We start from the raw sequence: 64772 nt of genomic DNA on the forward strand, positions 1-64772 counted from the left end.
CGCGTCGGGCTCTGTGTTGACAGCTAGCTCAGAGCCTGGAGGCTGCTTCGGATTCTGTATCTCCCTCTCTCTCTGACCCTCCCCTGCTCATGCTGTCTCTCTCTCTCTCACTCTCTCTCTCTCAGAAATAATAAACATTAAAAAAAATTTAATATATGTTTCTGTTCACTCTATGTTGGATATCAATCCAGTTCAGCTAATAAAATCCCATTTACACATTTTGAATTACACTTGAACATATAAACAAAAAAAGTAAAACAAAAAATAGCCGCCTACCCACAACGCATTCCATTTGTCGTATTCTGGTTAAGGGAGCTGTTGATCCATACTATGGTGTTGTTGACACACGCTTTTCCCGGGATCTTGAGTTCTTGTAATTCAGTGTCATAGTCAATAAAAACATCTGTCATTGTGCCAAAAATGAACAGCATGCCTGGATGAGATAGTCCATGGAGAAATGCAAATAAACTTCCCACAAGCATCAGCCAAATGTCAGTCGTTGAAGAAAATCGAAACTTGAAAAACAAAGGATTCAGAGATCATCTATGGGTGAAAAGCAGGAGAAGTAGGACTATTTAATCATAGTTACTAGATTCTGATAAATAGTATTCAGCACCAAATTTTATGGGAATCATCTTCACTGAACAATAGAGTTTTCACTTACTATATAAAAATAAGTGATATATTAATTATCTAAGACAATAGACTCTTACATTGTTAGTTTGTGTTATTTCTTTCCTAGTCTCTGAATTCATTCTCTTTACCTCAAGAACTGACTTCAGTTCGTAGGTACTGATTAACAATGTAAGTGGGAAGTGATCAATGGCATTGATGCTATTGCCATGTAGAAATACTGCGTGAGGAATTCAGCAATAGCATAAATTGGCTCCCAGAGCAGATATTGACAAAGAAAAGTGCCTATTTCTGCCTAGAAATGCCTTTACCTTGTGAACATTTGGGGAAAATACCTACACTATGGAATTTATATGGATATGTCATAAGAATGAGTATACATGATATGGTTACTGTGATGATTTTCTTTACTAAAATAATAATTATGGGCTTAATGATTATTTTCCAGGACACTTCTCTGATCTCTCAGATAGGATTTATGTGTTTAATTAGCAATATATTTCTTCTTGCCATTCGGCTTGTTATCCCATAGACAAAGTTTATGACTGAAAACGTGAACACTGTACTTTAAAACCTGCCAATGACTGAAGATTTAACACTCCTCCATGATCTAAACAATTTGTTGTTGCAAAATTTATGTCAAAAATCAGCACAATTTTATTACCAATTGAAAGAAGCTAACTTGACTGCTGTCACCTTTTTTCTCATCTTGCAACCTGAGGAGAGAAACATATGGATTTATAGACCATCCTTCCCAAACAAAGAGAAGTTCTCCGTAGGTGGTGATTTTATGAGTCATCCTTTAGTAAGAAATAAAGTCCCCGCTGGCTGAGAAATTCTTGCTAAACCTGGCATCCTAAAAACAAGCTTTTATTTTTCAGATTTACCTCTTCTAGAGATTTTGTTATAGCTGTATTTCATGTTGAAAAGAGATTCAGTGAGATTTTCTGAGAGATATTGAGAGAAAATAAAATTTTTATATTAGCAATAACTATTGGACCTCATCCTTGACCCTCAACCTGTTTCTATTATATTTCCTTGTGGGTAAGTTGAGGTGGTTGGATTAGCTGATTTAAAGCTTCCTTATAGCACTTCAAAAATTTACAACTACATTAAATAGTACTGATGTGATGGACAAGTTTTTAAAAACTCCTATACTTCCCATAAAATCATATTTCCTTAGTATATCTTACTCATTTCATTTCTCATAATGTTGTATCTAACCATATTTGACCTTCCCAACTCCAGGGATCTCTACTTCACCTGAGTCATCCTTCAAGGATACACCCTCTATCTTTCTTTCAACAGAAACTGCTCTACTCCATTGATACTCTGAGACTGGAGATGCATCTTGTTTTATCACTTCCTTTCTCCTTCTACACCATTTTGTCATCTCAGTTGGGATCTGCAGTTCCTTAAACCCTCATTAATTTACAATGGTTAAAACTCTATCAAGATTGTCTTCCTTCCCCATGCATCCCAGCTCCCACAGCCAGCCATTTGGACCACATTCTTACCATCATCCTTAATCCTTTTCCCCACCTCTATCTTTGGAAACTCCCTCATCTCTGCATCCATCCAACTATTTGCCCCTCTGTGCCTGAAGCCAGGCTGTGGGGCCTGCCGGAGACTATCTCTCCACCATGTAAACTGATGCCAACACATGCCATGCCTATCAGTCAGCTGCCCTAATGTTCTCCTCCAGCTCACAGTAGAATCCCAAGTCTTTGCTCACATGTCCAAGGCCCTCCATAGTCTGGCCAATTGGCTCTCTGACCCTGTCTCTTTCTACTTCACTCCAATTCTCTCCACCCGAGCAACCTGGCCTCTTTGCTAACCTTTGTTCATTCCAAATTTATTCTCACCTCTGACCATTTGGACTTGCTGTTTCCTCTTGCCAGAATGCTCTTTCTTCAGATGCCCCCTCACCTCCTTCAGACGTTCTCTCAAAAGTCACCTTCTCAATGGTACTTTCCCTGGTACCCTTGCCTCTAAAATTTTAACTTTCTCCCCACATTATTTCATATCTTCATTCCATGTTTGCTTTTTATTTTATTAGACAGTGATAGATTATTACTAGCTACCATGCCACGTATTATATTTACTTATGGTGCTTATCATGTCATCCTCACTAAAATGTAAACTCCCCAAGGACAGAGATTCTTGCCCATTTTGTTCTTTCCTGTATCCTCAGTACCTGTAATAGTGTCTGAAACCTGGTATACATTTAATTAATATGTATGAAATGAATAAATGAATGAGTATGGTCTCCATCCTTAAGTCAATCCATAACACTGCACTTCATCTGTCTACAGATTATTCCGTTTCCCTCCACAGCTTTCTCAAACATTCATTGTGATCTTCTCATTCTACATTGCCACATCCAACAGAAAGTATTCACCTCTAAAAACCAAAGAACTCACTCAACCTTCCTGTTGATTCTCTCTTTGCTGTTCATCTGCACCCACACCTATGTTCATCTTTTTTCCACCCAGTGAGAAAAGTGTGGTTCCTCTAGGCCCAGGCTAATCCCACCACTCCTAGTCTAAAACTGATGTTACCACATCCACCACCCCTCTCTGTTGTGAATTACTTAAAATTTCTTAAAGAACTTCAACCTCTGCCTTATTACCACCTCTTTTTCAGGAACTTGCCTAGCGCCTCCCTTCTATCTTCTAAGTTAGACTCCTTCTAATCCTACTCTCATGCCAATGTATGATTAACTGACATTTGCCTTATATGAGAATTTAAACTTTTTAAAGTATGGAGAAATATCTAGTAATTAAATTTTAGGGTTCTACTATTTTCCTATGGTAAGAATTTGGGGTTAAGGGATCTCCCTTGTGCTCATAAAATATTACTTGTCCAACTTCACCGCTGCTCATTTAGGTTAGAAATTCTATGCTGTTGCTGGGTACACAGGGGAGATTTGGACCTCACCCAGAAGGGATCTTTCAAAAGGTTTCTGAAATCAAATTACAGCAATGTTTTTTTTCTCTCCAAATTATAGCAATGTTTTAAAGAGAAAAGGAATGAATCACCTATACCATTTTATAGGAAGTACAACGTGCATAAAAATATTATCTCTCTTTGTACCTTTAAGAGGAATATTAGGGAGTAATTCTAGAAAAGATGATGCATTGTTGAAATATTCACTTACCTTGAATTCTTATTATTTTTATCTGTCAGGATAAAAACAATGCACAAAGCATTAATAAGGACACAATTAAACATAGTCATTAATAATTTTGCTCTGGGAAAACAGTTTCATAAATTAGTTATATTCGAGTATTACAAAATGACCATTTGCTTTCTTCTTTTTTTAATTCTCTCTCTCTCTCTGTATGTCTCTCATATTACACAAGAAGATACCCTTTAGGTTCAGGACTGCTGGCTTGACTACATTTTTAGATATTTCTACAGATATGAGGTATTTGTATTTTCTGAGTGTCAACTGGAGACTAATAGTTTTTAAGTTTATTTTGAGAGAAAGAGCACATGAGAGCGTGCACAAGTTTGGGAGGGGCAGAGAGAGAGGGAGAGAGAGAGAATCCCAAGCAGGCTCTACATTGTCAACGTAGAGCCTGACACAGGGCTTGATCTCACAAACTGCAAGATGATGACCTGAGCTGAAATCAAGAGTCAAATACTTAACCCACTAAGCCGTACTTGGCAGCCCAAGACCAACATTTTTAAATTAGCTGAAGAAAATCTAATTTTTTTGAACCACCAAGTAAAATGAATATTTATTGTTTGGTTCCTTAGAAACATCAGAATTTATCTATTTAAAATTGAGATTACAAATTAACTAGACAATAAGATGATGTTGACTCTCCTATGCCAGTAGAAACCACAAGATTGAACTGGATATAGTTTTCCCCAGCCTAGGCCAGAGCAGATGGAGAGTAGGAAGTGAAAGTGGGGGCGCAGGGTCATGGGTGTAGGGAAGCAAAGGGAAAGAACATCAGGGTGCTAATGTCAACCACCACCAAGGGACAGCACATCCTGACTCCTTGGCATTTTAATTAATTTTATTTAAGTAAGAGTAAAGAGACATTATAGTGTATATAGAGATTAACATCTGGGGTTTGGGAACCAGATAGAACTAGATTGCTATGATGGCTCCACCAATTATTAGTCATGTGATCTTTGACAAGTTTTAAAAATTTTATTCGAGTCCAATTTTCTTTCTGTAAGTTGTAAAATTATAGAATTTGTTGAAAAAATAACTGCTTGGAATCACCTGTGCTCACTATATGTTAGGAACTAATGCTATAGATGCTCTTTCCCATTGTCTCATTCTAGCCAGCACTGTCTTAGTATAGTTTCTCACTAAATAATTATCACTATAATCAATTATAATAGATCAACAAAAGTCATAATAATGACTAATGCTAAATCAACCCTACTCTACTAGGAAAGAGATAGTTGTAGATGAGATACTTTCATTTATGCATACTTTGTGCATTTTTACTTAGCACTTTCAGACATTCCATAACATGGATCCTGAAGAGAACTACCCATTTGTGGGTAAGAAATGCATCCAGTAATGGTTTTACATATTATTGATTTTTCTCTGCTCCTTGAAACTTAACCAACTTGTCCACTTTTGTTCTAACCTCTTTTTGTATAAGAAATAGTAAGAGAAAAAGGCCACTTACATAATCTGTCTGACTCAAAACCATAATTCTCCTCTCCAAATTTCTTCACACTGCGAAGAATTACTGAGTCAGACATGGTAATTGCAATCTGCAGCCAGTAGCCCTATAAAACAAAACAATCATTGCAATTATTTCTTTTTTTCTCCTTTAAACAAAGTAGCCAAATGAAAGAACAATTTGGTACAAGAAATAACCTTCACTAACAATATAAATCCTCACTAAAAAGCATATTTTTAATTGGTTAATAACTCCATGAAAGAGCCTAATTATTAGGAAAGATAAAGCCAAACCACTGATTATGGCTTTCCCTATCTGATGAATGGTTACTTTTTATTTATTTGTTCTTTCTGCTTGTCTTTTCTCCCTCTCTCCCTCCCTTCTTTCTTTCTTTTTATTTCTTCCTTCCTTCCTCCTTTCTTTCTTTCTTTCTTTCTTTTCTCTCTTTCTTTCTTTCTTTCTTTCTTTTCTTTCTTTCCTTCCTTCCTTCCTTCCTTCCTTCCCTCCCTCCCTCCCTCCCTCCCTCCCTCCCTCCCTCGCTCCCTCTCTTCTTTCTTTCTTTCTTTCTTTCTTTCTTTCTTTCTTTCTTTCTTTCTTTCTTTCTTTCTTCTCTCATGAGTAAAAGTAAAAACCACTGGCACTACACAACCAACTGGTGACATTCTTGGGTCACTGTAGCAAACCAACTACACCTAAATACTGGTGGGTAGCTGTCAGTGCTTTTTTGTAAATGCAACTCCTGGATCAAATATATGGTGAGTCTGGCATGGACCAGGGGAAGAGTTACTCACTCATTTTATAAAATAAGTATAAACTTGACGTCAAAACAAACAAGAATGATATAAGAAAAAATAGAATTATAATTACTTTTGAAAACAGATTTAAATTTGTTAAATATGTTAAGTATAATTCAGCAGCTCATGAAAAAAATATAATGAGCAATGTTGACCCCAGGAATGCAATGATTGTTTAATGTGAAAAAATTTGATCATTTTGATAGATGCAAAAAAAGTATTCAATAAAAATCGGTATCCATTATGGATTTCTAAAATACTATGACTAGAGAAATCATTATCTGCAACTCCAAGATTTTGAGTAATGATCGGCAATGAACACTAAAACCTTTAAATGGGATACTGTCAATGATTAACTATCTAACAGTGCAAAATATTGGAAGATGTAGAGGGAAGACACTACGTTGAATCATTATATCTCCTTAAGTTGCTTTCGGTTCTTGCAATTTCTCATACTTTCCTTATTTTTGATGACCTTGACAGTTTTGAGGAGTATTGAGCAGTTATTTTGTAGAATGTCTCCTAAGGTGGGACTTATCTGATATGTTTCTCAGGATTAGACAGGGGTTGTATATTTTGGGGAGGAAAACCACAGAGGTAAAGTACCCTTCTCTTGATATCATATCAAAGGTACTATCAACATAATGGTACCTATCAACATGATTTATAAAAAAAAATAAACTTTAAAGATAAATTCAATAATTGCTGACAAAAACTGAGGACTGATGGATGTGGGGGGGAGGGGGGGATGGGCATGGAGGAGGGCACTTTGGGGATGAGCACTGAGTGTTATGCAGAAACTAATTTGACAATAAACTATTTGTAAAAAAAAAAAAAGATAAATTCAATATTAATAAATAGAGTGAGAAACATTACTTAATTAAATAGTTTTTGAGGTCAGTAAAGATAAAATAACTACATGAAGCAGATTCAAAATTCTTCTATTCAACAACAAAATTTGTTCACTATAGTGTTCACTGTAGTGGTACTATATTCAGAGAATGCAGTATTCACTGGTTATATCATTTTTGAAATTTTAACAAAAAGTTTTTTTACATAAAGCAAAGAAATTCTTTGATAATGAGAAAATAAAACATTAGAAAAACTATAATACTGCATCTCCTAATTGTAAAATAAGACTTTAAAAAATCAGTCTTCAATTACTTTTTCCCGGCTTATCTCTTCATTTAAAAAGGTTTCTTTCCAGACATTTTTCTAAAGAAGACATACAAATGACCAAGAGGTACATGAAAAGATGCTCAACATCACTCATCAGGAAAATACAAATCAAAACCATAATGATATATCACCTCAAATCTGTTAGAATGGCTATCATCAAGAAGACAAAGAAAAGCAAGTGTAATATGTACCTTGCAGGACTAGTATGAAAATGACATGAAACTGAGTCTATACATCAGTTGGCCTAAAGGGAAAAGACAGTAAAAGTTGGAGAAAAAATAACCTATGTGTACTGTTGAGGGGAATGTAAACTGGTTTAGACACTATGGAAACACTATGGAGGTTCCTTAAGAAATTAAATTAAAACTACAACTATCATATGGTCCAGAAATCCCGTTTCTGAGTATATACACAAAGGAATTTAAAATAGGATATTGAAGAGATATCTTCACTCTTGTGTTTATTGCAGCATTATTTACAACAGCCAAGATATAGAAATAACCTAAGTGCCCATCAGTGGATGAATGGATAAGAAAGATGTGGTATATCCATAAATATGTATACACACATATACAGCATATATAAAACCTATGTATATATACATGTGTATACAATGGAATATTATTCAGCCATATAAAATAAGAAAATTGTATCATTTGTGACAAATGGATGGACTTTGAGGGCATTATGTTCAATGAAGATAAACCAAAGAGAGAAAGACAAATATTGTATGATATTGCCTATAGGTGGACTCTACAAAAGCTGAACACATAGAAATAAAGAGGAGAATGGTTGTTACTAGGCGTTGAGGGGTGGAGGAACTGGGGAGATGTAAAAGGGTACAAGCTTGCAGCTAGAAGATGAGAAAGTTCTGGAGATCTGATGCACAACATAGTGATTATAGTCAACAATACTGTATTGTATATTTTGGAATTTTTGAGAGGCTGTATCTTAAATGTTCTCACCACAAAAAAGAAATGATAATTATGTGACATGATGGAGGTGTTTGCTAAAGCTACAGTGGTAATCATATAAACATATGTAAATGTATCAAAGCAACAAGTTGTACACCTTAAACTTATGCAATGTTGTATGTCAAATACATGTAAAAAATTAATCAATATTTTTGAAAGCCAGGAAAGGAAGAATTTGCTCTTTTACTTTAACTGGGACATCTATCCTTTCCTGTCCTTGCATATAAGAGCTGCTGATTCTTGGGGGCTTTGGTTGGTTTGCTCAGTCAGAAATGAAAGCTAGTTGGGGCGCCTGGGTGGCTCAGTCGGTTAAGGATCTGACTTTGGCTCAGGTCACGATCTCACAGTTCATGGGTTCGAGACCGCATTGGGCTCTGTGCTGACAGCCAGCTCAGAGCCTGGAAACTGTTTCAGATTCTGTGTCTCCCTCTCTCTCTGACCATCCCCTGCTCATGCTGGCTCGTTCTCTCTCTCTCTCAAAAAAAAATAGAAAAAGAAATGAAAGCTAGTTGCCTTATCTCTACCCAGTTCAGAAGTGGCAGTGATGACTTTTGAAGGCTATTGTGTTGAAACAGTTTATTACTTGCATACACCCACAAAGACAATGTCAATTTTATAATGCTAAGTTTGGGGAAGTACAATGAGATACCAAAATTACTAGAATGAATAAACAAAAGATTTGCTTGTGATGTTTTCCAGGAAAGGTGCTGTTTCTACAGTTTGATGTTAGATGAATTGCCTAATATCATTATAAATGTAGAATGAAACTCTGGTATCATTAGACCATGTTTTCTCCTACTGGTTGGTTCCCTTTTTATTAGATAATATCCTGGGAAGCACAGCATATAATAGAGAATATCTCAGTCAGTTTCTGGAACACTGAAAGCATAGTGGGAATCTCCTTTTTAGTGATAAACAGGTTTGTTTCACAGGGTCACGAGAATGTTTCTCCTCCTCACCTGGTACATTCCATGACTTAAGAGGGCTATGGTGTTTTGTCACATTATTTTGCCCCACCAATATGAGCAGATATGATATCATCTAATTCTACTCCCTCAGTTGTTATCTCTAGTACCCAAACTACAAATTTGGTCTTTAGCTTCCTTAAGCGTGTGAAGGATTCTTGGATATCATATGTTGCAGGAAGTTTTAACTAAGGTCTCTTAACAATTTACAATCACAAAACTTTAACACAAAGGAACTCAGAATTGAAAATAAGGTTCCATGCATGCTATTGCATTTTCACTCTGCCTTTTCATAAATTATTTTAATCTCCAAAAAAGTCTCTTTGGAAACATCTTGAGAATTTTCAAGTCCTCCAGAAAGATGGCCTTCGAATAAACTTAGAAAATCTAGGAATTAAAAGTTGGAAATCAAGATTTCTAAGCACTGGCTGGCAGACTTTTTTACCTAATTGTGAAATTCCCAAGAATGTTTAATTGTCCGTGCCAACACCAGTGTCCCTCTCTGCTACATGACGTGTGGTCTATGTGGAGACGATCTGTGCTTCTGTTTAACTATCCAGGGTTGAAGTTTTCTTTTCTTTGATAAAATGTGTAATCTTATCAACACAGAGGACAGTCTCCTGACCTTTATTGGTAGACACATCACAGATATGTCTACATTAGAACACTAGCAACAATATTCTAGGAGACATTGCTGGGGAGGAAAGAGAGGAGATACAGACCAATACCTGAATGAATTCCCTGGGAGAACCTATGACATCGTCAGACCTCAGAAAGGGGGATAAGTAAGCTGTGCCATGGGGTGCTTGAGGTTGTCAAAACTGGAAGAGATAGAGTTCCAAAGAGTGCAAAGTGTCAGTGCCCACCATGGGCCATTACACGAAGGCTGCTAAATGTGACTTCAAGACACCAGTATGACTACTGATGCTGCAAGAGAACTGAAAAAGAAAAGGGAAAGAAAGAAAGAAAGAAAGAAAGAAAGAAAGAAAGAAAGAAAGAAAGAAAGAAAGGGAGGGAGGGAGGGANAAAGAAAGAAAGAAAGAAAGAAAGAAAGAAAGAAAGAAAGAAAGAAAGGGAGGGAGGGAGGGAGGGAGGGAGGGAGGAAGGAAGGAAGGAAGGAAGGAAGGAAGGAAGGAAGGAAGGAAGGAAGGAAGGAAGGAAGGAAGAGAAAAGAAACAGGTTAGGGATGAAAATAGTTCTCCCAGAAGCTGGAATCCTTCCTGCCTGAAGATACAATTACAATAGGGACTTTCAGCCCACTGCCTGTCTTTATAAATAAAGCTTTTATTGGAACACAATCATGCCCATTAGTTTCCATTTTATCTTTGATTGTTCTTGTGCTACAATGTCAGAGGTGAGTGGCTGTGACAGAGACTATACATACATCTTCCCCACCTCCCCAACCATCATCAATTCCTAAAACATTTACTTTCTAGCCTTCTAGAGAAAGGCCAGTATTATGAGGCCAGTTTAGAACAGCTTGATGCCTGGAGATAAATATTGAAGGACATCATTTACCTACCTAAAAATCATATGCAGCACCATAGGACTCACCCTGTTCTCATGAAACTTATAGTGGGACAGGGAAGACAGGTGCCACATAAGAAATTACAAGCATGGTGATTGTGAGAGAAGGGGAAGCACGGGCATTTCTTGGACCGTCAACCTTGTCTAGAGAGTTGAGGTGGGAGGAGGGGGTATGGAGCTAGTGCATTTTTAGTATGGGACATGGGAGATGAGGGTGAATTAGCCAAGGAAACAGGAGCCAGAAAAGCGTTCCAGGCAGGGAAGAGCACATGAAAAGGCCCAGACCCAAGAGACAGCACATAGGTTCAAGGATGGAAGAAAGTCCAATGAGGGTGAGGGAAAATGGATGGATGTCTCTGAAGGATATGGCTGGTGGACTACTCGGGGCCTCATCTTTAACATTGAGGATGTGGGACCTTATCCCAATGGCAACAGAACAAATATAGACTTTTAGGCAAGATAGAGACATGATCATATTTATTCTTTTTGAAAAAGCCAATACTCTGATAAGGCTTGGGAATTGAGCGCCTACACCCAGAAGGACTAGGAAATCTGTTTGGGGTGGGCAGAAATTCCAAGCAGTGAGCACCTTCATGTACCATGGCAAGAACCACACAGTTCATCTCACTCCTGGGCAGACAGGCCTAAGGTGACCAAAAAGAAATAGGCTTGTGGTGCCATACAGTCAAGCCATTGGTGCCCAGGCTCTTGTTACTTTGGAGATGACTTCTCCACTCTATCAGTGTTCCAGTTTCTAATTGTCTCTGGGGAGATTTGTTTTGCTTTCCATTTCATTTTCTCCCTAATACTATTATTGAAGCATGTTGATCCAGACTGAATTCAGAAGGAAAGGCTGAGGTTTTTCCATATCCAGGCCAAGACAGTGAGGAGGATCTAAAGGCCCTAACAGACTTTAAGGAACTGGAGGGATAGCGAGGGGTATGAGGCCAGGATCAGGAGCAGAGTGGCCTTCACCCCACTCCACATCACATTGTGAATATTCTCCTTGGCTTTTCTCTTGCGAGGGCTTCCCTTGAGTAAAAGCTTTAAAGGTCGCCAGAACCACACACTGCTCTTCCCTGAGCTGCTTGGAGAGAAAAGCAAAACTGCCCCTGCTCCTCTTGAATTTGTAAGTCCCTTCCTTGGACACCAATTCAGATTTTTTAAAGCACTTAAAATACCTTTCACTGCTGACATGTAACTATGTAAGTAGAGCACTTTTGTTATTATCAAATCCAGCAAACCTTGGGTTTTCTCCCAGGAATCGTTAAAAGGAGGAAAGAAATAGGGCCGCCTGGGTAGCTCAGGCAGTTAAGTGTCTGACTTTGGCTAAAGTCACGATTTCAAGGTTTGTGGGTTCGAGCCCCACATCAAGCTCTGTGCTGACAGCTCAGAGCCTGGAGCCTGCTTCAGATTCTGTGTCTCCCTCTGTCTGTGCCTTTCTTGTTCTCTTTCTCTCTCTCTCTCTCTCTGTCTCTCTCTCTCTCTCTGTCTGTCTGTCTCTCTCTCAAAAATAGGTAAGCATTTAAAATATGGAGGAAAGAAATATTAGTTTACACTAAGGAGCAAGACAAATAGAAAGCCACTGCCTTGCAGGTAAACAGGTTGTGGCATAATGGTGTGTGTCAACAATGTGCAACATATCTCCAGAGACAGGATAAAAATGAGGCCCCTTTAACCCTGAGGGCCACAGCTGATGCACATGGGAAAGAAATTAAGTGGAGGACTAAAGAATTACTGTAGAAGAGAAAGTTTAATGTCAAGGTTACTCCCAGCCCATCTTGGTCCCGACACACATAGTTCTCCCATCTGTGCAAAGAAACACACAACTGTAACACTTGACTCTTGCAATAGAACTCGGGCGTTTTTCTTTTTTAGTAATTTCAGTGTCCTTTAAAACTATGGAGCAGAGGGGGAGGCAAGATGGCAGAGAAGTAGGGATTTCCGAACTTCCTGCCTGCATCTCTCAAACAAAGAAGGGCTGAAGCCAAAGGACTCTGAACCACAAGAGTCTGGGAGGAAAAGAGACGAAGTCCACTAAAAAGACAGGTGTGAACTGGGTGTGTGATTGTGAACTGGGGAAGATAAAAACGGGCCAGGACAGGGAGGCACGGAGAGGAAGGAGTCCCTTCTGCAGAGGGACAAAGGGAAGAAAAAGAGTGGCTGGGGAATTGTAGAACTATCCCTGGAGAAGAGAAAACCCTCAGCCCAGGACGAAGAGGGATCCTATCATCCCTTATCTAACTGCAGGGCTTTTGGAGAGAGATCCCATCTCTAACTGTGGAGCTTTCTTTGGGCTGGGTGCCCCGGTCCCAGAAATTCCCTCCGGGATAGAAGGTACACAAGAGATACAATTGGCATCAGGAGGAACTGGTCCCCTGCTTGGTCCTCCGCTAGGAAGTGGCCTGGGTCTCAGAAGTTCACTCTGGGATGGACGGTATGCAAGGGATGCAGTTGGCATCAAGAGGAACAGGTCCCCTGCTCAGACCCCTGGTAGGAAGTGCCCCGGCTTATGGGATTACATTTCGGGCAGTATCATTAATGTGCACAGACTAAGAGCCTGAAATGCAGCTGGGTGTGGGACATAGAACACAGCCCACCTTGGCTGTGCCCATGGTACACTGCGATCAGACCCAAGGGAGTGATTTGGAACACCTGGTTCCAGAAGGGACTGGGGGGCTGCCATTTTTCTCCCCACAACCACCAAGGCAGGGCCTCAGGGAGCAGCCCACAGGACCCACAGTGGATGCGAGCCAGGCCTACACCAAACCACACCCATCTGCGCTGGGTAGCTGCTTTTTTTACCTGAGCTGATGAGATGCTTCAGAACCAGACAGCCCCTCCCCCAAGATCAGGGTTGCTGCATTGCCATGATTAACTCTAGATCAATTCTTGCTATTCAGATATATTCTCCCTTATCCCGTTCTTATCTCTCCCCTCATTTGGACTGGTTATTCTTGTTATAGATTTGCTTAAACAGCCATATTTAATCCACTCTCTTGACGCATGTTCTACGTCCCCTTTGTTACCTACCTTTCTTTCTGATATAATCAGACTATATAGTTTCTCTAGGTACATTATCTTTGTTTGTTTGGTTTTTTTTTTTTCCTCCTCACCTCCTGCCTTATTTTCCTTTTCTCTCTCTGAATTAAGCCTTTCAGTCTCTCTGCCTGGTCGATGTTCAATTTCTCTTTCTCCTCACTCCTGTCATTTCTCTCTCTGTATATGCTCTTTCATCAGCACTGCCTCCACCCTGCTCTGTATTTGTAGCTGGGATTTATGGTTTTAGGCTTTTAGACTGTCCTTTGTCTTTTGTTGTTAGTATTTTGTGGGGTTTTTTTTCGGTTTGCTTCTTTGTTTGATTTGTTTGTGCATTTGTGTGCTTTTGTTCCCTGTTTGCTTGTCTCTCTGTTTTCCTTTCCAGGGCTACCTCAAGAAACAAACCAAAGTACACATGGTGGAGAGTCCCAAATTTCACTATGAATAGGGAAATAAAATAACCAAAGCCTCAACATGAGAGACCAAGAGAAACCATTAAAAGAACACTTCCTGAATTGACAGGCCCTGGACAGTCTATGAGCCTCCTTTAATATAGCAGTATTTGCAGGTGCAGAGCAAAAAACAAGCTTTTAAAACTAACAAGAGACAGAAAGCTAACCAAAATGACGAAACAGAAGAACTCTCCTCAAAAGAAATTCCAGGAAGAAGTGACAGCTAAAGAAGTGGTCAAAACAGATATAAGCAACATAACTGACTAAGAATTTAGAACAATAGTCATAAAATTAATCGTTCGGCTTGAAAAAGGCATAGAAGACAGCAGAGACACTATTGCTACAAAGATTATGGATCTTAAAATTAGTTATGATGAATTTAAAAATGCTATAAATGAGGTGCATAATAAAATGGACATGGATTGAAGAGACAGAGAGGAGAATCAATGAATTAGAAGATACAATTATAGAAAAAGAGGAAGCTGAGAAAAAGAGAGATAAATTGATCCAGGAGCACGAAAGGATAATTTGAGAACTAAGTGATGAAATCAAACGGAACAATATCCAAATCATAGGAATTCTAGAAAAAGAAGAGAGAAAGGGACTGAAGGGGTACTTGAACAAATTATAGCCGAGAACTTCCCCAATCTGGGGAAAGAAACAGACATTGAAATCCAAGAGGCACAGAGAACTCCCCTCAGACGTAACTTGAATCAATCTTCTGCATGACATATCATACTGAAACTGGCAAAATATAAGGATAAAGAGAGAATTCTGAATGTAGCTAGGGATAAAAGGGCCCTAACATACAAAGGGAGATGCATCAGGGTAGTAGCAGACCTATCTACTGAAACTTGGCAGGCCAGAAAGGAATGGCAGAAAATCTTCAATGTGGTGAACAGGAAAAATATGCAGCCAAGAATCCTCTATCCAAGAAGCCCGTCATTCAGAATAGAAGGAGAGATAAAGGTTTTCCCAAACAAACAAATCCAGCCCCACAAGAAATCCTAAGGGGGGACTCTATGAGGGAAATGTTGCAAGGAACACAAAGTGCCAGAGACACCACTACAAGCATGAATCTTACAGAGAACACAATGACACTAAACCCATATTTTTTCAATAATAACACTGAATGTAAATGGACTAAATGCTCCAATCAAAAGACATAGGGTAGCAGAATGGATTAAAAAAAAAAAGAAAGAAAAAAAGATAAAGAAAAACAAGATCTATTTTCTGTCTACAAGAGACTCATTTTAGACCTGAGGATGCCTACAGATTGAAGGTAAGGGGATGGAGAAATATCTATCACGCTACTGAAGTCGAAAGAAAGCCAGAGTAGCCATACTTATATCAGACAAGCTGGACATTACAGGTAAGGCAGTAACAAGAGATGAAGAATGGCATTATATAATAATTACAGGGTCTATCCATCAGGAAGAGCTAACAATTATAAATGTCTATGCACTGAATTCGGCAGCACCCAAATACATAAAACAATTAATCACAAACATAAGCAATCTTATTGATAAGAATGTGCTAATTGCAGGGGACTTTAATACTCTACTTGCAGCAATAGATAGGTCAACTAGACAGAAAATCACTAAGGAAACAATGGATCTGAACGACACACTGGACCAGATGGACTTGACAGATATATTTAGAATTCTGCATCATGAAGCTATGGAATTCACTTTATTCTCGAGTGCACATGGTACATTCTCCAAGACAGATCACATACTGGGACAAAAAAAAGCCCTCAATAAATATAAAAAAAATGAGATCATACCATGCAAACTTTCAGATCACAATGCAATGAAACTTGAAATCAACCACAGGAAAAAGTCTGGAAAACCTCCAAAAACATGGAGGTTAAAGAACACCTAAAGAACGAGTGGGCCAACCAGGCAAGTAGAGAAAAAATTAAAAATATATGGAAACAAATGAAAATAAAAATACAACAATCCAAACTCTTTGTGATGCAGCAAAAGCAGTCCTAAGAAGAAATACATGGCAATCCAGGCTTATATCAAGACACTAGAAGAAGCACAAATATAAAATCTAACAGTGCACCTACAGGAACTAGAAGCAGAGCAGCAAGAACATTCCAAACCCAGCAGCAGAAGAGAAATAATAAAATCAGGACAAAAATAAACAATATAGAATAAAAAAAAAAAACAGTTGAACAGATCAATGAAAGCAAGAGTTGGTTTTTTGAAAAAATAAACAAAGTTGATAAACCTCTAGCCGGGTTTCTCAAAAAGAAAAGAGAGAGTATCCGAATAGACGATTTCACGAATGAAAATGGATTTTTTACAACCAACCCATCAGAAATACAAGCAATTATCAGGGAATACTATGAAAAATGATATGCCAACAAACTGGACAACTTAGAAGAAATGGACAAATTCCTAAACATACACACACTACCAAAATTCAAATGGGAAGGTATAGAAAATCTGAACAGACCAATAAGTAATGAAAAAATTGAATCAGTTATCAAAAATCTCTAAACAAATAAGAGCCCTGGGCCAGATGGCTTCCTTGGGAAATTCTACCAGACATTTAAATCAGAGTTAATACCCATTCCTGTCAAGCTGTTCCAAAAAATAGAAATTGAAGGAAAACTTCCAGATTCATTCTATGAAACCAGCATCACTTTGATTCCCAAACCAGACAGAGACTCAGCAAAAAAAGAGAACTACAGGCCAATATTCCTGATGAATATGGATGCAAACCTCCTCAACAAGATACTAGCAAATCGAATTCAACAGCATATAAAAAGAATTATCCACGTGATCAAGTGGGATTCATTCCTGGACTACAGGGCTGGTTCAATATTCACAAATCAATCAATGTGATACATCACATTAACAAAAGAAAAGATAAAAACCATATGATCCTGTTGATAGATGCAGAAAAAGCATTTGACAAAATACAGCATCCCTTCTTAATAAAGACTCTCGAGAAAATCGAGATAGAAGGAACTTACTTAAACATCATAAAAGCCATTTATGAAAAGCCCACAGCTAACATCATCCTCAATGGGGAAACACTGAGAGCTTTCTCCCTGAAATCAGGAACATGACAGGGATGTCCACTCTCACCACTGTTGTTTAACATAGTGCTGGAAGTCCTAGCATCACCAATCAGACAACAAAAGGAAATAAAAGACATCAGAATTGGCAAAGATGAAGTCAAACTTTCACTTTTCTCAGATGACATGATGCTCTACATGGAAACCTGACAGGCTCCATGAGAAGCCTACTAGAACTGATCCATGAATTCAGCAAAGTTTCAGGGTACAAAATCAAAGTACAGAAATCGGTTGCATTTGTATACACCAATAATGAAGCAACAGAAAGAGGAATCAAGAAACTGATCCCATTCACAATTGCACAAAAAACCATAACATACCTAGGAATAAACCTAACCAAAGATGTAAAAGATCTGTATAATGAAAACTATAGAAAACTTATGAAGAAAATTGAGGAAGACACAAAGAAATGGAAAAACATTCCATGCTCATGGATTGGAAGAATAAATATTGTTAAAATGTCAATACTACCCAAAGCAATCTACACTTTCAATGCAATCCCAACCAAACTTGCACCAGCATTCTTCTCAAAGCTAGAACAAAGTATCCTAAAATTTGTATGGAACCACGAAAGACCCCGAATAGCCAAAGTAATGTTGAAGAAGAAAACCCAAATGGGAGACATCACAATACCAGACTTTAGCCTCTACTACAAAGCTGTCATCATCAAGACAGTATGGTATTGGCACAAAAACAGATACATAGACCAATGGAATTGAATAGAGAACCCAGAACTGGACCCACAAATGTAGGTCCAACTAATTTTGACAAAGCAGGAAAGAGTATCCAATGGAAAAAAGACAGCCTTTTTAACAGATGGTGCTGGGAGAACTGGACAGCAACATGCAGAAGAATGAAACTAGACCACTTTCTTACACCATACACAAAAATAAACTCCAAATGGATGAAGGACCTGAATGTGAGACAGGAAACCATCAAAGAGGTTTCCCTAGAGGAGAAAGCAGGAAACAACCTCCTTGACCTCAACCACAGCAATTTCTTACTCAACACATCTCCAAAGGCAAGGGAATCAAGAGCAAAAATGAACTATTGGGATCTCATCAGAATAACAAAGCTTCTGCACAGCAATGGAAACAATCAATAAAACTGATAGGCAACTGACGGAATGGGAAAAGATAATTGCAAATGACATATCAGGTAAAGGGTTAGAATCCAAAATCTATAAGGAACTCACCAAACTCCACACTCGGAAAACAAATAATCCAGTGAAGAAATGGGCAGAAGACATGAACAGACACTTCTCCAAAGAGGCCATCCAGATGGCCAACAGACACATGAAACGATGCTAGCATCACTCATCATCAGGGAAATACAAACCAAAACCACACTGAGATACCACCTCACACTGGTCAGAATGGCTAAAATGAACAAATCAGGAGACTCTAGATGCTGGCAAGGATGTGGAGAAATGGGCACCCTCCTACACTGTTGGTGGGAATGTAAATTGGCGCGGTCCTTCTGGAAAACAGTGTGTAGGTTCCTCAAAAAATTAACAATAGAACTTCCCTTTGACCCAGGAATAGCACTGCTAGGAATTTACCCAAGGGATACAAGAGTGCGGATGCATAAGGGCACATGTACCCCAGTGTTCATAGCATCACTTTTAACAATAGCCAAAATCATGCAAACAGCCTAAATGTCCATCAAGTGATGAATAGATCAAGAAGATGTGGTTTATATATACAATGGAATGCTACATGGCAATGAGAAAGAATGAGATCTGGCCATTTGTAGCAACATGGATGGAACTCGAGGGTGTTATGCTAAATGAAATAAGTCAGGCAGAGAAGGAGAGATACCATATGTTTTCACTCATATGTGGAACAGGAGAAACTTAACAGAGGACCATGGGGGAGGGAAAGGGAAAAAACTAGTTAAGGAGAGGGAGGGAGGCAAACCAAAAGAGACTCTTAAATACTGAGAACAAACTGAGGGTTGATGGGGGTTGAGGAGAGGGGGAGGGGGGTGATGGGCATGGAGTAGGACACTTGTTGGGATGAGCACTGGGTGTTATATGGAAACCAACTTGACAATAAACTATTTAATAAATAAATAAATAAAGCAAACCATGGAGTGGGCAATTTTTTTCCTATAATGCTTCCTAATCTATTCAAGCATCCATCAGCAAATATTTGTCACCATTACTCTCAATAGGGAGACACACAAATTATTCAAGGGGCTTACAATCAAAAGGGGGAAAGGGCATGTGAACAGTAACTCCCAAGCAGAGAAATGCAGGCTCCAGGGATAATTGAAGAGTGTTACAGGGCACAGGAGGAGGGTAGCCAAGTCTGGAGCAGTGGGGTAGAGATGTGGGGATGAGGTGGGGGTTGTGGCTGCACACAGAAAGAACCTTTATTAAACAAGAGCCTACAAATAAGCTAATACTTCAAAAGTTTAATATAACCACTATTAGAGTTTTTTGGGCAGTCATTATAATTTGTCTCTAATATGTCTAGTAAACTATTTTTCCCTCAAAACATTTGAAAATACCGCACCTTATTCCCAGTCTTAAACATGAATGATATTTGACTGATGTGTTCAAATCATCCCCAACATGTGATTTCTACTGGCTAGGGAAACCTAAAAACGGAAATTAGTTTCTAGAAACCATTTCCCCTTCTAGCCATGCATCCAGAGTTCATATTTTTTAGTATCTAAATTAACTGAAAACTGGGAGAATGAGGATATGAGCATGGTATTAGAGAAAAGATAATGTCAGTATAGTTCTGTATTAAACCAGCACCAGCTTCCCAGATGGGATTTGTGGTTATAAGTGCAAACAGAATTGTACTTTCATAAAGCCAAGATTAAAAAAAAGCTTACTAACATTTTTACTTTGGGCAGATTATTCAATCCATTCACCATTTGCACCACACACCACATGCACCACACACACACACACACACACACATTCTCAAAAGAACTGATGCATAACATTGCTATAAATGAGAATAACCAAGAGTCGCTTGTATTGAATATCATATTATGAAATTATTAACGTACTCTGCAAGTCCCTATTCAAGCATTATGGTATTGTTTATTGCATGACAAGAAGACAGCCTTTATTGAATCAGAAACACAATACCCCACAAGGTAAAACTTGGAGCAAATGGACTTGCAGAACATAGTCCTCAAATGCTGTAGACAGTAGAAATCACTTACCTGTGAGTGTGAACTTGAGGAAGCCAGAGAAACAATGGACACTACTGTGGAGAGTCAAAGGCTTTACAACCTTTTCCAACTTCAGTTTTCATCATTACTAAACACTGAACAGAATTTGAGCTTTTTCTAAAACATTATCTATTTGCTGATGGGTCAATGCCCTGAAGGCCAGCCTGAGCACAGTTCAGTGACATCTGAGGAAAGGTTGAATACACTGAAAACCATGACTCCAAACACACAGTGGGCTTGGGAAGCTATCTGAGGGTTTCAACAGGCTTTGGAAGGTGTGGATTCCCTTGAAAGAAGGCATGAGACACTGGTGCTCCTTCCCTACCCAACCCCCTGCACCCTGCAAAAGCATTGTGATTCTGGCTACATCCAGCTCTTCTTTTCATAGGCCCTTGGTCTTAAGATATTACTTTAAAACATAACAAAAACAAAAACAAACAAAAACAAAAAACCCACAAAACCTTTAAACTTTTCCCCTCAATTTGAAAGATTCTTCTTGGAAAGTCCTTACATTGCAGGCCCCTGATATTCCTGACCCTGCCCCAGAATTGCATGGAGATAGATGACTGAAAGAACATGTGACAAAGCCTTTTTGCTCAAAACTCTGAGTGCTCACATGACCCCTGTACTCTGGCCTCAACAGTCAACAACCTCAGGCTCTCCCCACCAGGTAAATGATCTTTTTAAAGGCTTAAACTAACAGAAATCCAAATCAAATAAACACATGTGGCTTCTCCAGTGGTTTCCTGCTGTCCATATCTGTTCTTCTCCCTTCTTATTAATTCTAACATTTTTCTCAAATGCTCTTATTTTTTATCTCTCTCCCTGCCTGAGCTAACCATTTCCTAAGAGCACCTCACTGTGGCCTCCAGTGATGAATAATAATAGCCAATTCTGGTCAAGCCCTTGTTGGGTACCTGGCTCAGTTGAAGAGTCTATTTTGTACCTCCTTATCTGGACTTCTCAATAATCATAGGAGTTTGGTGCTATCATCATCATACTCATTTTATAGTTGAGGGAAATGAAGCACAGGGAGGTTAAATAACCCACCCAAAGTCTTATAACTAATAGGTCTAGAACCTATGCTCCTAATCACTCTATGCTGAACTTCCATCCCAGGCTCTGAAATGCAGGTGATGGGCCAGTGCTTCCCACTTTGCAGAAAATAAGATCAAATTAATGATAAGATCAAATTTTCCTAATTTAAAACTTTCCTGCCATAAACTTTTTAAAAATTCAGTATCCTCTATTTGTCTCTACTGAAATCTACATATACAATGGTTTATGATTTAGCCCCAATTGTGTAGTTTTATATGAATATGTTAAAATTTCAATACATCAAGAGCAACAAACACAAGAAAGTTTTCTAAGATATTCCCTCCATCTGAATTAGTTTGAGAAGTCCTGGGACAAGTTGACATCTGAGGCAATGCAAATGTAATAATATTGGGTTGGCACCAATTAGAACGCAGGCAAAAGAAATTTGCTCTACACCAAACCAAAGAGACAGCACAGCTGTCTGTAGCTTTAGATGGGAGAAGATTCTTGGTAGAATTTTGTGACCTTTGTTGTCATAAAATTGTTGCTAACACTCACAAAGTGAAAATGAGCTTCTCCCTGGCCCTAGTGTCCTAAGCCTTTTCTTTATGTGGAATGTAGATATAAAGGAAAATAATAAAAATAGAATGTTAGAATCAGAAGCAATATTGCAGATGTTCTGTTCAACCACCTCATCTTGTAGATGCATGAGCTGTCCTGAACCCCTTGGAGGTTTAGTAACTAATCTTCCTCTGCTCCTTCGACACTGACTCCTTGACCAGCTGGGGCAGGATGAATACCAAGTTTATCATTCCTATTTTATTTAAGCAGTAGGTGAGTTTTTCTTTATGGTTTCTGGTTTAAAAACAGGTAGGACTGTGGTCCCTGCTGTCCTCCAGTTAAAGCTTCGACTGAAGCACTTTTTGAGTGCTTACTATGTGCCAAATACTATTCTAACCTCTGAGATACAAGAATGAGCAAAACAGATGAGAATTCCTGCCCTCAGGTGTGGGAGGCAAGAGAGGTAGATAGTAAACGATAAGAGCAACAGACATGCAGATGGTGATAAATACTATGGAGAAAAACATTACAGAAAAAGACTATGATAGGGGGTATGCGTATGTATATTTGTGAGGTGAGAAGGAGTGTGGCCATTTTAAAGTAGGTGGTTAGATGAGGCGCCTGGGTGGCTCAATTGGTTAAGCGTCCAACTTCAGCTCAGGTCATGATCTTACAGTTCTTGAGTTCAAGCCTCACATCGGGCTCTGTGCTGACAGCTCAGAGCCTGGAGTCTGCTTTGGATTCTGTGTCTCTTTCTCTCCTGCTCATGCTCTGTCTCTTTCTCTCTCTCTCTAAAAAATAAACATTAAAATTAAAAAAAAAAGATATTAATAGCCCATATTTTCTCTTCCCAGTAAGTCAATGATATCCAAAAAAAATGACCATATGGTTGTGCAGTGATGATCCAATATTAGTGCAGCAGAACACTGTGAACAATAACCTACATTTTTCTGTTCCCCTTTCCTTATCCTGTGATTCTTCTCCAGATAGACAGTCAGGTGAGTTTTGTATATTTTGCATCTACCAAAGTCAGTATATTCTTCATTTTTTTTTTTGTAGACATGTAAAAAACACTAGAGGAAAAAACATGAAAAAGTAAACATGATTACTTGTACGTTATAAGAATCTGAATGTGCATCTTGTGGGGATGAGCACTGGGTGTTATATGGAAACCAACTTGACAATAAACTATTTAAAAATAAAATAAAAAATAAAAAAACAGAATCTGAATGTGCATGAGTTTTATCTTCTTGGTGCTTTTCTTCATCTTCTCAATTGTATACAATAAAAGCAAACTGCTTTTTCCTATATAATTTATTAAATGAAAAGAATAAAATATATGACAAAAAGTAATACCTATAAAGATGCTTAATAAAATTTATTAAAATTTTTATTAAAAGTTTATTAAAAATTAAAAATATTTCATTCTTTTTGATGGCTTATATAGTTAGATAAGTGTGTGTGTATGTGTATGCATACACTTGTATATATATATAGATGTATATATCATATCATCTTCTTTATCCATTCATCAGTTGATTGACATTTGGACTCTTTCCATAGTTTGGCTACTGTTGATAATTTATCTACAGGTTTTGAATGTTTTCCAAATACCAGTTGTGGTTCAGTTAGTGCTTTTCTCCCAGGAGGTTTTGGTTTCTGCAAAAACTATGGAACCATCATTTGGACATCACAGGCAAAATTTCTATGGATTTGAAGTCTGTCTGCATTGCAATCCCGGCCTATCCTAATGCAGACAAGTGCTGTGTGGTGGAGCCTGAAGCTACTACTCGGTGGTACAGCCCAGTAGTCCTAAACCTAGAGGCAGCTCCAGTCCCCTTCTCCCAAAAGCTGGCTCTAATCTGAACAGTCTTTGAGATCCCCATTGGCTCCTAGACAGTCTGCTCCAACCCTATATCACGTCTGGCTTTGGCTCCTGGGACTTCTCCAGACCCCACTTGGTTGGCCATTTAGAGTAAAACACTTGGCACATAAAACACTTCGTGATGGTCTTCATGCTTCTTTTAAGATAGTTGTGGAGACAAAAGTTAAAAATAGTGAGTTGAGTAACCTCAGTATATTGTTAGATATTTTATCCTCCCCCTATAGAATTAACAACACCAAATGAGACCTCTTCATCACACTCTTAGCAAGTTGTAGCTTACAATTACCTGATGAAATACATTGAACTCCACAACTATTTATCTCTTCAGCTGTCAGTACTTGGCCAGAATTTCTACTTCTGTTTCCCTCTCTAACGAGGAAAACTGACACAAAAATATAAATTTCATTCATGAGCAAATCTTTTCTCATACCTTTGAGTTCTCATCTTCCCCTGAAGGCTCATTGTTGCACACATATCTGTAGAAATAATGAGGGAACATTAGTAAATGGAAAAGGGAGAAGAATAGGTGAGAAAAACAAGAAAAAGGAAATCCGAGACAATGCTACAGAACAACATTCATTACCAAGTGATTGTGCCTATGGCATTGAGCAGTCATTTGAATTGTAAAATGAATTCATCTCTCACTGGAGAGGGGCAAGCCTGCTGAGACTTTAGGAAAACTGAGTTCTCATGACTGGGTTTTCATGTTGCAGCTTCACCCAGGATACCTCCCTTCTTAAAGTGATGTATCAGTCTTGGAAACCATAGTCAAGCAGAGGTCACAATGATCTCTGCCAAGTGGTTATAAACAGCGTATTAGTGTGAGGGAGTATCTGCTACTCCCTAGTTTAACACAAGGCAATTCATTCTTAATACAAATCTTGGCAACAAGGAACGAGTTTTACCAAATTAGTCAATCGTATCTTTGAACAACAATCCAATAGACTTAGAAAACCAAAATCCAATTCTCTTTTCAGTAAGCTTTTCAATCCAGGGGGCGGTTGACAAACTAGTTTAGCTTTGAGGACAAAACTCGAAGGCACATTATTTTTACTGCTCTCTTGCAGACGACAGTTCAGAGCTCCCCAGTTCCACTCTTACTAACTCTGGATGACTCCTTAATACACAGGAGACTTAACTTTAAAGTTTTCAAGCAGTGAGTTTTTGAGACCTGATTTACTAATCCATTGCTTCTCACTGACTTGTCTAGGCACACATTTGAAAATGTTACAATTTTTTTTCAGTGATAAAGTGCTTCACCTTATTTATTTATTAATTTTACCTGCAGGAAAATGGTGTAACAATTTAGAATTGAAACAGTGCAGAGAGAATGTCACATTTTTAAATAACATTGGTGAAGAGTGATTAATTCGAGGACCCTGGTCATGAGCATCAAACCTCAAACTAAGGTAGGATAAAACAAAGGACTTACAGCCGAATTCAATCTGCATCTGGCTCTGCTAGAAATGTCAAGGCTGCTGCGGTAACACCAGGAAGTTTCCTAGTCTGGCTCAGGGCTTTCAGCAGACCTCATGTCAGTGTCCATACTTCTCTCTCCCAGGATGCTGCCAGCCCCCCTTAACTTTAGACCACAGCCCATCCCACAGTAGCAGACTTGACACATCCTCACTTCCTTATTGAGGATGGAAGGGTGGCTGCCTGAATTGTCAAAAATTCATTTCGAGGCTTCGCATGTCTTTTATGGGCATGTACAAATGACACCCACGAGTTCCTTTTTTTTCTTCTGGACTGTTGTGTATGTCTTTATTTTTAATATCAATATACATATAATATAATATATTTTATATATATTTATATAAATTATAAATTTTATTTATATTTATATAAATTATAAAATAATATAATTTATTTTAATATAAATATATATAAATGGATGTGTATGGAGTGTGTGTACGTCTTTGTGTGTGCAAGTGCCAAAGAAGCCCAACTCATAATACATTATATTCTGTGTTCTAGTAATTTCCTCTAAGCCAGGCTTCAAGGAATTATATCTGGTGACTATGAGGTGACATACCAAAAGCTGAAGAGCTACATGCTGAGAATAGCAGGGCAAAAAGATAGACACAGCCTGGGCCTTGATAATAGGATTGGGCCACTGAAACAACCCTAAAACCAAATACCTCCAGATTTCACGTAATGTGAAATAATTGCTCTTATTGCGAAAGTCACCATTTCTAGGATATGCGATGAGATATATGTTAACTGATACTCCTTGCATTTCTAGATGGTTCTAGAACCTACACTGCATCATTACCCTTCAAGGAGGTATAGGCAAATGCACACATGTGTATATACACACATACACAAAATTTTATACATTCTGCAGATCTTATCATAAAGAATTCAGAAAATGAGACAAGAAATTAAGAGAAGGAAATAAGGAAAAAAGCAGTCCAGCTACGTGACTCCTCGATGATTCATCTCAAATCTTCATTCCAATCACTTATCACAGCTTTTCTGAGTGATCCCCCGCCTAAGTGATTATTGACTTCCCCCTCCTCCCTTGCTCTGATTCCTGATGTGTCACTGCCAATTCAAGTTTACTGGTACAGCATTAAGCTTTTCTCTCCTCCACGCCCCTGCTTCCTTTTCCTTTTATTAGTCTTGCAAAATATCTAGTCTTGTAAAATATCTATACCTAATTAGGCCAGCCACACAAAGTGACAAACTTCCCATCCTAGAACCATGGTCCAGTTTGTAACCTTACTGAAAAGGCTCTGGTGCAGATAAATGCTGCTGTGACTTACTCAAAGCAGGGTTAACCAGCTTTTGGCACAACTTTAAGGTTGAGCTGGTTTCTCCAACTCCTGCTGAGATTCCTGCTTCTACTTAGAGCCTGAAAAAAAAAATCATCAGTAGTGCTTAACCTGGTAGCTGCAAACAGCTCATAGTTAAGGAAACTATGCCAAATTGTTCAGTAGCCACGAGGTTTGGATGTGGTTTTATATCAGTGAGATCACAGATAAGCATGACATCACTGGTGATAATGTTTGAGGACCAATCTTTAACCTCTGATTACATTTTATTTACTATTTGAGTGTTCTGGGACCATGTGTGATCAAACTGGTATCTTAATAGTGTATAACAAAATAGTGTATAATACTTATAAGTATACTTATACCTTCTCATGCATGAAACCCCATGTGTAATTTCGGGTATCTCCTAATACGTCCTAAATTCCAAAACATTCCCATTTAAATTTAAAAATAGGGATAAAATTCACAGCAATACTATTTGCATATCTTTCTTCATGATTTTCAATGTTGCTTCTCAAGTATCACCTTAAATCTCTAAGCACCTAATGTACTTATAGTTTCCAACTCCATGAAGCCACTTCCTCTTTTTTTCACACTCTCATTGCATTCACATTTTTTTAAATAAAAAAAAATTTTTAACATTTTTATTTATTATTGAGAGACAGAGAGAGACAGAGCATGAGATGGGAGAGGCAGAAAGAGGGGGAGACACAGAATCTGAAGGAGGCTCCAGGCTCCGAGCTGTCAGCACAGAGCCCAACTTGGGGCTTGAACTCACAAACCGGAAGATCATGACCTAAGCTGAAGTCAGACACACTTAACTGACCGAGCCACCCAGGCACTACAGATTAACATTTTTTCATTTTCCCTTGTAAGGATCTGCAGCTGTGTTTTTTGACACAGCTATTGAATTTTATTCTAATTCCAGTGTCTTTTACTCTCATTTTGTTTCATTAATATTATTATAACATCTCTGATAAATCATTTTTATAAACCCATGGCTTTTTGAACTTCCTAAATAATCCCATGGCTTTTTTTCCTTCTTCATTGGCAATTATCAGTTCATCTTGAGCATCTTGAATCCTTTTTTGCCCTTCACTCATCTTGGTGTTCAGTTCTTCCACCCCAGAGCAAAGTCTTTGAACAAAGTTGACCACATTCCTGACACGTACAAGAGGGAGAAAAATAAGGGAAATTAGGGATTTACTCTCATTACTGGAATGTGGGCAGATGCATAGGAAACACTTAAAGCTCCTTGGAAAGAACCAGACTAGGAATGCTTCTGACCCCCAATCCACCCATTCTTTCATTTATTCATGCAATAAATATTTATTTATCAATTACTACTAACTTGGCATCTTGATGGGCACTATGGATAGAGAGCAAAACAGACGTGGTCTCATGAAGTTTATAGTCCTAAGGAGAACCAGTAATAAGTAATAATCATACAAATAACCATAGAAAAGGTCATAAGGTCTATCAGGGAAAAGTTCAAGAGGCTATGGGAGAGTCAGAGAGAGCATTTGAACTTAGATTGTGAATTTGGAGAAGGCTGGCCTAAGGAAAGGATGCCAAGGAATTAGCCAGGAAAAGGGTGAGAGGAAGACAACAAGAGCTGAGGGAAAATAGCTCATACTAAATCCCAAGGCAGGAGAGAACTTATAGATTAAACTAACTACAAGGAGGCCACTATGGCTGAAGAGTGGTGAGAAAAGGAAAACATGGGATGGCCCATGGCTAAACAGGTATGTGGAGGGCTGATCATGTAAAGACCATGAAAGTCACATTGATGGGTTACAATTGAAAAGAATTGTGATGGGATCTGACTTGTGCTCTTAAACATTCACCGTAAAATTGCAGGGTGAGTTGTAGGGGGTAAGTTTGGAAGCAGAGAAACAAGTAGAAGCTATTGGAATAATATGAGCAAAACTATGATATGGCAGCTTATCTTACATACTAATAGAGTTGTCAAGAATTGACCACTTTCAAGAAATATATATATTATTAATTATTATGTATTAATTATTAAATGTAATAGGTTTGGGTTGGTCAGGAGTGTTAAGTCAAAGACGACTACAAAATCTCTCAAAGAAATGACTAGATGAATAGAAGTGTCATTTAGTGATATAGAAAAGAACTAAGGAGAAAAATTATTTCAAGAGTGAGAGCTAAGTGTCCAGTTTTTACTATGTTTATTCTGGGATATTGTGAGATGTAAGGAGAAATGCTGAGTAACAACTGGGTTTGGAATTCAATAAGTAACAGGACTGGAGATATTAATTTTGGAATAATTAGAGTATTTATGGTATTAACAGTCTTGGAAGGATCTAAAATCCCCTAGAAGAGGGGCATCTGGGTGGCTCAGTTGGTTAACTGTCTGACTTCAGCTCAGGTCATGATCTCACGGTTCATAGGTTTGAGCCTCACATAGGGCTCTGTGCTGACAGCTCAGAGCCTGGAGCCTGTTTCAGATTCTGTCTCTGTGTCTCTCTGCTCCTCCCCCAATCATGCTCTGTCTCTATCTCTCAAATATAAATAAACACCTAAAAAAATAAAATAAAATGCCCTAGAAGAGCATAAAACTGAAAAAAAAAATCTCCAATTGATCCCTGAAAGGACTCTATCATTTAAGGTTGGACCAAAGAAGGAGGAATCATCAAAAGAGATTAAAATATGACTGCCAGAAATGTACATTAAAAACCAGAAGAATCTCTAGTGGCAGATTCTGGAAACCAAGTTTTTCAGATAGTCCATCTTTTCAGCATAACAGAGATACACACATTGAGCCAGAAAAAACAAACAAACAAACAAAAAACAACTCTGCCAGTATCCTCCACAATCATCAAGGAAGAGAGTATGTTAGACTGTAGAAAGTAAATTTGTAGTATTTGGATCAATCTACTACCTGGTTGGAGATACACAAAAGGACTTCAATCATCATCCAAGCAGATTGATAACATCAGTGAAGATGGCAGAGTAGGGACCTGAAGGGGCTTGTGCTTCCCCAAAGCACCAAATAATCTGGAAAAAACTGTAGAAACCAACCTTATTGGAATTCTGTTAAGACAGGCAAGGGTCAATCAAGTGAGCACTTAACTAGGAGAAAGGTCACTAGAACAGAGTAAGAGAACTCCATTGCATTTTGATTTAGCCTTATCCCGTCCCTTTCCCCGGCACAATGGCAGTTTTTAAGATGGCAGCTTGAATCCTCAGTATGAACACATGGTATGGAGGGAGTAGAGAAACTATTCTCAAGGAATCACATTTGTTTTGACCTGTCTGTGGTTTCCCTGAAGAACTATCACAGAAAGCCTGCCTTTGTTTCGCCTAACTTATAACCCTCTTAGGGTAGAGGATGTTGTTCAAAAATGTTGACAGTCAAGGGCTGCCACCTGGGACAAAAATTAACAGCTGAAGCAAACAATAGACATGACAAAAGACAGGAAGAAATGTTGGGGAGTGATATTCCTCAGAGAATAAGGGCTTTGAAAAGCTCTTGAGTATACTACTAATCTAGAAAGCTATGTGCATGCCCAGGGCAGCATGCATGCTCAGAAAAGACTAGAAAAGACAATAAGCTTTCATTTCTAGGTGATCTTTAGGCTCAGCACAAGCAGGAAGTAAAGGTTAATTTAGAATTGTAAATGGTAGAGCTAAGCATTGAGAAAAAGGGAACGTCATTTTTATAACCAAGGTACTGTTATGGGTTGAATTGTGTCCCTCTAGAATTCTTATGTTGAAACTCTCATCTCCAGTACCACAGAATGTTATTGTATTTGTAGATAAGGCCTTTAAAGAGGTGATTATGTAAAAATGAGGCTGTTAGGGTGGGCCCTAACCCAATTTGACTAATGTCCTTATAAAAAAAAAGAAGTTTGGACACACAGAGACATCATGTCTGAGCAAGCACAGAGGAAAGGCCATGTGAGGAAATAGGGAGAAGGTGGCCATCTGCAAGCCAATGAGAGAGGCCTCAGAAGGACTGAACCCCATCAGTACCTTAACCTTGGACTTCCAGCCTCCAGAGGGGTGAGAAAATAAATACCCATTGTTTAAGTCACGCAGTTTGTAGTATTTTGTCAGAACAGCACTAGCAAACTAATACAGGCACACAGATCTGAAAGTGACTTTCACACAAAAATTTAGAAAACTGTTCAGCAATCTGAATAGGAAGACAGGAAATAGGAAAACACAGATTCAGAGAGATAGAAGTAAAAGATATGAGGAGACACAACAAGGACATGGAACGATAACAGAATGCAATAAGGAAGAAAAACAAGAAACTAAAAATATACTATCAGAATTAAGATCTTCATTGCAAGTAGTAAACCATATTCCAACACTGTAGGATATGGAATCAGTGACATATTACACAAATGTGGGAATTACTCCAGATTGCAGAGGAAGAGGATAAAAATATGAAAATGATGAAATAGAGATTATAAATAAAAGTGATAGAAAATAGAGACATAAGAATTATAAGGCTCTCCAAGGAAGAAACAAAGCCAAAAAATACTGAAGCAATCATCATTGAAATAAATTAACTTCTGGAGCTGAAAAAATTTGAAGTGTGAAGATTGAAGTTCAATAAAAACAGAGCCATATTTGGTTAGTTCCTGGCAAAAAATGGCAAATTACAAGGACAGAGGGGAAAAGTCCTGAAAGCATCCCAGCTGAAAGAAAGGTCAAGCTTTCATCATTTTTAAAAGCTATTGGTACTGTTATAGTAATGATTAAATAATTTTTCAATACTTTGCAAATATAGAACATTGTCTTTGTCCAGAGAACCACAAATAATTTGCTTTTTAAATAGGGAAGCATATAAACTGTTTCTTACTGCAAAATTAATGGAAATGCCAAGGAAATTAAAAGATGTTTTGCATATTGAAAATTCATAGTAAATGACCTGATAATTAGTAAAGACTAAGAAACCACTTACTGGCAGGTATAATGTTATCAAACCTTCCCAGTGTCTTGTTCCATCCTGGAATTGCAAATAACCTTGCATAAAATATGTATCAAACTTATCAATCTTGTATCAGTTAGCTTTTGTTATACAACATACCACCCCCAAAAACATAGTGCCTGAAAACACCACTTTATTTGCTGACAATTCTGTGAGTTAAGCATTGTGATGGGCTCTGCCAGCTTGGGTTGGGGCTGGGAGTGGGGGTGTCTCACTGAGGTTCATGCACCAGGCTGCCATTTTCTGGTGACTGATGGTCTCGTGGACCAACAGATTGATGGTCTGAGACGGCCCACTCACAGGTTTGGTGGTTTGCTGCTGGCAGACAGCTGTCTCGTGGGACACTAGCAACATATCCCAGACTTTATGCGGTGACAGCATTATGAATAGGCAGGCTCTAATGTGCCATTTTAAAACCTGTCCTCGCATCACTCCCACTGATGACCCATTGTCAATATAAGTCACATGGCCAAACCCAGATTCAATATGGGAAGGGACTACACACATGGACATGGATATGTGAAGGCTTATCCATTACTGAAACAGTCTACCAGAAACCTGGACCATTTAAACATGCATAAGTGGTACACATTTAGGAATTTGTCCTAAGTAAACATCAGATGTGTGTGAAGATGTTCATTTAAAGATGTTCTTTAGGGGGGCGCCTGGGTGGCTTAGTCGGTTGAGCGTCCGACTTTCGCTTAGGTCATGATCTCGCGGTTTGTGGGTTCGGGCCCCGCGTCGGGCTCTGTGCTGACTGCCAGCTCAGAGCCTGGAGCCTGTTTCAGAGTCTGTGTCTCCCTCTCTCTCTGACCCTCCCCTGTTCACGCTGTCTCTCTCTATCCTAGAAATAAATAAAAATATTAAAAAAAAAAAGAAATAAAGATGTTCTTTAGGGACGCCTGGGTAGCTCAGGTGGGTAAGCATCTGACTTTGGCTTCAGGTCATGATCTCACAGTTCACAAGTTCAAGCCCCACATGGGGCTGTGTGCCGACAGCTCAGAGCCTGGAGCCTGCTTCAGATTCTGTGTGTGTCTCTCTCTCTGCCCCTCCCTGCTCATTCTCTCTCTCTCTTTCTCAAAAATAAATAAACATTTAAAAAATTAAAATTTTTTTAAATAATGAAAAATTAGAAGCAGTCTAAATGCCTGACTATGGGAGGTTAGCCAATCAAACCCATATGACAGAATACACTACAAATGTTTGTTTTTTAAATCACTGAACAAAAGAATATTTATTGAGATCAGAAAGTGTTCTGGATAAGTTTATGGTTATTTTTTTAGAAAGCAGTCAATAATACATATGACGCTGTTTTGGTAAAAAATAAATGAATACAAAACATAGGCAGACAAACAAACACAGATCATAGGAATAAAAGGCAAAATGAATGTACCCTACATAGTGAGAGTGATCATGAGTGTACTGATATGGACTCTGAGGTAAGACAGATATGGGTCTGAATAACTAGGTAAGTAAATTGGACCAATTATTTCTCTCTGAGTCTCCACTTTCTCAACTCTAAATTAGTTGACAGTTTAACAATTGATAGGGTTGTTAAGAGAATTAAATGAGATAATGTTTGTAGCACAGTGCTTGGCAAACTAAATTGAACTTTGTTAGGATTGCTCTTGATTTGTCAAATGAGTAATGATTTTTTTCTGTTTATTTTCTCTGATGACATTATACTACTTTTATTTAATAACATAACTAAAAGAATAGTAAAAAAATTTATTTGAATTATTGAGATTTTGTTTAAATGTTAAACAAGCCTCCATACAGATGGAACAGAGCCAAAACCCAGGTCCTGCACCCCCTGTTCAGCAAAGAAAAGGCTCTCATTCAGGGAGAAGCTGGAAAAACCAGTCCCTCACTTCGAGAAGCTGTCAGGCAGTACTCCCAGGACATCGTAAAGATAAGACAAAAGCTCACTTGAGACATTTATTTAACAAATGTTTGGCATTGCATCAGAGGGCCACTAGTGGCTGGGAAGCTGACCTGTACTAGGTCAGGTATACTTCACTGTGGGTCATTTTCTGCATCTATAGCCAATCAAGTTGAACAGGCTATTATAACAAGGACATGTCTTTTATTTTTGGTAGGGTTTCGTTAATAGCATTAACAACAACATGGTCATTCCCATGATGTGATGTTTTACACTCAAATTAGCTTCTAGGCAGTTTGCTCTCAAACTAATAATTCACCTTTAAAAAGAAACAATCACCAAAAAGCCATGTGTACTTAATTGTATTGAAGCAGGACAGGAGCATTATATTCAGAAAATCAGAAAGGCTGATAGCATTTCACAAATTTCAATCAATGGAATAGTGTCCATAAATCTTGCAAACTAAATGAATTCAGTGGATCTAGATGATAAAGATATTTAGGTTTAAAAGCAATAATTGTCAGGCACCTGGCTGGCTCAGTCTATAGAGTACATGGCTCTTGATCTTGGGGTTGTGATTTCGAGCCCCACATTGGGTGTAGAGATTACTTAAGAGTATTTTAAAAAATACAATACAATATAGTACAATACAATACAATAAAAGCAACAATTGTTCCAGACATTGAAAGCTTGTTGATGGCCAAGTTTGTTCCCTATTTGTATTTCTCGTAACAACTGGCAGATTATTTTGCACAAGAAATACTTGGGACCTGACAAGTTTTGTTGATTAATAGCCAAAGCACTTGATTTGACATCTGGGTGCTTACAAATACAATTTCAACTCGATGACTATAAGGAAAGCATCTGATATATTTCATAAAATAGCAATGAGGTGTCTTAGTTTTTAAATATCATTATGACAAAGATGTAGGGAAAATTTGAAAATATATTTAGAAGAGGTGCCGGAGTGGCTCAGTGGGCTTGGCGTTTGACTTTGGCTCAGGTCATGATTGCACGGTTTTTTGGTTTGAGCTCCACATCGGGCTCTGTGCTGACAGCTTGGAGCTTGGAGCCTGGAGTCTGCTGCAGATTCCGTGTCTCCCTCCCTTCCCCGCTTGTGCCTCTCTCTCTCTCTCTCTCTCTCTCTCTCTCTTCTGCCTCTCTCTCTCTTCTGCCTCTCTCTCTCTCTCAAATAAACATAAAAAATTTTTAAAAAAGAAAGTATATTTAGAAGTGTAAAAAACCTACAACAAAACTACACTTTCCATTAGGTAAGTGGTCTGTTCTTTATAAGCTATTCATTCCAGGCACAGTTATGAGACCAGAAACTAGTATCAGTATGCCCCTCCCCACTTCTACAATGCTTAATTCAGTTTTGAACTTTAATTCAGAAGACCATTGATTATGTGTGTGTGTTTATGTGTGTGTGTGTGTATAATCATCTTTCTAAAACTACACACATTTGTAAAAACTTGCATATAAATAAAAAAGTGTGGTTGTATCATGTTTTAAACTTTTTAAAATAGAATATTCCAAATACACATAAAAGAAGACAGATTAGTATCCTGAACTCCCAGGTACCCACCGCCAGGTCCAGCATAAACCCATGGCTAATCCTGGCTCAGCCACACACACCTCCACCTCTCACACTATTATGGTATTTTGAAACAATTCCCAGACATCACATTATTTCATCCATTAATATTTCAGTAATTAATCTAAATAACAAGCATTCTTTTTTTTAATAACCCTAATACCATCATCACATCTGGAAAATTAATAATAATTACTTAATAGAATAAACTATTCCATTATCTAAATTGCTAATTGTCTCAGAAAAATTGCTTCAAATGGATTTATTGTTGTTTTAAAGTATGTTTCTTTGAATCAGGATCCTAGTAATTTCTATATATTGCATATGGTTATTACATCTTTTAGTCAATAGATTTCCTCTCCATGTGTTTTGTCTGTGCAATTTATTTCTATTAAATAAACCAAGTTATTTGTCCTTAGAATTGCCCACGTTGGTTTGCTGATAAGACCTCCAGGGTATAGTTTAATCTGTTTCCTCTATTCTCTATATTTCCTGTACATTGGTAATTAGATGTGAAAGCTCTATTAGATTGAAGATTTTTTGTTTTTGGTGCTTTTTGGAAGGGACTTTTCCTTAGTTGCCATTGTGCTGAATCATAGCATTCTCACTGTAATCTTTAAAAAAACCTTTTCCTTTTTCTCTTGCCTCATCATGTCTTTGCATCTATGCCACCTAACTACGGTGACCCATACTAACAAACCAATGCATATATCTCCATATTCTCTCCATGTTCACATAAATATCTTATTCACATGCAGATTCTCTGTTTGCTTTACAAAACTGAGATCTTGAAAAGCCTTCCAAGCCAAGTAGTAAAGCTCTAATTTGTTCTATTTAATGGCTCCAAAATAATACTCTGTGTGCACATCCACCACAGTTTACTCAGCCATCCTACTTCAGGTGGCAAATACTTTGTTCCTGTGATCCAAGATGGATCACATCTTGCTTATATATACATATATACTGGCTTTTGTTTTTGTAGGATGGATTTTGGAGAATGAGGTTGCTGGGTCAAAAAATATTATGTATATTTTATTTTAGTAGATGTTTCCAGAAAGCTTTCAAAAAAGGCTGTAGCGTTTCACATATCCACAGCAAAAGGTGAGCTCATCCTTTCCCCAACAATCTAAAATAGTCTTAAGGAGTGAAAAAAAATCATCACAAATAAGAGTCACATGTTGGGAGCCAGCAAGGAGCAGGCCGTTCAAGGAGAGGCAAACCTCTGTGGGATCTCCTAATCAGCATTCCGTGAGCTAATGGCAAGTGGTTCTTCAATAGAAAAGGCCCTATTCAACTTTATATCTCATGAACCTAATGCAGGCCTGGCACAGAACAGACAATACAAAATACCCCAAAACAGGCTCTGAAGGCAGTTATCTCTAACTGCTAAGAGTTACCTCTGACTCCTCTCCATTTCATGGATCCCAGTGAGTTCTTTCCTACAGTGTTACATTTTGCACAATATAATGTATCTGGCGTCTGCTCTTAATTTCATTTGTCATTAGCCATCTCAGCTAAGATTCTTGCGGGGGGTGGGGGAGTTGTCTTGGATTAGAAGAAACCAGGAAACTTGGCAAGATGATCATTCCTAAGTCATGGAACATTCGATTTTTTAATGCTCTATATGTGATGGTCACACCAAAAGGAGGACCCTCCTCCTTTCCTCTGTGCGAGTCACATTTTTCTTATTAAGCCTTCACTCATCTCTCTTGTTCCATCGCCTTTCCAGGACAATGCTCCCTAATATAATACTCCTCACCCCACCTTTCAAACCAAGACCTCTTGTTTGAGTAAGCTAAAAGGCTGTGTGTTCTGAAAATAAGATCTTTCTTCAAAGAATCTACTAAATGTTCTCACAATTCAGTCCTTAACTATTAGTATCTGTAAGGGTTTTACAGAGGAGAGAAACAAAAGATGAGCCCAGCTTCATCTTACAATGGGGAGTCCGGAAATGTCTAATGAGTAACAAAGCTCCTAGTTTTGACCAAGCCTTGCTATGCATTTCTGGGCAGCATTTGCAGTTAAGCTGCTCGAATGTCAAAGGCATTGTTGGTATAAAAAGGGGAATCTCTATACTGGAAATAAGAGCACTGTCTGTTGACAAAAGGAGGAAGTAGACATTACAAAGTATACTTTTAAAAATGTGAAAACATAATACCAATTCATAGTTATTCACGAAGACACAGTCCACTGAGAGTGACCTTGGAGAAGGGATTATACTGTGCCAGGAAGGGGAAGGCCAACATGCACTCTCCATAAACAGCCTCGCCCTCCTGGCCATCCTTATCAGAGTGACACCAGCCATACTCAGGAGCTGGATCCACCACAGCCTGCAGTGCTGGGGTAAGTGATTATGTCTGGCTTGGACCCCAGCATGGTGCAGTTGGAGGAACCCTGATATATGTCACCAGAGACAGCCTTGAATCTGAACATTCTCCTTGTGTTTTGGTGTCTGGAAATGTGGAGAAGGCACCGTTTGGCAGAAATTGGGGGAAATATGGGAGACAAAGATTAAGAAGAAAAAGGACAGTCATATGTTTAGTGTTTTGTCAATGGCAGTACCTATAAAATTACAGTCCAATTATCAACACTGAATACATTTAAATGAAATCCACAGTGCAGTCTTATGCTTTATAAAGGAACTAGGGAAAAAACAGAATGGCCATTAGTTCTGTATTTTTTACATCATCTTCGACAACCAGAAGTCTAACTAATGTAGAGAGAGTGCTGAACAAAGTAGTATTTTCATAGGTTGCCTTGTTAAGGAATAGAATGAAAGGAAATTTAGCTCTTAAGATGTGAATCTGGATGTAGATATGGTTATAGTCCAGATAAGGCACTGCTGACAAATGATTCCATTGCTTAAATCCCTATAAGGGGCCATTTGACAAGGGAAGAAACACACCACTGTCATAGCCTTTTCTTTCCCCTTTTCCCTTCTCTCCTACATGACCACCCAGGTGTTTATGGCTCGTTCCGTCTCTCAGTGACAATAACTTGCTCACAGAAAGGATCTGATATTAATTATTTATATTTTTTTCATGTGGATCTAAGTCAATGTATTATTTCTCTAAGGGATTTTCTATCTAAGCCTTACTTTGACTTGCAGAATGTTAAAGGGGAAGAAGTGTATTTGGCATATTTGGGGCATGCTACATCTTTACCTGTGTAAATTTCAGTCTTGGTTTTTGGTTCTTTTGGAGAAAAAAACATCCCCATTTAATTTATAGGGTAACAGCAGTGTCCAAGCTCTACCTAAACAGATATGTTCATTCATTTGCTCATCGCAGCTAAACCAAAACACAACAACAACAACAACAATAACAAAAAACTGCACTTTCAAAGAGAGAAGACAGAAGCCTGGGCAATCTGAGACATAAAGCAATAAATTGTTATATAGGGAAAATGAAAGTAAACAATAGGTGGAGTTTGCACCTGGCTATGTGCCTAAAGTGGGAGGTGGTAGCCTGGGGGATAGGGAGTCGCATATTAGCATTATCTCTTCCTTCCCTTGTCCTCTGCAGCCTCAATATTTTTCATTGCAGGTCAATTGTGATAAACTCTGAAACAGAACAACTCTGGGAAGGAAAGGGGCATCCTTTCCTATTCTCAGTGATCTTAGTCCCAGAAATCACTTCAGTAAGATCTCCTCAATGTACCTTAAGACTCGTAAATAAATACGGAACCTGATTTCATTAAATTATTTTGATCTCCTTGCTCATCGGTGTTTTAAAAAAATGATGAAAATTATCATCAGAGACTGGTGTCCCTTACCTACTCTCTTGGGAAGCAAAGAGTACTAAATTAGCAAAGACATGTTAACAGGAAGAAAAAAAAACCTAGAGATTATGAACGGTAATCATAATTCAAAATTAAATGATTAAAACAATGCACCGACGGTTTACAAAATGTTTTCATGTTATTTCAACCACTGAATTTGGTCAAGAGATTGCATTCAGTGTTAAAGGAATGTTATTGATCATTTTTAAGCCCCTTCTGAAAGTTGCTAAATTTAATTTACTGAATATACTACCAATTCCTTCGAAAACACATGACCCCCAGCTTCTTCTTCCTTCATCCACTGAAGAGAGATTTAGTCATCAGTCAGTGTCATACAAGAGTGACTCAGAGTCAGGTGGGAAGCTGAGGACTCCTCACATATCTATGTACTCAGAACTTGACGAAAGCCTGGCCATCACCACCTCCAGAGGATCAGTGTGGTCTGGTGGCTCAATCCTTCCTTCCTCAGCACAGCGGGCAGACAGCACTTGGCCCAGTCAGTCCACAACAGCTCCTGCACCCCAGTTCACCCTCACTAAGGTAACCGCTGACTGAATTCTGTCATTTGTCCCTTCATTTCTCATGTCACTCCTCAAACTGCCTTTGACTTTCCTCACTCTTATAAAATTAACTGAGTTGTTTTTTATGCTATAAAATAATAATAATAATAATAGTAATAATAATAATAGCAATGTTAGAAAGCTGTGATGGACCCTGAGTGCATCTTACCATAAAAGTAATCCCAATGTCACCCAGATCCTTGCCTTAAACTCTCCCACGTCTCTGCTTGAATGTTCTTTGGCATCCTAGAGCTATAATCAAATTTATATCTAGTTATTCTTTCTGCGCCTATTTGACAACATCTGTAAAACTTACAAGTAACTGGAAACTGGTTGGGGGAGGGGCTCCAAAAAGAGTAGGAATCTTAGCTGAGTTTCTTACTGGAACAACAGATTTGCAACCTATAGGTCTGATCTGTTTGTCAACCTGCTTTGCTGATATTCTCAGATGTCACTTGAGCCGAATGCACACATGCACATAAAAGCGGGTGAGAAAAACACCTTCTAGGTCAGAAGGAAGCAGGGAACTTCTGCACAGTGCATATTTGATTCCTGATACTAAGATGACAGCTGTAAACTTGCTTCAGATATTTATTCTTCATTTTATGATCCTGTGCCTGGCATTCTACCTGGAAAACATTGAGCTTTTCCCCCAGTCCGAGTCTATTTTCACTTTGACTCCCAACATGCAACAGGTAAGGGAGAAAGTCAACTTAGTGGTTTCACTGCCGCTTAATCTTGGCAGCCCTTGTTAAAGGCTTTATGATTACAATGGTGGTGTTACGCACTCTCTAAGTGGGTTAATTTTTAGCAGTTGAGGAAAAAGCTTAACTGAAACATGTATTTAGATTAAAAATCAGCTTAAGTTTGTATAAATCGTGTTAAAATGTCCCCCTATCCTACTAGCCCCAGGTAAGGATTGTGCTTTATCTTTTTTTTTTTTATTTCTTTTTTTACTTTTTAATGTCTATTTTATTTTTGAGAGAGAGACACACACAGAAAGAGAGACAGAGAGCAAGCAGGGGAGGGTCAGAGAGAAAAGGAGACATAGAATCTGAAGCAGGCTCCAGGCTTTGAGCTGTCAGCACAGAGCCTGATGCCGGGCTCCAATTCATGAGCCATGAGATCATGACCTAGCAGAAGCTAGACACTTAACCAACTGAGCCACCCAGGTACCTCATGTTTTATTTATCTTAGTATTCTTCAGCATATGTGAGATGCTCTAAGAATATCCTTGGCTAGATGCTGCATAGAATGGAATTTAAGTGCTGTTCTTCATGTTTTTGGGATTTGAAAAGTGTGCCCAGTTTTTAGAACAAATCCCAACGTTTAAATACAAGAAAAACACCATTATCTCATACATTTCAGATGATGAAAGGGGGAATTGATCTTAAAACCCTTATAACAAATGTCACTTTCTTAAGGTACAGACTTTTAAAACACACCTTTCCTTCTGCTCAAAAATAACTGTGTACGAAAGAAACCCACTGCAGTTTTGAACACATTTTCTGTATCTATATGTAACATTCTCTCCATATTCTAAGGTTTCTTTGAAGCCTTATAATGATAAACTAAATCATATACAATATACATTCTCTTAAGTAAAGCAACCATGGCTTTAGCAATAATTCTTAACCCCCCAGTACTGTCAGGAAGCATACTGGCAAAGCAATCAACCTAGACGGAACTGGGGATAATTAATTAATTAATAATTGTAGATGTTATGATAAATAATGAAAAGGTTTTGAGAAAAGGCAAAAGAAAACCAGAGATACTTTCATCCTTAGAACTAAAAATGCCAAATGTACACCCAACAGGCCCTCCCTACATTGAGTGGCTGCCATACTTCTAGGAGACTGAATGAATGAATGAGTCTGCAAAGAAAGCATGTACTCCTCCACATCTCACTGGTTCCACCACACAAAGTACACCCAAGGTACACAAGATACTTCCCTCCTGGAGGAAGCAGGATTCAAGGGAAATGTCACTGTCAAAGGAGCGTCTTAATTCCATTGAGTGAGGGAACTTAATGTTTCCATGATGAGGAATACCTCAATTATATCATCATCACCGTCATCATTGTTATTATTTTAATCAGACCTCAAAGAAGCATTTGTTACTTAATGTAAGCATATTTCATATAGGATCTCTTGGCTTCACTTAAAAATTTTTCCTTAGATTTCTGGGTGCCCAACTTGAACATTTTTTTCACAGAAACATAATTCATTAGTCATGAATTAGTTTGTGTCATTAGATCAAAACATTTAGTTTTCTTAAGAGCAGAGCAGAAATCTGTGAAAAGTCACTTGAGTTGAAAACAAACAAACAAACAGAATTTCTTAATTCAATGAAAAGGTCAAGATAAAAAGGAATGCTGTACACTTAACTAGGTTAACAATCTTTAAATGTACTAAGGACATGCATGTCCAGAATGCCACTGACATTACGAAAGCTGTACAAGAGAACTTCAAAAAGAAAATATTTAAGAAAGCTACTGCTAAATGCTCTCTATTTGATATTTTTTAATGAACAACTTAGTTGTTGATTCAACTTAGGCCATGATTGCAACAAATTGAAGGTAAATTAAAATTCTACAAATTCCTATCAATCAGCGTGATTGACTAGTTTCAGTATTGCTTTGTAAAGCAAAGCCCTCCATAGAGTTATGTAGAAATGACACCAAATCTTGTTGGAGGAAATATTTAAAAAGAATTCTATGTTTCTTATGAAAAGTATTGCTCACAATGACGTTGAGACATTATTCTCAGTTCTTTTGTTTATTTTTAATTGTCATTTAATTTTAAGGGGCAGAGGGAAGATAAGTAAGAGAAGTGAAATCAAAAGATCTAATTTTGGACATTTTACTAGGAAAAGAAACCCAGGTATAGAAAGTTTAAAGGAAAAAAAAGCAGAAGTAAGCAAGGACAGAAATCAAGCTGCAATATTTTTCTATAGCTGACAAACTTGCTTACACTTAACCATTTTGCATGGTAGATGAAGACACAATTAGTTCTCCTTTCTTGGTTCCTTTTGAATCTCTGTAGTCAAGAATTTTGATAAAGCATTTTCATTCCTCCTACTAACTGATAATGTGCTAATTCCTTTGCACTTCTTCCTTCTCCTTCCCCGCAGTCTAGGAGTTCAGATATCAGAATTTTAGCTCTCGCCACTCTCTGGCTGATGACTTCATGTATGATACCTACTCTACCTAGCTCGCAAAAATATTTTGACAATTAAATGAGATAAATATTATTTGAACACTTTTCAAAAATTCTTAAAGTTCTCTAAATTGGAAGTGTGATTATTCTATTGCTATTATTAACCTTTTGCCTGATGATTCAGAGGGCTCAAAGACTAATCCAACTATCACCAGAACCCTGGGCTTAGAGTTGAAACTTTTTCCTTCTTTTCTCCCTTCTCTCCTTCCACAGCACTTATTTACCTAATGCCAAGTAGCATGCAAGACACAGCCCAGACTCCCAGAGCTGAGTGGGCATCCAGACAGCAGTGTGGCAGCGGACTGAAGCATGAATAGCCAAATCAAAGTGGCCAGGGTATCAGTCCCCAGAACAGCACTATGACTGCATCTTGAGCCAATTAACGTGCATTTCTGAATTTGCTTCTTTCTCTATAAAATGGAGATAATGTTACTGTAAGGTTTAAATAAGATAGGAGCGCCTGGGTGGCTCAGTTGGTTAAGTCTCTGACTTCAGATCAGGTCATGATCTCGCAGCTTGTTAGTTCAAGCCCTGTGTCAGGCTCTGTGCTGACAGCTCAGAGCCTGGAGCCTAATTTGGGTTCCGTGTCTCCCTCTCTCTGCCTCTCCCCGGCTCATGCTCTGTCTCTCTCTCTCTCTCAAAATAAACATTAAAAATTTTTTTAAATAAATAAGATAAATATTTATAGATGCTACCAGAGGGCCTGGAATACAGCAAGCACTCAATAAACCATAGCAGTTACTACCATTACTACCTGACTTGGTGAACCAGGAATCCAAGTATCATGGTGTTTCTAGTACCATATTCTGAATTCTGTAGAATCAACTGACAACCTCCCAGAAGGGCTTCCACAGAGGAACCCATAGTGGCCCAAATTCAAAAGTCTTAGCCGGAATTGAGGCCTCGCAAATACTGGAAGTGCTAACCTGGTAATTTCTAAATTTGGCTTTCTTTACTGCCTCTAACCTCCTGATAACAAAAAGGCACTTTTTCTAAATCATAGAAACTAATGCTTACAGTAGCAGGATGTGGGTCATATTTTATAAGTAACAAAACTTCTCTGGTAAGGCCATTAAAGATAAGTAAATAAATTCTCATCAATGTGGCACCACCAAAGAACTAATGACTGAGTTTCTGGAAAAGCAGTTCTGAGGCTGTGAAGTTCTGGACCCATAAGGCAAGGAAGCTCTAGACCAGTGATTCTCAACTGGAAGTAGTTTTGTCCCCCAGGGGACATCTGGCAGTGTCTGAAGACATTTTTTTGTTGTCACAACTGGGGAGGGGATGCTTCTAGCATGTAGGGGATCGAGGCTAGGGGTGCTGCTAAACATCCTGCAATACACAGGACAGACCCCCAGCAAATACTTATTTGACCCAAAATAGCAAAACTACCAGGGGTGAGAAACGCATGCTGAAATATAAGCAATACATAGAGCAGACCTTTCCACTTGAGTGTGATTGATCCTGCCATAGTGGTAAGATTCTGCCTATATAGCAGGCATTTAGTCACTGTTTTATGAGGTACTCTCCAACGGAAAAGTTATTATTTCCATTTTGCAGATAGGAAAACGGAGGCTAAGAAAATGTAAATAATTTACCCAAAGACCTCTGATGATAGAGGAGCTGGCACTGGGCCTCTACCTGTCTGATTTTGAGACCTGGGTTCCTAATCCCTGCCCTACTGTGGTGTGTGTCTGTGTGTGTGTCTGTGTGTACGTGTGTGTGGCCTCAGTCCTTGCTTCCCACTTTTATTCTTACTAGCAAAGTGGCTAGTGTTTATTTGGGCTTAAGAAATATCTCCAGGACTGGTTTGGAGGATGTGCCAGTCCTCACGTACTGTGGTTTGAGGGCTGCAGAGCTGCCCTTACTATGCTCTCAACTTTGATGAGCCCACAGGCTCACAGCCACTGCATCCTAAGAGGACTGTTACAGAAGAGGTGCTCCTTGCCTTGAACCAAGAAATGTGTACTTCTGCTAAGCATTTTGTTGTGAGATGGAAGACAAAGCCATCTAAAGTCAGTGCCTCAAGTCTCTGAATTTTCGGGACCAAGGAGCCACGTGGAGGTGACCAGGCTGGCAGAATATTGTTGAGGCAGCCATAGTAATCACAGTTATTCATTTACTTCTTGGTGGTCAATGAACCAAGCAGCCATCAATCAGCTTCTGTGTACAGATCATGTTCCCAATGACTCTGACTGAGGGCTGCTGCTCAGGAACATGACAACACATGGGATCTTGGCTGAAATACTATTAGAGGTCAAAGGTGTGTATGTGTTGGTTTGTGGCTGACTTGGTCGATGACCTAGAAGAATGTGAACCTTAAAAATTAAAAAAGGACCAGCATTTTCTAGACAGTAATATTTAGTGTAAGGACAGCTTTATAAAACTCTAGGTTACAGTTGGTAGCCTCCTGGATTCAGGGTGCAGACCGGGGCGCCAGCATCTGAAATGATCCTCAGCCTAGAGAGGTACCTAATGAAGACAACACATTTTAAAATGTGAGCCCATCCTTGAGGTGCCTTGGTGGCTCAGTTGGTTAAACACCTGATTTTGGCTCAGGTCATGATCTCGTGGTTCATGAGTTCAAGCCTTGTATCGGGCTCTATGCTAACAGCTCAGAGCCTGGATCCTGCTTCAGATTCTGTGTCTCCCTCTCTTTCTGGTCCCCCCACCCCCACTCATGCTCTGTCTCTCTCTCTCTCAAAATAAAAAGAATTAAGAAAAAAAAATTTTAATGTGAGCCCATCCTTAACAACTAAAAAAGCTCTTCTCTGTGGCTAGTCACCAAGGAAAAATGTGTTTGGCTAGGGAAGGAGGAAGTAAGGGAGAAATGGAGAGGATGAGGAGGGAGGAAGGAATCTTACTGGTTTGGTTTGAGTTTTTGTTTGTCTCCACTAGTTGTGAAGGTGAACTTACCAACAGAAGTCCAAGGTCACTAGATTCTAAAGTGCTGGAGTTCTTACCTATTTTGTGCATGAAACCCCTTTGAGTCTAATGAAGCCTTTTCTCAGAAACAAAGTTTTATTTTCCCTTGCCAAATTCCTACTTTTTTTCAAATCTGTGGAAAAATTGAAAGAATAATACAATCCAGAATCCCCAAATACTAAGATTTTACCACATTTGCATTTTATTTCTCACTTTATTTTTTTTTATTTATTTTTTTATTATTTCTCACTTTATAACCATATGTATGTGGGGGTTTTGTTAATTGAAGTACAGTTGATATACCATATTATAACAGCTTCAGGTGTATAATATAGTGACTAGACCTTTATATACTTTACAAAATGCATACCACCTATCACCATACAAGTTATTACATTATTGTGGACTATATTTCCTATACCTTGCTTTTTATCCTTAGGATTTATTTTTTATATAACTGAAGCTTGTACCTGTTAATCCCCTTCACCTATTTTGCCCATCCCCCCACAACCACCCCCACCACCGGAACCTCTGTCCCAGCAACCACATCTTCTTTATCCATTCATCTGTCAATAGACACTCAGGTTGCTTCCTTAATATGTTTATTTATCTATATAAATATTCTTATTGTTTTCTTAACTGAGAGTTAAAGACATGGTCTTAACTGAGTTGAAGACATGGTGCTACAGAGTCTGTAAATACTTCAGCGTGTATTTCCTAAAAAGCAAGACACTTTCTAGCAAATTATAAAAATTGAGAAATTAATATTTATTGAGAATGCAATATTATTTATCAGATCAACAAATCTCACTCAAATTTCTCTAGTTGACCAAATAACATCCTTTCTGGCAAAAGAAAAAAATAGTTTTCTGGTCCAGTATCACATGTTGCACTGGGCTGTCATTCTTTTCAGTCTCCATTAACTTGGAGTAGTCTTCAATCTTTCTTTTCCTTCATGACTTTGACATTTTTAAAGAGTATATGCCATATATTGTCTATAATTGGAAGATGTAGCTCCATGCAGGATTAGGACCCATTTATGCACCATACCAGGAGGCACATGATGTTGGTTTATCCCATAACTAGCGGTATTCATTTTTATCACTTGGGTAAGGTAGTGTCTGTCAGATTTCTCTACTGTGAAATTATTATTAACCTCTTTTTAATTAGTACCTATCTTATGGAGAGATTTTTTGAGATTCTATAATTATTGTTTCTTGTTAGAATTTCACCTACTAGTTTTAGCATCCATTGATCATTCTTCCCTGATATAATTGTTATATGACAGTTGCCTAATGATGATTTTCTAATTCCATCATTCCTTTTACATTTATTAGTTAGCATATTAATTCTTCTACAAAATGATGCAAATAATGTGCCCCCTCTAACTCAAAAAGCTGCTGAGAGAACCAAATGAGATCTATATGTAAAAGTATAGTGTAGAATAGTAAACCATTCTTTTACTATTACTCTCCTTATGCTTGCCCCTAGAAAAACTTGACAACATAGAAAGTTTCCTCTCTCTGATCTAATACACCTTAAACTCCATGAGCATTTGCCTTCTTCAAATAATTCCATGAGGTTTGGATTGCAGTGAAGGCTACAGAATCCATTCAGAAAACATATTCAACATTTAGTTATTCAATTATTCAATTTATTGAGGCCAGACTTGAATGAAACACTATACTAATTGAATTTATAAATATAAAATTTCCTTAAAATATCTAAACATGAGATTTTGTAAAAGATGATTACATTAACACTTCACCTCAAAATTAAATATTTTTAATGTATTTATATATTTGAGAAGAGAAAATTCTACTACAGGGACATGGATTTGCCACAACTCAATAACTCTGACACAGGAAAGATTTGTGAAACTATGCCATATTATTAAGCCATGATAGTCTAAAAACTTGACTGCTTTAGAAATAGGCACAGCTGTTTCAAAAGGAATCAACAAGTTTGCTCAAACCTACCATATTTTAATGTTTACCTCTGACATATTTTTACCAATTGATAGTTCTCTTTTCTTTCTTTAGCTATAGATCTTTTTCCAGGAAAAAAGATAAAAGCATAGCCCAAAATTTCCTTGAGAAGTGATGAAGATATATTAGACTGAGTTATTTTTTATCTGAAAATAATCTGTTCCTTGTAAAGCAGCAGACAAAACTTGTGGGTATGTGTGCACATGAGTGTGTGTGTATATAATTCTGTGTGTATGTTTATGTTCTTTATTATGGAGAGAAATATTTATATATACAGGGAAAAAATATATAAGAAAACATACCAAAACATTAGGAGTCAAATGTGATAATCATTACTTCCTTCTTTAATTTTTTCTGTATCTGCCAAATTCTTTTTTACCATGAGTGTAAGTTACTTTGACAAGCAGGAAAAAAAATGAATACTTTTTTTTAAATGGTTCAAATGAAAAACCAGGAAATAATTGAAAAAAAGAAAGAAAGAAAGAAAGTCAGTCCAGGAGTGCCTGGGCAGCTCAGTTGGTTGAACATCCAACTACTGATTTTGGGTCAGGTCACGATCTCACAGTTTGGGCTCTATGCTGTCAGCATGGAGCCTGCATGAGATTCTCCATTTTTCTCTGCCCCTCCCCTGCTCACTCTCTCTCTCATTCTCTCAAAATAAATAAATAGATGTTTAGAAAAAGAGAAAGGCCAAAGTTTATAAAATTGCTTGGCCTCACAAATACTTTGAACAGTGTCCATAAACAGTCATGATTCCAGAAGCATCTATGAGGCAATGGCTTGATTCATTCACAACTGTAATTTTGCAGCCAAGCACTGTATAATTAGTGTAACTTTTAAAAATGTTAATTTATTTATTTTGAAAGAAAGAGTACTTGCAGGCAGGGAAGGGGCCGAGAGAGGGAGAGAGAGAATCCCAAGCAGGCTCTTTGTTGTCAGCACAGGGCCCAAACCATGAGATCATGACCTGAGCCGAAATCAAGAGTCAAATGCCTAACTGACGGAGCTACCCAAGTGCCCCAATAATTAGTGTAACTTTTAAGAGAGCATATGCATTTAAATGGTCAAGTTTATAAAATTAATATAATATTCTTTTTTTTACCATTAGTTTTAATCCAAAAAGAAATGTGATATTTCTGAATTGATGTAGTAAGTGTACATGACATAATAATTTTCTTAATTTAGAAAAAGTAAAAAAAGGTAATACATTTTAAGGAAAAATGCAGTCTTCTGAGTAGAGAGGAAAGGAAGCCCTCCACCTTTTTGATTTTAAGCCCTAGGCCATCTAGCCCTGACAAACTAATTGTTCAGGTCATTCAGCACTACTTACAGTCAATACTTTATGGTTTTCAGGAAAGAACTTCCTTGCCTTTGTCCTATGTACGTGTGAATCATTCTCACAGAAAGCCAGAGAGAACAGAATCTGAGACTTCTTGATTCTGTTTGGGACACCGTGCCTTTGGGCATCATCCTTCACTTGCCTTCCCACTCATCCCACCCTCTCTCTGTGAACTCCTTGGCAGCTGCACATTGCATACTCTCTGCATGGTGTTGTGATAGTTTTAGAGTTGGGTTGAAGGATGACAATAAGCTACTGAAAATAAGAAACCAGAAACCAACTTGGAAACATTTGCATAATGGCAACACCAAAATACTCTCCTTTTCCTGACAGTCTAAGAATAATTAAGAATCTGATCAATCAATTGAAATTGAATATTTTCTAATAGATTGAATTTCATGAAGTAGCAAGAGATAAGATTTTACAATGACAGTCCATGTTTCAGATAGATGAATTCACACATGAGATTATTATCATGTCGAACTCAATGACCCATGTCAGCTTTGCTGTGGCACCTCTCTCTTTCTGTCTCTCTCTGCCTCTCTCCTGTTTACTTTCTCTGACTATGGCTTTGTTGCTTTTTGCATTACTTTAGAGCAGTGGTTTAGCACTTAAATGGCCATCTTTCCATACAAATAACAGTTATGTTTTTTAAAAACTATTTATCTACTCAAATGCATTAAAATACCTGAAGTTTACCAATATTGGGTTCTAATCCCTTGATGGTTCTAATTTGAATTTTCTTTCTAATTTTGAACTCAGGTCACCATCTTCTTTTATTGTACAAGAAAGCAGAGTTCCTATCACATACAGAAAAGAACATGTTCATTTGGGTATTAGCCCTCCTAGTCTTTTGTGGTTTTCTATGGAATAATAAAAGACAACTAAAGATTGCAAACATCACTGATAAGTACATTTTCATTACCGGATGTGACACGGGTTTTGGAAATTTGGCAGCCAGAACTTTTGATAAAAAAGGATTTCATGTAATCGCTGCTTGTCTGACTGAATCAAAATCAACGGCTTTAAAGGCAGAAACATCAGAAAGGCTTCACACTGTGCTTCTGGATGTAACTGACCCAGAGAATGTCAAGAGGACTGCCCAGTGGGTGAAAAACCAAGTTGGGGAAAAAGGTGAGTGATATGGGGGTGAGAAAAATGGAGAGTGTTGTAAAGTAGCTACAGCTAAATAAAATGTGTTTGGGTCTTAAATGGCCTTTCGAGAAAATGTTTCCTAATACCAGTATGGTACTGGAGAGTATTGGAAAAATCTTAGAATAGAGCCCTCAGTAGTTCCAAATTGCAAGCTCTCTGTTTACTTGAAAGACACAGCCCACATAATCCTCAGCCATAAATCCCTATGGGCAAATTTAGAAGTGAATTGGAGGTATTGACTTTTCCTGCTCTTTTCTCATGAATTTCTAGTTTAGCCACATACACAGCAAAGGAACTTGGGGCTAAAAGCTATAGGAGATCATGAGAGCAGTCCCCAAATTGCCATCTGGTTACCTGAGACACACTTCTCACTATAAAATCATTCCAGAACTCAAAAGTCAGAGTGGAATTCTAAAATCTTGGAAGTAAACATCCTTGGAGATTATTTGGACCTATTTACTTATTTTACAGATGAAAAAATATAACATTCAGTGAAGGGAAGTACCTTCCAATAGAATCTGGATCTCCAAGAGTAACAAGCACCTGAAGACAGGTCTTCAGCAAGGATATGAGAAAGTTTGATTTAAATTTAAAAGGAACACTCTGACCACTGGTGGGGAACATACTGGAAAGAACTGAACTTTAAGTCAGAGACAAGCTGGGAGACTATGGGAGAAGCTGAGATGTGAGGTGAGGGTGACCTGGCCTTGGATGCAACAGTGGAGAAAGAGAGAAGCAAACAGATCTGAGATAGATTGTGAAGTCAGAATCAACACTGATAAACTTTGTTCCCTTACTTGTTTACAATTCTGTGTCTGCTGCTGGAGAGTCACTGTTGGGATGCAGAGACCATCAGGGTAGGACTTAGCAGGCATTCTTAGTGTCTGGTGTGAGAGCTACTACAATAAAGGATCAAAATTAAATCTAAAAACTAAAATCATTCCAGAACTCACACACTTTTCCATGGGAAAGGTAGAAAATAGCCCGAGAATCTGAAAAAAAGCAGTCTTAGATCATCATGATAGAGTAGTAAGCCATTAGACCTCATTCTGCTAAGATGGCAGGATTCCAAACTAGAGAATTTTTACTGGCTTGACTGAAGCTTGAAATATTCTCATTAATGAAGATGTTAGGGTCCAAAAAGGAAAAAAAACACAAATGTTTATGATTGTTCTCTGTCACATCTTCATTGTGTAGTTGAGACTCTGATCCTTAAAAACAATGGTTTGATAATGCTCCAGACCATTTTTAATGGTTGAATTCCAAACAACTTTAACAATATTAAATGTTTTCCATCATAAAATAAAACATTCAACAACTAGATTTTTTTTTACCAAAAATAGATGTAAATTAAGTTGATACTGCTCTTTGTAAAAAGCAGTTTATAAATAAATAGTCTCTTGTTTTGCAATCTAGCAAGTGGGAAAAATAGACCAATTTACTCTACATCTGAGATGAAAAAGCAAAAGGATCAACCAGACAGTATCAGTATTTGACATTCAGAACCAGAAATAGTTACTATGAAATTGTAACAGAGCTTCAACTATTTCAATTCAGCTTCCCACCTTCTCTGAAAGTAGTTACTCCCAAAACTGTAAAGCATTTCCAAGCAGGAATGTGGCTAGAAGGAGGAAATGGCACAATTGTGTAAAGCTGGGGCTGTATTTCCATCAAGGATGCCCATATAAGTGCCATCTTCTATCATACCTCCTTTCTTTCTCTCTGTTCTAGGTCTCTGGGGTCTGATCAACAATGCCGGCATTCTCGGAGTGCTGGCTCCCACTGACTGGCTGACAGTGGAGGACTACAGGGAACCTATTGAAGTGAACTTGTTTGGACTCATCAATGTGACATTAAATTTACTTCCCTTGGTCAAAAAAGCTCGAGGAAGGGTTATCAATGTCTCCAGTGTTGGAGGTCGGCTTGCACTTGGTGGAGGGGGCTATACTCCATCCAAATACGCAGTAGAAGGCTTCAATGACAGCTTAAGGTAAAGCAAACATCGACATACTAGGAAATATTAGTTGGTAATGTTTATTGAATGGTTATTATGTATTAGACACTCTAATCAGTGCCTTAAATTATTCCCAATAATAACACCCGACAGATAATACCACCAAAACAAAGAGATTAAGTAACTTGCCCAAGGTCACCCAACTGGTAAGTGGTAGAACTGAGATTTGGACCTAAGTGTAGACAGGTCTTTTTTAACTTTTTGCATTAATGCATGATGCTGATAGTGATGGTGAATTGGCATTCAACAGGTCAGTTTGTTAAATAGTTAGGAAATCATATAGGGAGGCTAGGTAGATCTCTCCATTAGTGTAACTGTAAGTTGCAGACACAACAGCATCCTATTTAAACTCTCAGTAGAGGGGCGCTTGGGTGGCTCAGTAGGTTTAGCACTGACCCGCTAAGGTCATGATCTCATGGTTGGTGGGTTAGCCCGACATTGGGCTCTGTGGTGACAGCTTAGAACCTGAAGCCTACTTCAGATTCTATCTCCATCTCTCTCTGCCCCTCCCCCACTCATGCTCTGTCTCTCTCAAAGACAAACATTAAAAACAATCAATAAACCTTCAGTAGAAAACTATCTGATAAAGTAATTGTAATTATCACAAAATAATGACTCAGCTACACAGCTATTTTTCTCCCTCTCACTCTCTTGTTGCAAGTTCCAGACCCATAGAATCATACATTTCAGACATTACAGCTAAATAGATGATAATCTCCCCAATCCCACCCCGAGGACAAGAAATAGTTTTTCTCTGATTCTTCCATTTCTAAATAAAACTCAAAGCAGAAATTTACTAATCAGAGGTGGAGATTCTGCTCCCCCAAGAAAGCACTGACCACATCATTTTCCCGTGTGCTGCCAGACAACCCCAGAGTGCAAAACAAAGAACTTATTTAGCAAACAAAGCCCCAGCTCAGCACACCCAGGCATGGATTTCTCTGGGTTTATAACATTTGAAGTTCACATGGCTTCCTGAATCTGTAGGTTTATATTTTTTGCCAAATTTGGTGAGTTTTCAGCTATTGTTTCTTCAAACATTTTTTCCTGCAATCCATTCTTACTCTCCTCCTTCTGAGACTATAGCACAAATGTTAGACCTTTGATTTTTTCCCACAGATCTCTAAGGTTCACTTTCTCAGTCACTTTTCTTTCTGATATTCAAATTGGATAATTTCTAATGATCTACCTTCAAATCCACTGACTTTCCTCCATCACCATTCTGCCAATAAATACTTTTATTTTGGTTATTGTATCTTTCAAGTGTAAAATTTTCATTTGGTTCTTTGTCTTTTCTTTTTGGGGAGAAGTGCTCTAACTTCCCATTCACTTCAAGAGTATTTTCTTTTGTATTTGGAACATTTTTCTTTTTTTACAAATAGTTTATTGTCAAATTAGTTGTGCCCTCCTCCATGCCCATCCCTCCTCCCCCCCACATCCATCGGTCCTCAGTTTTTGTCAGCATTCAAGAGTCTCTCATGGTTTGCCTCTCTCCCTTTCCCCCACCACAAGTTCCTCCTAATCCTCCTATACGTGCAAACATATGATATTTGTCCTTCTCTGCCTGACTTATTTCGCTCAGCATAACACCCTCAAGGTCCATCCATGTTGCTACACATGGCCAGATTTCATTGTTTCTCATTGCCATGTAGTATTCCATGGTATAGATAAACCACATCTTCTTGATCCATTCGTCCATTGATGGACACTTAGGCTCTTTCCATGTTTTGGCTATTGTGGAGAGACGCATTGGGGTACATGTGCTCCTATGTATCAGCCTTTCTGTATCCCTTGGGTAAATTCCTAGCAGTGCTATTGCTGGGTCCTAGGGGAGTTCTATTGTTAGTTTCCTGAGGAACCTCCACACTGTTTTCCAGAGGGGCTGTACCAGTTTACATTCCCACCAACAGTGTAGGAGGGTGCCCGTTTCTCCACATCCTCGCCAGCATCTAGAGTTCTCTGATTTGCTCATTTTAGCCACTCTGACTGGCGTGAGGTGGTATCTCAGTGTGGTTTTGATTTGTATTTCCCTGATGAGGAGGGATGCTGAGCATCGTTTCATGTGTCTGTTGGCCATCTGGATGTCCTCTTTGGAGAAGTGTCTTGTATTTGGAACATTTTTAAAATACCTGCTTTAAAGACTGATAATTCCAACATCCATGTCCCTTTGGCATTAGCATCTGTCATTGTCTTTTCCCATGTGAGTTGAGGTTTTCCACTTCTTCTTATGCTGAACATTTGGAATGTTCCAGTTCTTTTGGAACGTTTCCAGTTCTTTTTATGCTGATTATCTGGAATGACATGAGACTATGGGTCTTATTTAAGTCCTATGGAGAAGATCAATATTTTTGTTTTAGCAGACAATTGATGAGGTTTTATTCAGGTCACAACTGCTAACCATCATTCTGTACTTTAAGATTCCAATGTTTGTTCAATGTTTAAAGACCTTGCTGTGCTGTCAGATCTGTCCCATAGATGTACCGTGCAGTCCAGTCTGGGATGTGGAAGATGGCTGTCCCAGAGTTTGCTTCTCTAAGTCAGATCCATACATGCACGTGTACAATGCACAATGTTATCAGGTCACTTTCCTCAGCTCCTCTCCCTGTGATCTTCCCAGTTCTTTCTTGTTTCCTGGGACTTCCCTCCGGCCAGATGTTACCCTATTCTGCCATATACTTCCCATGTGTGTGCTGGGTACAGGGCCACATGATGGGAGGAAAGAGAAAGACAAAAAAACAACAGGGTTTATTCCCATCCTCTTGGGGACCAATAACCACTTTAAAAAAAGATTTCAAGCAAAGGGTTTATGTGATTGCGATACTGCTATACCATGCCTGAAATTACCCAATAAAGAATGGGTATTTTTCTAAATCATGGAAATGGTACTGTACATGCAGGCCACACTCAAGTGGCATCTCCAAAATTTCTATACATAAGAGGGCTTAGGGGTAGTGGTCCAAATGGGAGAAGGCTGAGGCTCTTTAAAGCTGTATTTGCCCAGCAAAAATACTGGTTTCATACTTGTTTTACTTACCAGTAAGCTTAGTTGGGTGACTAAAGCCATTTGTCCCTAGATTATATGGTATTTCGTGAGTGGGTAGGGAGACAACTCTTCCCAAATACTTTCCAGAAGATACTCTTTCCAGAAATACTCTACCCAAATACTTATCAGAAGATAGGTTGAGTGAAGTACAATTAAGTTGGAAAATAACTTTGAAATCTTAATGCAAGCAGCATACTTTTCAAAATCTTTCAAGATAAGGGTGCCTGAGTGGCTCAGTTGGTTAAGCCTCTGACTTCAGCTCAGGTCATGATCAGTTTGTGGGTTCGAGCCCCACATCAGGCTCTGTGCTCACAGTTCAGAGCCTGGAGCCTGCTTTGGATTCTGTGTTTCCGTCTCTCTCTGCTCTTCCCCCACTTGTGCTCTGTCTCTCTCTGTCTCTCAAAAATAAATCTAAAAAATGTAAAAAAAAAATTTCTTTAAAAAAATCTTTCAAGATCAAGATAATTTGCATTTTTAGTAAAGTACACTGCCAACTAAATAATAGGCATGTTGCTAGAAAGTAGAACCTAGGATAAATCACATTTTAAGTTCATTGGTAGAGTTCTTTAAAAATTTTATGGTAAAGACTTGTATAAGATGAATAATTCATTCCTTACATATCCTTGGTGGAAATACAAATTAAATTTAGGAGATAATTATTCATATAATGGTTGGCAGTACTTCATTTTGCTCTTTAAAGGCCCAGGGGTGGGGCGGAGGGGGGAGGTTCATGATTCCCCTAAAACCTTAATGTCCAGTAAATGAGTAGACTTTTGGTTTTCTGAGGCCACACGATGAAAGAGCTCACCGAGCAGCAGAGGGAGTAAATTAGCCACATCAGGGATTGTGACACTGTGACACACTATGGACACACTGTGTCCCTCAGCCTATCCTCATTTGCGCCACAATGTCTTCACATTCCTAGAATGGAGATAAACCTGTCCACCTAGGCCAATCATCAGTCCATTTCTCCAGAAGGTACTTTGTGTACTGAGAAAAAACCTGTCCTTAACCTGAATGTTTGTTCATTTCATGAGAGAGTCTGGCTTTACAGGGAGCACTAGGCTGGGGATGGGCCTACTCAGATGTCTTTCCCATTCTGCCACTAAACTGCCCTCACTTCACCACCATGAACTTCAGCTTCCTCACCTGCAAACTGTGTGCATAGAACAAGACATGCCTTTCCAACCTATCCAATTCTGTGATTCCATGAAAAAATTTCATAAGAAAATAGTCATCTAAATAGCAAATATTCTCCAAACCAACCTGGATTAAACATCATCAATGTATTCTTTTCACAGACGGGACATGAAAGCTTTTGGTGTACATGTTTCATGTATTGAACCAGGATTATTCAAAACAGGATTATCAGATCCAGTAAAGGTCACTGAAAAGAAACTTGCCATTTGGAAACAACTGTCTCCAGATATCAAACAACAATATGGAGAAGGTTACATTGAAAAAAGTAAGTCTTTGGGTGGACCCAGGATTCCTCTGGGGTTCATCGTCATAGGCAACATGAAGGAGACTCAAAAATAAATGAAAAAAAATAAGGTTTTCATAATGATATACCAATAGGGAAACTTCAATATGGATCAGAAATCCATATTAATTCCAGTGTCATCTCTCACTTCAAGGGCTTATAAACACTTACCGGGCATTTTCCAAGTGCCAAGTTCTATACTGAGCACCTTATGAATTCTATAATTTACTCCTGAAAAGAGCCATAGGAGTAGTCAGCAGAGGCTGAGAAAGGTGCATGTCCTACCGAAGGCTATACAGCTCCTCTTGATCATACCCAGACTGGAGCCCACCATCTCCAGCTCTATACATACCTCCTCTTTTTGGCAAACAACAACCACTCACTAAACATTGTTCAAGGATTTATGGAGATTACAAACTATAAAGACTCAGACTCTGACCCTTAACTAGCTTATAGTCAAGATGACAGGAAAAAGTAACCGAGTGAGACTGTAAAGCAATGAGACTGTACAGTGTGCAAGAAAATTGATCCTGGACTTCTCAGACAGCCTAACGGCCCAGAGGGGATGCTGGATGCTGCAGTCTCTACTTGCCCAAGAAATTCAGAACGGGATGAATGCATTGCTAGTCAAGTGGCCTTCGTGAGACCAGTCAGGTTTGAGTAAGGCCTACAGGGCAGGAAGGAATTATTTGGGTGGAAGCTTTCTGGAGCAGGAATGCCTGGGGAGAGGGGATGGAGACGGAAGGAGAAGCAACATAAATGAGATTGAGTCAGGGATGGAGAAATAATAGACTAGATTATGATGACTAACATATACCAAACATTTACTATGTCCTTGTCACCATTCTAAGTGCTTTTCATGGAATCTCTCACTTCAAATGCCCAAATAAACCCTATGAAGTAGATATTACCATAATTTATAGGAACAGAGGCATAGAGAAGTAACTTGCCCAATGTTGCACAATTAGTAAGTAGAAGAACTAGATCTGAACCCAGACAGCCCGACTTCACCATTTATCCTTGGGCCCTGTACTATAATGTGAACAAGGCATTAGGAGTTGGTCCAACTTCCTGAAGCAGGGTTCCGCCTCCACCTCAAACTTCCTGGTCTTATTAAAAGCTTAGTCGACATTCCTCCAGCACTTACTGAGCTCCTGCTTTGACCTGAACAGAACCCCACCTAACTTTGTGTCACTCTATGCTCAAAACTCTGGTCCCGCCTCTTCATTGGTGAGTTTGGTAATACAGCCAACTGTGTCAAGGTTCAAGGCTGGCAGTTTTGGAGGTGGAGCCACGACTCAGGTCAGATTCACCTGGGGGGGGTTTTTAGAATGACAGACTCCCCCAGCTACCCAACCCCACCCAACACATGCACACACGCACACACACATATACACACATCCATATCAACGAGGACATCTGGTTTGACAAAATTCCCAGTGCTGTCACTATATGCTGAGGATCTCTGCCATTAAAAACTAGGCGCATTACCAACTCTGAAGATTCTAAGTAGGTTCAGAAACAAAACCCCTCATTTAAAAGAGCTTTCTCTGTTTGATACTGACATTGATACTTTCTAAATGCCTATGAATATATCATCAACTGCCATCTCAAAATTATTTTTTACTTGGCCCCTGGCTCAGATGTCCTCTCTTTTGTACTGATTGTTCTTATTAGAGTATTCCAATTCAGGCCTTGGACATCAGCCAGACTCACAGTTCCAAAGCAGACCAGAAATCTAAGCTCACCTTTCTTCATTTCCCAGGCAATAGCTGTTAAGAGTTTAAAATAGTCACTAAGACTTATTAGGTAATCTCAGTTAGGTTCTTTGAATAACTTCCAGCCACTGAGGCCTGAAGTGGAACGGAAGATTTAAAATCATGGTTTTTTTCTCTTAAGAAGATATAACTCAGGTATGTTTTAAGAGCACAGGAGGAATACTTTGAGCCATTATCAGTCTTTTGAGCTGATCATAGCTATCATAGCTCATTATCAGACACTTCATCTGCCTAATAACCAGGATATATTTAGCATTCTGAGTCAAGACTTTTGGGGATGATTCCCTCTTTATTCACTGAATTATAGAGATACGTACTATGTGAGTGTACATATGCGTGCTCGCGTGCACACACACACACACACACACACACACACACACACTTCCTATTTAGTATCCCTTAAAACAAACTTGGAATCAAACCCACAACTTCCTGAGCTCAGGGGCCTCATAAACTATAAATCATCTATCCTTCTTTGCTTTAAAGTAGTGCTTCTCAAAGTTTGTTCCCTGAACCAGCACCATCAGCATCACCTGGAAACTTGATAGAAATGCAAATTATTGGGTCCCACTTTAACACCATAGTACTAAAAGCTAGATATGAATCTCACTGGTGGTAAGTCAGAACCCAACCCAGCAATGGGGTTTTAACAAGCCTTCTAGGAGATTCTCCTGCCCCCTCAAGTTTGAGAGCCAGGGGTCTAATGAAAGGGCCTTAATTATAATAGCAAATTCAAAATATATTCCCACATATGCATCCTCCCCTTTACACCCTAGCCTCCCACACTCTTTTCCCCCTTCTTTTGAAGAGTAAATGTGATTTGTCTCTTTTTTGCAGGTCTAGACAAACTGAAAGGCACTAATTCCTTTGTGAACATGGACCTCTCCCTGGTGGTGGAGTGCATGGACCATGCTCTCACAAGTCTCTTCCCCAAGACTCATTATGCTGCCGGAAGAGATGCCAAGACCTTCTGGATACCTCTGTCTCACATGCCAGCAGTTTTGCAAGACTTTTTATTGTTGAAACAGAAAGCAGAGCTGGCTAATCCCAAAGCAGTGTGACTCAGCTGACAATAAATGCCTGTCCCCAGGCTATGAGATTGGCTGCTTTCAAGGACACATCTCCTTTTTGGTCTCATTCCTTATCTAATCCAACCTGGAATCATTTAGATCATGCTTCTTTTGATAAATGCGGGGGTCCCACCACCGCTGGGGATGTCCCACAGTCCCTTTTCAAGCCCTCTTTGGAAAAAAGGGCAGTGATGATGGATCACATAGAAGGGCTTGGATGGCACCTGCCCAATATTGAGGTTTTGCCTGCTTAATAGTATGTAAGGGAAATTGAAAGGCTTTCCCATTCAAAATGATATGTATCACTGCCTGCCCCATGCCTCTAGCCACCACTCCTTGAACTCCAGAATGTTAAATATGTGTCCCTTATCAAAATGTTAAGAGATAAGTAGAGTACTGGGGCACCTGGGTGGCTCAGTTGCTTAAGTGTTCAACTCTTGACTTCAGCCAGGTCATGATTTCATGGTTCGTGAGTTCAAGCCCCACATCAGGCTCTGTGCTGACAATGCGGCCTGCTTGGGATTCTCTCTCTCTCTCTCTCTCAGTAACCCCCTCAAAATAAATAAATAAATAAACTTAAAAAAATGAACAAAAAAATTTTTAAGTGATAAGTAGAATACTTTCATGAGTGGTTTGGATGTGTTATTTTGATGAGGAGAAGACCCTGAAGGAGTGGAATTCACTTTTGTAAGCTTTGGCAGGTCAGGAGAAGGAAGGGTGAAGAAGAATCATGTGACTGGTATAAGCAAAAGGGAGCAGAGAAACACTGAGTAGGACTGCAAGTAGGCGGGGAGGAAACGAGCAGGACAAGAGTACTAAAAGAAAAGAAACGAGTATGAAAGTGGAGAGAGGGAGATTCCAGGACAAGTTTGCCTATTCTAAAGGGAGCTGGGGAGGCTGAACAACCTATTCAAGGCCACTGTGAACACTGATGCATGCACGGTCTGCGAAGAGCTATCTGTGGAAAGCTGGTAACAACAAGACAGCCAGTCATTCCAAAAATGTGGAGTATTTGTGTTTATTATGGTGACTGTAAGTATAACAAGACCCACAATATCTGAAACGACTTATACCCAAGATGGTTGGAAATCCTGTACTGGACCTGTTTCTGAAGCCCCATGAAGATAGAGAGCTAAATTAAGACTCTCTTTAGCCTACAGTTACCGTGACAGCAAGTCTGATCCTGACTCATATTCATGGTCCTAAATTGGACTGACCCTGACCCCATAGCCCTCCAAAAACAAGTTCTCTAAGCGGCTGCTTCCCTAGATGCCAATACCCAATATCACTCACAGAAGTAGGTTGAATATTCACATGAACAATCTTGAAGTGTCAAAATTCGGTATTTGTTGCTAAATGATATAGGGTGAAAGAGCAAGGAAAATTACTTGGTGCACATGCACACAGAAGTATTTATTGTGATGAAAATATTTAATATGTGCTGCACGGAACCATACCTATTTGAAAATATCAGTAATTCTATTCATTTTTATTCACCTTTCTAGAAACATCTGTTTATGAGGTAATTTCCTCCTTTCACATTTACAGCATATTAATAATTTTGAAAAACCACATGTCCGATGGTGTCAGTCCAGTTGGACACATAGGTCATTATTGTGAGGGAAAATACACTCATCCTTTTTGCATGAAAACGAAGAAAATCACATCAAGAATCAGAACTCTCAGGCAAAGTTATCTACATTATTATCACTACCTACCTATGAAGACATCTCCATCTTGGCCCTAGCCCCAGAGACAGTTCATCTTAGATCTCTGATTCTTCTTGTTGCAATTAACTACCTATGGGCTAGGGTATGCTTACGTAGCTTGTCTTTGCAGTTGAAGTTCACCAACATTGTTTGCTGGGGCTCTTCCTTCTCACCTTGAATTCCCAGATCCTGGCTTCATTTCATTCCTTTAAAATGTCTGGTCTGCTGCTTCCTGATCTTCCAGAACTCCAAGGCTGCCAGGACTTTTAAAATCTGCAGGAACCTGCTTTGCTGAAATTCCAACCATTCTAATTGTATTGTTGGGACTGCCTAATGGTGTTATTTCTTTTGTTTTGTTTTGTTTTGTTTTGCCTAGACCTGGGTTCTTTGCTCATTTCTCCAAATAACTACAACTGGTAAATCCCTGTTTTGTTCAGCCAAAATATGCTCTACTTAAATGAATGCTCCCAATATGGTATCATCTCAAAATAAAACCAAATATATTCACCCAAGAAACTTTTAACGCTTTTTAAACTAAATGAGAAAGTGGCGATGTTTGGAATATAAGTTTAGTCTCAAAAGCATAAGACTTGGAAGGAAGGGAGGGACATAGGTAGGTCACTGCACTAGAAATCTGAGGTATGACACTCTAGACTTCTCATCTTTCCATCATTTCTCACATGCTCTGTGCTCTTGGAAAAAAAAAATCTCATTTTTATTCTATAATATTTGGGAGTACATGTATACTGGGCATTCTGCTAAGTCCTGGCCCACAGCAAGGAACAATATGGATATGGTCCCTTCCTTCATTGAGCTTAATATAATCCAAAGCCTGAGGCTACCACCCAGTATGCCTTAGAGGAGCTTCTCCTGGAATCTATGGTCAAGATAAGTTGAGATGTTGTCTTTCTACCTCTTCTTGCTTGTAGGCTCCTTCCTCAATTAGTTTGGAGGGACCAGGAGAACCTCCCAGACTTTTCCTCTGATCTGATCTAAAAACCCAACTATGTCCCCTCTAGCTCTATCTGGATATCCACAATATATTCAAATCTGGAGTTTCTATCTCCCTCACCCCATCTACCCTTTCCCAGTCAAGCACCAACTATCAATTATATTTCCTAAGGAGATCTCAAGTCCACTACTTTTCATCTCTGCTCAAGCTCTCATCCTCCCTTGTCTCAATTATAGAATATTTGCCCTTATGTACCCTCAATGATTTCTCCTCACTGCATTCAGAATTATTCAATTTATTCTTCTCCCCACCACCAGTTTCTTAAACTCTTCAATGTGCATTTTGGCTAAGGACTAAAATGCATAACATAAACTACGTTGCCCTGGCACTCCTCATTAGCCTCATTTTAAGCTATTCCCTCCCTCATTTAGCCACCTCAGTGCCTTTGCCCATGCTTCTCCTTAGAAAGTTTTGATTTTGCCTGCTTAACTAGTTTCCTCATCCTATAGATCTTAGCACCTTCCTCAGGTAAGCCCATACAGTTCCAAATTCTGACCATGATCTCTTTATCCTAACTAGGTTTCTGTCTTGTACAGGCCACAATCAGTAATTACCCATTTGTGTAGTTAGTTAATATCAGTCTCCCCAATCAGACTTTGAGATCCATAAAATCCATAATGCTTTGCTTATCTTTATAGTCTCTTGCCTAGCACATGCTGGTTCACAGACCATTGTTCAAAAATATTCATTGAATAAATTCAGAAATCAGTCTATATGAGCCTTTCCAACTAGGGGGCAATCTATCACTAAAGATAGGGCTTGCCAATCCCATTAGTTATGCTATTAAAGAATCAGTTCAGGGGCACCTGGGTGGCTCAGTAGGTTAAGCTTCCTACTTTGGCTCAGGTCATGGTCTCACCATTTGTGGGTTCAAGCCCCATGTCTGAGCTGTTAGCACAGAGCCTGGAGCCTGCTTCAGGTTCTGAGTATCCAACTCTCTCTGCCCCTCCCCTGCTCGTGCTCTGTCTCTCTCTCAAAAATAAATATTTTTAAAAAAGAATCAGTTCAATTAGTCCTGTAACTTCCTTAAGCCTTTGACTACTTCCACAAGTGCTCCCTACCTCTGATTCTGCTGTAAGCCTCCCTTTGGAAACTAGTTGCCATGGTGACTTTTCATGATCTATCTGTTGGTCCAGGGACACTCCATGTTGAACCTTTCTGGGCTCAGTGGTCACAGAATAGAAAGCACCAAGAATCATTTCATCCAAATCTCTGTCTATAGGCAGGATATGGCCAAGCCATCCAGGCTAAAGAGAACCACTTTAATTTAAAATCCATCCAGAAACTCCATGATTTCCTTCAGCAACCCAGCCAATATTTAATAAGGAAAATTTCCAGGAGCTTCTAAGAAAAATGACCAATTTTGGCTTTCTTCTCTATTAATCCCAATAATTATCAGGAACATGAGAGATCACAGTCCCATCAGCATGGAGGAAATAGCTAAACAGCCTCAAAATGAAAAGCCTTTTAATATATAGAAATTATTTACAACAATTTAATCTAAACCACAGTTTATAAGGACAATGCTGGTCAACAGTTTCATGAATTTTTGCCTGCTAAAAACTAAGACAATTCTGTTGACATTCATAATACTGACATTCTTCCTCAACTCTATGACTCATTTTTCAAGTGAAAAATATGAATAATTTCCCTCCTACTATATATATGAAGTACTAAAATAGCCAGAGCTCTAATGCAGATTCTAGCAGAGCAGAATTTTCAAGCTCTTTTTGAACACAGCACCTGCCCAAGGAAGAAGCAGATCACAGCTCTTGCCTGATTAGGCCCTAGAAATAAACAGTACTCTGGCCTGAAATAGGTCGGGCAAGGCAACATAGCATTCTGTCACATTCTACAACTGGAAATGGCCCACTTCAGTCCTTTTGGAGAAACTGGACATGGAAAGGGTTCTGCTATGGATACATAGCATAAGCCCTGGACAAAAATCATTCAGTACCACGCTCAGGTAAAAGATTTACTCACAGCCATCTGGGTCTATGATACAGCAAATGGAACTTGACTATGATGCCACCCAATGGATGGTGGTCCCTGGGTTATGGATCAGGTAATCCAAGCAATCTAGCTTCCCACAGGTAGAGTAAGAAAATAATATAAGTGGTTATTTAATATTTAGTACATGTCAGATTCTTCATGTATTTGTGTACACATGAATGATTTCATCTAACCCCAATCATATCCCAGGTATGTTTTATTGTTGCTGCTATTGTTTTGTTTTTAATGTGGTAAGAACACTTAATATGGGATCCACTCTCTTAAACTAAGTGTACAATACAGTATTGTATCGTCAGAATTCACAGCAGATCTTTAGAACCCTAATCATTTAATAATAAATGATTAATAATAAAATAATAAAATAAATGAAATTTTATACTGGTTGAACAGCAACTCCCCACATCCCCTTTCCCCAGTCCCTGGAAACCACCTTTCTCTGTCTCCTTTTTTTTTTTTTTTTTTTTTTTTTTTT

The 64772-nt window shown here is 38.7% G+C and overlaps 2 protein-coding genes across 2 annotated transcripts in view; one reads left to right on the top strand and one right to left on the bottom strand.

Annotated features, from left to right (window-relative positions):
• The window catches only part of ABCB11 (ATP binding cassette subfamily B member 11), an 82458-nt gene extending 77053 nt beyond the window's left edge, over positions 1–5405 (bottom strand). The window contains exons 1-4 of the mRNA XM_039248815.1: positions 5295–5405; positions 3794–3815; positions 1298–1349; positions 277–515 (exon numbers count right to left, since the gene is read on the bottom strand). Coding sequence (XP_039104746.1) covers positions 277–515; positions 1298–1349; positions 3794–3815; positions 5295–5370 — 389 coding nt within the window. The 5' untranslated portion in view covers positions 5371–5405. The remainder of the gene's footprint in view (positions 1–276; positions 516–1297; positions 1350–3793; positions 3816–5294) is intronic.
• A 33969-nt stretch (positions 5406–39374) lies between these two features.
• On the top strand, positions 39375–59609 carry DHRS9 (dehydrogenase/reductase 9). The gene is made up of 5 exons (XM_039248830.1): positions 39375–39533; positions 49786–50157; positions 51910–52168; positions 56537–56700; positions 59334–59609. Exons 2-5 carry the CDS (start codon positions 49845–49847, stop codon positions 59555–59557), a joined length of 960 nt encoding a protein of 319 aa, XP_039104761.1. The 5' UTR covers positions 39375–39533; positions 49786–49844; the 3' UTR covers positions 59558–59609.
• The last annotated feature ends 5163 nt before the right edge of the window (positions 59610–64772 follow it).

The sequence above is a fragment of the Hyaena hyaena genome, unplaced genomic scaffold (genome assembly GCF_003009895.1).
Source record: "Hyaena hyaena isolate Hyena2069 unplaced genomic scaffold, ASM300989v1 scaffold_317, whole genome shotgun sequence".
NCBI classification, from domain to species: domain Eukaryota; kingdom Metazoa; phylum Chordata; class Mammalia; order Carnivora; family Hyaenidae; genus Hyaena; species Hyaena hyaena.

Bases quoted from the DNA above. Each gene is read 5' to 3' on its own strand.
- DHRS9 (XM_039248830.1), top strand. From the start codon at position 49,845: ATGTTCATTTGGGTATTAGCCCTCCTAGTCTTTTGTGGTTTTCTATGG. The intron at 50,158-51,909 runs GTGAGTGATATG...TCTCTGTTCTAG, and splicing joins AAACCAAGTTGGGGAAAAAG to GTCTCTGGGGTCTGATCAAC. The intron at 52,169-56,536 runs GTAAAGCAAACA...TTCTTTTCACAG, and splicing joins GGCTTCAATGACAGCTTAAG to ACGGGACATGAAAGCTTTTG.